The following is a 72,089-nucleotide window of genomic DNA, read 5'->3' on the forward strand; positions in this document are numbered from 1 at the left end:
GAAATAAAGCATATAACGTTCATATCAGGAAATCTCAGTAAAATACCACATGTTTTTAAAATTAGGATTTGAATCAAACATCTCGTTTAAACCCAGTTCCAGTAAAAATCATTTAAAGATATTTTTCCAACAGTTTTTCAAACAAAGGATCAATGCAAAAGTGAGCAAAAATGATGAAATCATAAACAGCCCCTCGGGCAAAACATCACTCATATACAGCCCCTCGGGCAAACCTCACAGTCACTCATGCCACTCAGGCATACCTCACAATCACTCTTGCTACTCGGGCATACCTCACAATCGCCCATGCCTCCCAGTCACTCAGTACTCGGCACTCGGCACTCGCACTCAATAGGTACCTGCGCTCACTGGGGGTGTGTACAGACTTCGGAGGGGCTCCTTCAGCCCAAGCGCTATAATTTGCACGGACAACTCACGTGCCAAAATAATAATGTATGTTGCAGGCGGGCAGCCCCGATCCACACTCATCCTCACAAATCAGGCCCTCCGCCTCACTCAGTCATAAATATGTTGCAGGCGGGCAGCCCCGATCCACAATCATCCTCACAAATCAGGCCCTCGGCCTCACTCTGTCATAAACCTCTCAAGCCACTCGGGCATTTCAGTAAAACAGGGCATTCGGCCCAAAATATTTATATGCATCAAAATAGAGTCATACAACTGAGTTATGCGGTAAACAAGTATAAACATGACTGAGTATAGATTTTCAATCAAAAATAGTGAGAGGATAGTAAGAAACAGCCCCTAAGGGTCCAAACAGCACTGGCGCAAGGCCCAAACATGGCATTCAGCCCAATTTACAAAAACTCTTTCTCAAATATATGAGTATCATATAGTTTCAACAAAATATGCAACTTTACAGTTGCTACGGGACAGACCAAGTCACCAATTCCCAATGGTGCATGCTCACACGCCCGTCACCTAGCATGTGCGTCACCTCAAAGTAGTAAAATGATACGAAATCCGGGGTTTCATACCCTCAGGACTAGATTTACAATCGTTACTTACCTCAAAACGTGAAACTTTTTACTCTGCTATGCCTTTGCCTCGCAAATCGGCCTCTGAATGCCTCGAATCTAGTCACAAATAATTTGTTTCAGTCAATAAAACTTATTGGAATTAATTACATAAGAAAATATAATTTTTCATAAAAATCCTAAATTTAGCTCAAAAATCGCCTGTGGGGCCCACGTCTCGAAACCCGACAAAAGTTACAAAATCCGAAAGCTCATTCAACCACCAGTCTACCCATACCAATTTTACCAAAATCCGACCTCAACTCGATCCTCAAATCTACAAATCTTATTTCTAAATTTCTAAGTTCCAATCTCCGATTTACACCTCAAAATCATGTAATCTAGTCGGATTATTCGATGATAATTCAATATTATGGAGTAGAAATGATCACAAGGGACTTACCTCAAGTTTTCCTTGAAAATACATCAAAATCGCCTCTCCTCAAGCTCCAATTTGTCAAAAAAAATGGCAAGTGGGACGAAGTCCGTGTCTTTATAATTCTGCCCAAACAACCTCAGTTCTTCCTCTCTCCAGTGAGTGCAGTGAAGGACTCTCGCCTCACCCGCCCGTTTGACTTATGGCATCATCGACTTGCTTTTCAATCAAAGCGATTTCATAACCATAAAGAAAGACCTCTCTTTCGGGATCAGTCCCGTCCCTAGATGTAGTAGTCAATCAGCGGGACATTCAAAGAAGCTATGCACCTTCACTGAATGTTAATGAAAGAAAGCCCTTTCATCCTAATCTCATCTACTGAAAAGGGGGCCGGGCGTAGCACGTTCTTTTTTGGGACACATAGGCTATTACAGACGCATCAAAAAACACTTTTCGAAGCGCGGAATCCCAGAATGGAATCATTGCAGAAGAAAGGGCGTGAAAGTAGGATACTCCAAATTCGGGGGTCAAAGAGTTTTAGAAAACGTTCTTGGTGGAAAAAAATGTGAATGAAGGCTTCTACCAAGACATTTACCGAGGAAGCAGAAGCCCTTTTGAAAGAAGCTATTCAGGAACAAACGGACCGTTTTATACTTCAGGAACAAGCATAAATAAATATTGATCACTTTTGTCTTAATCTTAATAAAAAAAAGGAATCAAGCGTCTTGGATTCAAATATTCAAACAGTCTTTCTTGCTAGCGAAATCTAAAAATATATATATATGGAAATAAATTGCGTCCAATAGGATTTGAACCCATACCAAAGGTTTAGAAGACGCTCTAAGCTCCGCTCCTTCGACTGATTGTTCGCATCGGATCTCAGGTTCTCTATTGCACTCCCTAAATAGGGTTCTTTTCACCTTTCCCTCACGGTACTTGTACGCTATCGGTCATTGAGGAATACTTAGGCTTAGAGGGTGGTCCCCCTTTCTCGCGTAAAAGCGATCAGAATTCGAACACGCTGTTTACCCCCATCTATCTGAATGATCGGTCTCAACTCAGGATAGAGCACCATTGATTGGTCTATTGGCAAAGGAAACCCGGGAATTAAAGATTTTGTTCTGTCCTCCGGACATTTATTATGCTGTCACTACTGCTTGTCAATTTGAATTGCATCAAAGCTCTCGTTCGAACTTCATATACGAGAATTCTAAACAAGAACTCGAGACTTGAAATGAATCCAAGTGGAGGTTCTTTCTCAGGGCGTAAGGAGCTCACATCTGGGCTTGATTTCTGGGCTCGATTCTGAGAGATTTCTGGGCTCGAATCTGGTAGAAGAAATTTCCAACAGAAGGAAATTGCAGCAGCTGTTGTAGTTCAATTTTTGATCCGTTAACCATCCGAAACTCACCCGAGGCCCTCGGAACCTCAACCAAATATACCAACAAGTCCTAAAACATCATACGAACTTAGTCGAATCCTCAAATCACCTCAAACAATGCTAAAACCATGAATTACGCCCCAATTCAAGCCTAATGAACTTTGAAATTTCTAATTTCTACAAATAACTCCGGAACCTATCAAATCACGTCCGATTGACCTCAAATTTTGCACACAAGTCCTAAATGACATAACCGAGGTATTTCAATTTTCAGAATTGGATTCCGACCCCGATATCAAATAGTCAACCGTCAAACTTCTCAAAAATAAAACTTTCGGCATTTCAAGCCTAATTCCTCTACAGACTTCCAAATAATATTCCGAACACGCTCCTAAACCCAAAATCACCATACGGAGCTATTGGAATCACCAAAATTCAAATCCGAGGTCATTTACACATAGGTCCATATCCGGACCACTTTTCTAACTTAAAATTTTCAATTATGAGACTAAGTGTCTCATTTCACTCCGAGTTCCTTTCGGACTCGAACCAACTAACCCGATATAACATAATATAGCTGAATAACACAAAAAGAGTAGTAGAAATGGGGAAAATGGGGTTATAACTCTCGAAACGACCGGCCGGGTCGTTACAGAGGTGTCACATGGTGACTTTTTATTTGAAAGAATTATATTCAAAATATTTATTTGGAAGGATTTATTTTACTTAGAAAGTATTATAGGAAATAATTGTATTGGAAAGATATTTATTTGAGGAGATTATATTTGAAAAGATTTATTGAAAGAATTATATTTAAAAAATAATTATTTCAGAAAATTATATATAAAAGAGAGTTATCTGGAAGAATTATATGTGAAAGACATTTATTTGGAGGACTTGATTTAATTGGGTGTAATTGTGTTTATTAATTGTTGAGTGATATTAATGGTATTCTTGTTGTCTGTTATGCATATAACTGGTTGTTTTATCCTGCCCTTATTATTATTTGTTTTCTATTATTTTGTATATTATATTGCACAGGTTATTAGACTAGTGAGTTTCTTGACTGTACCTCGTCTCTACTCCATTGAGGTTAGTCTTGATACTTACTGGGTACTGACTGTGGCATACTCATACTACACTTCTTTACACAGTTGATGCAATGTACGTCACATCCATTTAATGCACATACCACGTGGCTTAACTTGATTGGTTCTGCAGTTTTTTAGAGCTTTTTTAGGGTTTTCCTGCGCCTGCATCAGTCACGAAGTGACGGTTCTATTATGACACTTCACAATGATCAATTTTGATGACGGTTGTCTCTCCTTATAAATACTTCATCTCACTTGATTTTTTCAAAATACTCTCCATTCTTCTCTGTATTCATCTCCTTAACCTTCCTTTGTATTCCTCTATCTTTCCTATGTATTTTATTTGTTAAACATGTCTTTTTCAACACTAGACCCTCGTAATGTTGTGATCGTCGATGGGCTTGCTCCTTCTACTGCCCTTACTAGGAGTAGGAGAGGTGGCAGACTCCGCAATCTTGGTTCGTTATCTACTCGCAGTTCTACTTCTCAAAGTAGTTCTGCCAAACCATCTTCTTCTAGATCTAGAGCCCCTTTAAACCCTAGATCTTCTTCTAAGAGTAGGGATCAGAATGAACTCATGCGTGAGCCTACAGTTTCTGAAATTGTTCCTCAAGAATTTTCCTTTGTGTCAGATCGTGAAGCCATGAAAAATTAAGTATCTTCCATAGCTTTCCTTAACCCTACTGAGCACTACCCAAGTCTGATCACTCCTGGTCTACTTTTTTTAGTTCGACGTGAATATCATTGGAAACCAGATTTCTCAGTTTTAGTTCCTGGTGCAAACCAAAGAATCGTTTCTTATCGTGTTGGCTTCTCTTTTGTTTATACTTATCCTTTTACTTTAGAGTTTAAACCTCCCATTGACCCAGTGATCATTGAGTTTTGTCGCGATATTAATGTTTGCCTTAGTCAAACCGGTTCCATCGTGTGGAGGGCAGTTGTTTGCCTTCGCTATTTGTCGAATTTGGTTTCCGCTCCTTTTACCTTCCGTCACTTACTTCACATTTACTCTCCAAAGCTATTTCATGAAAGTGTCATTTCTCTCGTGGCTAGAAGTAAAAGGGTTTTAGTCAGCCCCGAGGATGACTGTGACCATGGATGGTACACCCGATTTGTTACTGTCCCCACCAGTGGATTAGTGGGTGAAGAAAACATGCCTTTTCCAGAAAAATAGAATTTTGCATGTAAGTGTTTTTTCCTTTTTTTTTATTTCTTTGATGTCTTGAGTTCCTTTACATAATCATATATTTATTTTTTCAGCAACCATGGAAATCTTCAAAGAAATTCCTCACTTCCATGCTTGGGTAGAAAAAATGTTGACCGATGCTCCATGGACAAAAGATCTTGAAAATTTCTTTCATAGAAATTTGGTTGGAAAGTGAAGACTCACGGTACCTTTTTATTCTCCGTTTCTTTCTCTCTTTACTTGTTCATATATAACTTTTTTCATCATCCCTTTTTTAATTATGGTTTGCCATTCATGGCATCAGTTCCGCAACTGTTCCCACAACTAGGCTTTCTGTAAGTTCTACACAAGAGCGGATTTTGAGTGCTTCTTTCTCCAAGAGAAAAACTACTGAAGCATGTGGGTCTGATCATGAAGAGGATGCCGAAGAAGGTTCCTTGGTGAGAAAACTGCATGTCAAAGGACGCATGATTTCAGATGATGAAACTCGTGTTTCTCAAGATCCCCCATCAAGTTCAATTCCCTTCAGACTCGTTGATGAGCCGGAGAGTGTCCCTTTGGAAATTTCAGATGAAGATGCTGGTAACTTAGACCCCCCCCCCTCCCCGTCCCATTGAAAAGTTATTCGCCCATGGCTTTGAGGGTGAAGAAGGACTTGGGCCTGTTTTCGAGGAGCTGCCACTTGCTTCCATTCTGGTGTTGTCAGTTACACCTACTGTTAATCCCTCAGTTTCCTTGCCTAATGTTTCCCCAATGGTTGCCCCCGCTGCTGTTCCTCGTGTAGAAGCTGAGCCTTCTAGCAGCAGTCGGGGTATGAAAAACTTTGTGATTGAAGTCCCCGAATGTGGTAATTTGTTAAAAAAATCTGGACAAGCTAATGTGTGGCTGAAACCGTTACTAGGACCCCTAGAAAATAAGAAGTTGGAGGGTCACAGTTCTTTGACCTTGATGAATGACATCATTCACTCTTCTCTTAAGGTATATTTTTACCTATCTTCATTTCCTTTCTTTTTTCTCATTCGCAACTCTTATCCTTTTGTCTTTTTGTAGATTAATTTGACAGGTACCGAGCTTATGAAAAGGATTTCATGGACTGACCAGCATGTAATTGAGTTATGCACTGATGCTGACAACTGGAAAGAACAATTTGAAGGCCTTAAATTAGAGAAAGACGTTCTTGCGGAGGAGAAAAAAGCTTTGGAGCAACAACTAAGGATGGTCTCCGCTAAGTTAGCGGTTTTAAAATCTTCTTCCAGTCAAGTTGAGAAGGATAAGGACAGACTGAAATCTTCCTTTACTGAACAACATTCCAAGGCTACTGAAGAGATAAGGAGTTTGAAAGAACTTTTTAACCAAAAAGAGGTTTACGCGCGTGATCTGGTATAGATGCTTACCCAAGCTCAAGAAGATCTTTGTGCCTCTACAAATAAGATTCAGTTCCTTGAAAGTTCTCTTGCTCCTTTGAAGACAACTTATGAAGCCTCGGAGACAGACAAAGAAGAATTGAAAGCTGAAATTGAGCAATGGGAGAAGGATATGAAGCCCTTGAAGATAAGTCATCACTTGACATTAGCTGGGATTTTTTGAACACTTGCTTCGAGAATTTAATTGAAGCCAACCAGGAAGGTTTTGACCTTAATGCTGAGATTGCGAAAGCTAGAGAAACAATTGAACAGACTCAGCAGTGTCAAAGCTTCTCTACACCCGATGATGAAGGTTCTAAGGGTGACGGAGATGGACTTGCTCCTAGTGAAGCCGATGTTCAACCCTCTTCTCCTCAAGTTGATCCTTCTTCCCCCGTAAATGATGCTCCTTAGCTCTCTCCTTTCCTGACTTTTGAAAGTGTTTGTTTGTTGGTTTTTGGTTGGAATCTCCTTGTGTTTTTTGGACAATTTTTGGATGGTTTTACCGCCCCTGTTTTTTTGGATTTCCTGTTATAATATCGTTTAATCATCTGCTTTTGAGCCGCCATTCGAATTAGTGCTGCTTCTCTCCTTTCTTCTGTTAATTCCAAATTTACCCTTAACTCTTCCTCATTTGTTGCTTCAGTGGTATACGTGTACCTCATGCTTGGTTCACCTATCTCTACCGGAATCAAAGCTTCTGTTCCGTACACAAGTGAAAATGGAGTCTCACCCGTACTAGTTTTTGTCGTTGTTCGGTAAGCACAAAGCACCCCTGGTAGTACTTCTGGCCATTTGCCTTTTGATTCTTCCAATTGCTTTTTTAAGTTATTGATGATAACCTTATTTGTCGACTCAACTTTTCCATTGGCCGCTGGATGATAAGGTGCGGAAGTAATTTGTTTAATCTACTAACTTTGGAAGAATTCAGTGACTTTCACGCCTATGAATTGTGGGCCAATGTCACAAACGATCTCCTTTGGAACTCCAAATCGACATATAATATTTTTCTAAATGAAATCAGTAACTTCCTTTTCTCGCACCTGTTTAAAGGCACCTGTTTCTACCCATTTTGAGAAATAATCTGTTAAAATTAACAGAAATCATACCTTTCCTTTAGCTTGAGGCAAAGGCCCAACGATGTACACGCCCCATTTCATGAAGGGCCATGGTGATATAACTGAATGCAACAGTTCCACTGGTCGATGCATGTTATTGGCATATAGTTGACATTTATCACACCTAGCTACGAAGTTTTCTACTTCTTCTTCCATCTTTGGCCAATAATATCATGCCCTTATTAATGTCTTCACCAACGATCTTTGCCCGACGTGATTGCTACAATGCCCCTCATGTACTTCTCTCATTACATATTTCATTTGTGATGGTCCGAAGCACTGTGCTAAAGGACCCCAAATATTTTGCGATATAAATTCCCACGAATTAAGCAGTACTGCAGCTTTCAACCATAACAACTGGGATTTCTTCTTATCTCCCGGCAAGATACCATAATGCAAAAAGTTCACAAATTCGTTTCTCCAATCCCAAGTTAAATTATTGAAATTTACCTCAGTCTGCGTATTTGCATTGCTTTCCATGTCTGAAATTGTCTAATCAACTCTAGTACCTTTTTGAGGTATTGTTGCATTCGTGTCTCTCTCGCTACGTAAGTCCCCTGCATTTGATTAACTACCAGTTGTGATTCACTTTTGATCATAATTTGTTCGATACCAAGTTCTTCTGCCAGTTCCAAGCCTGCAATCACAACTCCATACCCTGCATCATTATTAGTGATTGGATAACATTTTATTGCATGTCTTATGACTTCACCCGAGGATGGAATTAAAACAATACCCAAACCTAATCCTTTAACATTCGAGGAACCTTTAGTAAATAGGGTCCAAGTCCCCGGATTAGCTCCGGTAAATACTTGTAGTTCTTTTTCTGCTTCAGGAACTAGGTGCGTGTTAAAATCCGCTACAAAATATGCTAATACTTGCGATTTTATTGAAATTCTAAACTGATATATGATATCATATTCACTGAGTTCTATTGCCCATTTAGCTAATCTACCTGATAATTCCCTTTTATGCAGTATGTTCCTTAGTGGGAAAGCAGTTATAACAGAAATATGATGACATTGAAAGTAAGGTCGTAACTTTCTTGAAGCCATAATTAAAGTTAAAGCAAGTTTTTTTAGGTGTGAATATCGTGTCCTAGAATCTAGCAAAAACTTACTAACATAATAAATTGGGGATTGTTTACCTTTATCTTCACGTACCAATATCACACTTACCGCTACTTCTGACACAACGAGGTAAATAAGCAATCTTTCTCCGTCTTTTGGTTTGGCTAATAGAGGTGGATTCGATAGATATATCTTTAGGTCCTTCAGAGCTTGTTGACACTCGTCAGTCCATTCAAACTGATTTTGCTTTTTCAACACTGAAAAGAATTAAAAACCTTTTTCTGATGTTGATGTAAATCTTCCCAGAGCTACTATCCTGCCTGTTAATCTCTGCACTTCTTTCTTGCTCGTGAGTATATCTGGTATATTTACTTCAATACCTCTATTAGAAATAATAAAACCTAGAAACTTACCTGAAACCACGCCAAAAGCGCACTTTTCTGGGTTTAACTTCCTGTTGTACTTGCAGAGAATCTCAAAGGTCTCAGACAAATGTTGAAAATGATCCCCCGCCTGTGTTGACTTTACCAACATATCGTCTATGTAGACTTCTATGGTTTTTCCCAGGTGTTCTTGAAATATTTTAGTCACCAATCTCTGATATATGGCTCTAGCATTTTTCAGGCCAAATGACATGACTTTATAACAGTAAGTCCCCATGTCTGTGATAAACAAAGTTTTTCCTCATCTAGAGGATCCATTTTTATCTGGTTATAACCTGAATATGCATCTAAAAAATTTAAAAGCTCATGACCTGCGGTAGAATAAATTAATTGATCTATATACGGTAAAGAAAATGAATCCTTAGGACAAGCCCTATTTAAATCAATATAGTCTACACAAACTTGCCATTTTCTATTCTTTTTTGGAACCACACCGGTATTAGCTAACCAGTTAGGGTACTTTACCTCTCGTATTGAACCAATTTTCAAAAGTTTTTGTACCTCATCCTGGATCACTTGATTTTTGAAGGACCCTTGCTTCCTTTTCTTTTGCTTGACATGTGGGTGTAATGGATCCTCATTCAGCTTATGAATTATCACCTTCGGTGGTATACCTGTCATATCTGAATGCGACCAAGCAAAGCAATCTACGTTAGCACGTAAAAATTCAATCAACTTACCTTTCATCTCTGGGCTCAAATTTGCTCCGATGTAAACTTTTCTGTTTGGCCAGTAGACAAATAGTATTATGGCTTCGAGCTCCTCGGTGGTTATTTTAATGTTCTCATTTTCCTCTGGCTCTTGAATCACATCGGGTCTCGAGTCGACATCAGTCTGCCCTTGTGTGTTTTCAGTTGAGGTATGAACAATAGTGTCCTCAACTGAATTCTGTAATTGCTATTTTGCATATGCATCATTGGCTATTGTGCTTGAAATCACCACCGAGTTAATACTTCGTGAAGCTTGTTGATCTCGGCGGATTTGTCGGATTTCCCATTGTGAAGGGAATTTGATAACTTGATGCAACGTGAATGGGACATCGTCCATATCATGGATCCATGTTCTTCCCAAGATTATATTATAGGCCATGTCCGTGTCTATCACCTGGAACTTTGTATCCTTGATGACGTCTTCTGCAAATGTGGCAAGTACAACTTCCCCTTTCGTAACAACGCTTAAATTATCAAACCCAGACAAGGACCGTGCTTTTGGTATGACCTTATAATTAGCTTGCATTTCATTTACCACTCTCAGTAAAATGATGTTCACTGAGCTACCTGGATCAATCAAAATTCATTTTACATTAGTATCATGTACAAGTAGAGATATTATCAGTGCATCGTTATGAGAAATCATCAAGTCGTCCGCGTCTTCATCGTCAAATGTTATATTGTTACCATCCAAGACTTGGCGGACTCACTTTCCATGAGTGACAGTAACTTTTGATGTCTTTTTCGCGGCTGTGCATGTTACTCCATTGACCTCATCTCCTCCGGTTATGATGTTGACTGTTCTCTTTGGTGATGAAGGTTTTGGGGGTTCTTATCTGTTCTTCATGTATGATTGTCTCCCTTTCTCACTGAACAGATCAGTAAGGTAGCCTTGCTTCAATAAATGTTCAACCTCGTCTTGCAAAAGCTTGCAATCTGCTGTTCTATGGCCATGATCATTATGAAACTCGCATAAAAAATCTGGGTTTCTTTTGTTTGGATCTGATCTCATTTCTTTTGGCCATCGCACCTTATCTCCCATACCTATTAAAACTGCCACCAATTCGGATGTGCTAATGTTAAAGCTATAATCCCCTATTCTTGCTTGTGTACTGGAATTATTGCTTCGGGCATCCCGCTCCTTTTTTTAACCTGGATGAAGAACTCTCGTCTTTTTGTCTTGATATTGGTGCATTCTCCTGTTTAGATCGAAAGTCTCATCCCGCAGGCCCCATGTATGGCTCGTACCTATTTTTACCAGACCTCCTTTCTGATTCTGAGTGTCTCGAACCTGGTCTTTTTTCAGCCCTTGGCTGTGCGACCGTATCTTCTTCTATCCGCGACTTCGTACTGTATCTATTGTACACATCGTTCCAAGTTGTTGCAGAAAATTCTCGCAAACTTTCTTTCAATCTCCTTGTGGCTTGTGAACTTTTCTCGTTCAAGTAGCTTGTGAATGCCATAGCCGCCCAGTTATCAGGTACTCGAGGCAACATCATCCTCTCTCGTTGGAATCTATCTACGAATTCCTTGAGCAATTATGTACTCTCTTGTTTAACCTTGAAGATGTCTTCCATCCTTTTTTTAACTTTTTGAGCCCCCTGAATGTGCTTTTATAAATAAATCTGCAAGCTCAGCAAAAGAATCAATGGAATTTTCAGGTAAAAAAGAACACCTTGTTAACACTCCTTTTGTGAGTGTTTCACCAAACTTTTTAACCAAAACTGATTCGATCTCCTGCTTGGTTAAATCATTGCCTTTCACGCCGGTAGTGAACGCGGTTACGTGATCCCGAGGGTCGGTTGTTCCATCATATTTGAGAATATCAAGCATTTTAAACCTTTTGAGAATTGGTAAAGGTGTTGCACTTGGCTTCCAGGGTTGCCATGAATACTTGCCAATATTTGATCACGGGAGGCACGCCAGGTATTTGCTCTATACGCTCGTTTTTCTCCTTCAGCTGTTTCTGCAAAGTTAGCACTAAACTTTGTAAACTAGAATTATTCGGTGTACCTGACCCTCGATCATGAGATTCATTGGGAATTTCTCCACTTCTAGAGTTGTCAAGCCCCGAACGCGAGTTCTCCAAAGTTGTTGTATTAACTGGTGGAGGAGTTTGCGCTATGTTGGGTAATCCTCTGACAAAATCCTGCAGTGCGTTGTTCACGTGTTCTGCAATCAATTATTTTAGGTCATCCTGCTCCACTATTTGGTCGTCTCCATGTTGACCATCAGTGCACGAAGCGGACCTTTCAGGTAAACTTTCACGAGATTGCTGAGGAGATCCCGTAGGTGTGTGATGTGGTGGATTTCCACCTTGTTGGTTCAGCTGGTTATTCTCGTTAGTGGTTGACATATTTGGTCGTTAAAAATGAAGTTTCGAAAGTGAACAGATTATCAGGTTCCCGGTAACAGAACCAATTTGTTTAACCCAAAAATAGATTTCTCGGTCAAAGTCAATATCAAGAAGAAATCGGGTTACTCATAACCAAGATTCACTTCACTTTCAATAATTTGAAGAATAAAGCAAATAAGGAAAATAATTCACAAAAAAAGAAAATATGAAACATTTATAATTACTCCCAAAATTGCGGTTAGAACCTTGTGAATAAAGTAAAGAATGATTGCATAAACTTCAATAAAAAATCAGATGCTATTATAAATGAGGTCTAAGTGCTTATATAGGAGCATGCAATTATAACGGTTTTCTTACTTATTTCGGGCTTGTTAATGATATTAATTGCCTTGATTACCCATTACCATATATAATTATAACGGAAGTATTTATGGCTGAGGATTTTCCGTAACCGTAATTATATATCGATTTCCGTTCCTTATTTATGACAGGTTCGTGCATCTTCTCTTATTAACGGTCTTTATCCATTCCGCTCATGTTTCTCTTTTTACAGCTGTCAGGTTCGATTCTTTTCTCAGTGTAAACCAGAAGGTGTTCCTCTAGTGTCTTTTTGCATTCTTTAACTCATCTAATTAAGAATGCCACTCGATGTATTGATGGTCCACGTACCATATTTTGTCATCTTGATAATAGTCCACGTGTCATGCCTTTTTTCCCACTAATACAATATGTCCACCCAGTCATGTGCCATCATGAACTTAATGAAAAACGTAATCGCTTAAATAATTTGGAACTGAAATATAATTGATTGACATATATTGATTGATAATGGTATATTGATTGTAGATTGCAACATAATTTCATCACAAGAAAATACCATGAGAACTATTTTATATTTTGCAAGATTTTTTTAACTCTTTGCTATTGATTATAGGCTGATAAACAATTGCTACTAAAATTTGATCCCTGCAATTTTCATGACAAAACTAAACAACTCCTACAAACTTTGCACTATCACTCGTCTTGACCACAATCTCCCACAACCGTCGGATTTCGGCGAAAACATCATCGGACGGTAACTGAAACCGGCAACATGGACATGTGTTCCTCGTTTTCAACCAAGGCAAAACACATATCCAATGAAACAAATGATGACATGGCAATTTACAAACATCTCTTTCTTCTTTCATCTCTTCTTTGCATATAACACACTCCCTCCCTCGGCCGCCACTCACTTCCACTGACGGTAGCGCCACCACTATCGCCACTGACGTCGCCACTTCCTTCCTATCTTTTCCTCCATTACCATCTGCATTAGTAGAGACGGATTCAGAATTTACATGATTTTGAGTTCTTTGAAAATATGAATATCAAAATAGAATACACATACATATATTTCAACAAGGGCGGAGCTGGCATGCGGGATACGGGTTCGATTGAATTATGTATTTTTCTTAGTAAATCTATTAAATATATATAAATTATTATTTTTGAACCCAAAAACTTAAATAATCTGTACTTTCGAACCCATAAAATTTAGTAAATTCTAGCTTCGCCTCTAGGTTCAATTAAACCCATGCCTCAAACTATGCATCCGCTGCTACTTTACGGACATACTTAGTGAAGCGGTGTCACACGACACCATTTCGTCGAAATATTTTATTAAATTTATATATATATATATATATATATATATATATATATATATATATATATAATAAACAAAATAAAAATACTGAGTATAAATATAAAAAATGACAAAGCTTTGTCATTATAATGATATATTCACTTGTTCAATTCTTTAAATATTGACGCTGTTTACAAGAAAATCCTGGTAAACTACAGATTACCTGTATCATTCATGGCATTGATAAAGTTCTTGCATTTTGCCACCATCTCAATGAACTTCATTATGACTTCTCTGTTAGAGCCCCTAATGCTAGAAAGTTTTAGCGCGTCTTTGGCTATGTATTGACAAAGAACAAGGCGCCACCTATTAGAAAAAACATATAAAAAGATAGAATCAAAACAAGAACACTATTTTGGAAAAAAAATACAGATAAGTTTGTGTACGGCAAATTGACTTAGCTACTTCTCGTAAAAGGCAGGAATTTATAGAGTTGGAAGAAGGTTATTGATCAGACATGTCATCATATTTCATGATTCTTGGAAATAAAATGTACATTCATAGTTTGATTCAAGTTTTTAAAAAAAAGTTAAAATATCAAGTATTTTAGTGCATAAATTAAGCCTCGGTATGATGGATAAGCAAAAATAACTATGTGATAAAAATTTACCGCCTTATCCCTTGTTTGGTTACAAATTCTTGGATAAGTAATCCCAATATTAAAAATAGTACCGGGATAACTTATACCTGCCACCAAAGGATAAAATAGTAATCCCAGGATAAAACAGTAAAATTGACAATCTCAGGATTAATACGACCCCTAAACCATCGATAATAAATAATATTAGGATAATTGATCCATCATAACTAATTACAGTATAACTTGTCTTCAAACCAGACGACCCCTATATTACTTAATATATATATTACAAACTATCTAACGTGCACCTGGATGGAGGGAGATCGAGTGCTTCTGGATCATGTTGGCGGAGTTCACAGAGTAGTAGGAGGAGGAGAACGGCGTCTAAATCGCGGAGTTTCATAGAGGCGGTGGAGGGTGGTGGCAAGATTGTGTTATTGTGCATGAAATGAGTGAATATTGCAAGTTTAAATAACAGGTGTTTGGCTATGAGGAGAGACTTGTGGTGTAGGGAGAGAGAGTGGAGGTGGTGTAAGGTGAGGGAAAAGAGGGTGGGAGAAGAGAGTAGAGAGAAAATACGGCGGTGATGGCGGTGGTAGAGGGCGGAGAAGTAAAGTGTTAGATCGGAGAGTTGAGGAGGAGTAAAGGTTGAAAGTGCAGACATGATTATGGATTCTAAGGGTCTTTGATCTTTCATTATGGGATCATGTGCTTTAGTGGGAAAGTTAGGAGTTTTTAGAAAGTATGGGCTTTATGGGCATTGAGTTTGGTTGCCAAATCACGCAAAACACTCTTTTCCTACTATTTATCATCATAGATCAAAGTGAAATATAATGCAATTATTTTTTATTATCATTAATGTAATTTAATGTGTTATTATACTTGAGTATTCTTGGATTTTGGAGTGTCCATCCAGGGCGTTAGGGCATACCCGAGGTGATCATCACTATCTGCACCTTACTTCTCGACGCAGCAGGACAAGCGGACCCAGGATTTGAAAATGGGAAGGAGGGGCACCGTCAAATAAAAATTTAAGCAAATGGTACTAAAGTTGGAATCAGGCAGCGTACTAAAAGTCCAAGTTGTGCCTCCCAAGTCGACTAGTGCAGTTGTCTACGATTTGAATCTTAAATTGTCAATCAAAATATATACATGTTATTAAGATATATACACATATATTATTTTCGAAGTTACTAGGGCCGCCGACTCTCCTAACCTTCGCCTCTAATAAGTAGAACGTGTAAGTTGTAACCCATTTGCTGTTCCATTTAATAACATTCATTCCTTTAATCCATAGTGTAAAAGAAAGCGACAATGAGGGACTCAATATACCTGAATTTTGCAAAGTATTATAAAAATAATATAATTATTATAATTCTTTTGAATACACTAGAATGAATAATCAAATATATAAACGGTTCTAACTAGTTTGAAATTTATAATTGATTGATATATTATCATCATATTGTGAAAATACCAACAAAAAAAAAACCCAAAATTACTTGCCAACTATTTTTTAGTGCTTACTAATACTGCTTATGTAGTTCTTTAAAATGTAATTATTTTCAGAAAAAACTGAAGAATCAATGTTTCACAACTCTTGCAATGATAGGAATTCCAGGGTCAAGTAACAAAAGTTGTTCTTGTAAACTTTTTCTAAAGAGAATTAAAAGCAACAAAAAGGGAAATCAAAAGAGTTCTATAGAAAAGGAAAAAGTGAAAGCAAATGAAAAAGAGTGGCGGGGTTAGGAATCCACAGTGGTGCAATAATCACTTTAGACTAAAATAGAGTAACACTACCTGTGGGCTACACAACAATCAATTGAAGATCCCAAGTAGTACTAGTTTCATAATCCTTTTTTTTTCCTGGAATTTTTACACTGTATAGCTGCCTTTCCAACAAAATAGCTAGTTGTATAATATATGTATAAGTAAGTATAATATGTGTATATTGACTAGCAAATATAAATATTTTTATCTAGTGGCCAAATGTGTAACTTCCCTTTTTTTTTTGGCTTTTTTGTGGGGAAAGTAAAAAAAGGCAGTATAATGCACGAAGCATTCCGCGTTTTCACATGGTCCGGGGAAGGGCCACACCCCAAAGAGGTGTGATGTAAGTAACTTACCCTGATTTGTTGATTTCACGACTCAAACCCGTGACCTATAGATCATACGAAGACAACTTGACCGTTGCTCTAAGGGGCCTTGGGGAAAAGTAGTACTTGTAAATTTCTATACCTTGCGACCAGCTAATTAAATCTCACCATTATAGTCAATTTCCCGGCGAAAATGCAATGTCGATCAGCCAATTATGTCTCAATTAAAAAATTAATCGAGTTCAGCTATATAAACATCTATATTCATTCCACTCTATTTAGGCTCTCAGAGAAAATAAATGACCTTGTAAATAGTGTGTTCATAGTAAAGAAGGACTAGATAATTCCAGTGATATTATGTGACAGAAGGACAAAAAGCTAAAAAAAATGGTTAGAAATGAAAGATGCATTATTAAGTGTGTATGGGAGACAGAGGTGTGGTTTTTGGAAAAGTCTAGGGAGATGTATTAGGTAGAGTAGAATGGAAGGGAACGGCTGGGAATATTGGCCTTTGTCCAGAAGCATGTGTCCAGTTTAAACAACTACAATAATTCCTTTCTTTTCATTATCTCTGTTTAACAACATGGTGAAAAAGAACAAGCAGAAGAGGAAAAATATCAATTTGGCCCATTGATGGAAAATATGTACACCCTTTGGCCCTACAAACAAAGTCATAAGTAATAATTTAGTTTTGGTGTAAGTTGTTCCCCCACTGTAGCCTGCACTTATCCAGGGCTCTTGTCACTTACCATAGTTACATTCTCCCCTTTTCATATCTCACAGCTGCCTTTTGGGCTTTGTGCACTCTGTTGTGATAAACAATGGTAAATAGAACTTGTGAACCTTAAAAGGCAGCCCGGTGCACAAAGCATCCCGCGTTCACGCAAGGTCCGGGGAAGGACCGCACCCCAAGAGGATGTGATGTAGGCAACCTACCCTGACGCAAGCATCAGTGGCTGATTCCATGGCTCGAACCCCTAATCAATAGGTCACACGGAGACAACTTGTGAACATTCTCTGCATCAAAAATTAAGTATTGAGTTCTGTATATTTGCTAGGGACAAAAGCTTGGGATCGCGAACATGGGGCGCATCCAGTCTAAAGCATCAGCCAACTGGATGAATGATTTTAATCGTTGGGATATGCATGGCGGTGCAGCAACTGCAATGAAGAATTTCCCTATGTGAGATTCTGAAGGATAATCAAGTTTCACATACTCGAGTAGTATAAACCAAGGTCAAGCAACTTGTGTACATTAAATTATCCAAGATCAGTGAATCAAATAAATGAGCATACTGATAATATCTTGAACATTACAAAAAGCCATACAAGCTAAGAAACATAGATTGTAACAAACTCCCCCCTCCCTCCCCCTCTCCCCCCAAAGAAAAAAAGGAAGGACATTGAACATGCATCATAACAAATTTTCTATTAATTGCGAGCTAATATTACTTGTGATCATAGTAAAGAAATCATGGACTAGTCTCACGGAAAGAGTAGATGAAGCTCCTGCTTCAAAAATGTCCCCTATTAACCTAACAGTTGTAGGATCGCATGTTACTTGGGAAACATGGAAACCATAACAGAAATTGGAGTTCATATTACTTTACATTGGTTTCTGTCTGTTATACTTCCGATACAAAAGAAACCATCAGCAGACAATTTTGTACAAGATTGAAATGTCAAATCCCATCAAAGAAGGTTGTTACTACTCATTGACATTGTTTAGTACAATAGTTGTTGCCAAAATAACAAAAGATGTGGCGCTATACCTCCAAAAAGGACTTTGGTAAGCTGATGATCCTCTCTTTTAAGTATTTCGTCAATTGAACGACAAATATTGTCCCAAGGGGAGCATATATCTGCTTGCATAAAAGTACCCTTTGGCTTCAATTTCTGCTTTGAACATGTCTCGTCACTTACTATTTACACCATACGCCAATTCTTTCAGGAGCACTCCTATGGCCTCAAATGTTGCATCTTCAGTTCCCGCAGAATGGCTTCGCGCAAGCAATATTCGAGAGTATTAATGCTGTAAACAACTTCCTGTTCCTCTCGGAATAACAAGGAACCCAATACTTCTGATTAATGATACTCAAAGTTGGTGGAAACCCTGTAATCTTGCTTGCGTAAAGGGCAGCCCAGTGCACTAAGCTCCCGCTATGCGCGGGGTCCGGGGAAGGGTCGGACCACAAGGGTCTATTGTACGCAGCCTTACCCTGCATTTCTGCAAGAGGCTATTTCCACGGCTTGAACCCGTGACCTCCTGGTCACGTAATCTTGCTTGCGTGAAACCCATAAACTACTACTTCAGTGCAACGTCTTCCTCACAGCAGCAGAATTGTCACATGGTTTCCTCGTTAAATTTACCCATCATCACATAACCATCATCCCTCATCGAACCAAGCAATCTTTCCAATATCCCATAAACTTCTCCAACCTTTTCATTTGCTTCATCTGTTGCTACAAAGCTTTTTAAGCCTTGACATGTTTCCATCCAACTACTACCAGCGATCTTCTTCAATCCAAAAATTTTCATGTTCTTTCTAAGATCTTGAGCTTCTTCCCACCTCCCAGCTTTTGAATATAAATTTGCCATGATGGTATAGTTTCCAGTATTTTCAGGCTCCATTTCAAATAAATGACTACATGCAAATCTCCCAACTTCGACGTCACCATAAACTGAAGCTCCATTAAGTAGTGCACCCCACACCCTTGCACTGGGTTCGATTGGCATCTTTCTGATGAAATCAACTGCTTCAAATAGCTTTCCTGCTAGACTTAGAACCCCCACCATGCAAGCATAATGTTCATCCAAAGGCTGACTTCCATACTTCTCTAACAATTCAAAAATTCTCCAAGCTTCTTCAATCAGTCCTGAATGGGCGCAAGCTGCCAATACAGCAGTAAATGTGACGGTATCTGGTTTTATGCGATGACTCAGCATCACGTTAAATAGATCAAGTGCTGCCTTGGCATCTCCATGGTTAGCATATGCTGAGATAATTGCTGTCCAAATAATCACACTCCGATCTTTTGTGTGATCAAAAACTTGCTGTGCTGATTGGATAAACCCCAGTTTTGCATAGGTATCAATAACTCCGGTTGCAACAAATATATTTTGATTACAGTCACTCTTAATCGCAAATGCATGGACTTCTTTCCCTCCTTTTGCAAATGATAAATCAGAAATTGCTGGAAGAATACTTGAGAGGGTCACAGCATTAGACTGAACAAGTGATAACTGCATTTCACGAACTAACTCTAAAGCTCGTTCGTACAGATTATTCTGAACTAGACCTGATACCACAGCATTCCAAGTACTCAAACATGGTTTCTCCATTTCTTGAAAAAGACTGATAGCTTTATCAACAAATCCATAATTCATGTAGCCTGAAATCATTGCACCATAAGTTATCTCATCCTTGTCACCCATCTCTTCAAAAAGGTCTTGGGCGTAATCCAAGCTACCACATTTTGAATACAGCGCAATAATAGAGTTAAAAACTAAAATGTCAACTTCAATCCTGTTTTCTATAACATACCGATGAACTTCCATTCCCAAAATAAGATCATTTGACTGTGCACAAGCTTGTAGAACACTCACCACCGTGACCCCATCAGGTCTAAAACCTTCTGAATCCAACATTTCTCTAAATAATCCTTTGCATTCCTCGTAAAACCCACATTGAGAATAACCCGATATCATTGAATTCCATGACACAACATCTCTTTCAGGAATTTCATCAAACAAATTTTTCGACGATACCATATCACCACACTTCGAGTAAGAAGTGATCAAACCATTCGATACAAACACATCCAAATCAAACCCAGTTTTAACAACGTAACAATGAATTATTTTAGCCAAACCAGAATCCACTAACAGCCCACAAAGAGCTTTTAACACGCAAGTCACTGTGAAATTATCAGGTCTCACGTCAGCAGAGCCGAAATTCTGAGACAAAAATGAAGAGAACAAGTTGAGAGTTTCTACGTGGTGATTCTCGGAGGAGTAACCGATGAGAAGGGCATTCCAAGAAAATGTATTTTTCATGGGTATTTGGTCGAACACATGGTGGGCTTCTTTGAGGTGTTTGGTTTTCGCATAAAAATTAATGAGCTTTGATGCAAGGAAATTGTTGGGAATGGTTGAGGAGAGGATAAGGCGAGCATGGAGCTGCTTGCCTTGACGAATCAGGCAATGTTCTTTGCATAGTTGTAAGAGATGACCGTACAATGAGTAGTCAATATTATAGCTTTTGAGTCTGTGGAGGAGATTTTCATAGGCTTCGCTAACATAGCCATTGGTGGTAGCTGCTTTGAACCTCATTTCCTTGAAACGTAGAGATTTTCAATTGGATTTGGCGCGCTAATTTGAGAGTTTAAATAGCCCATCTCTTTGCTAATTAGTACAACTTTCTATTCATACGACTTGATCATTACTTGAAAATCTAAATGCTCTCTCCATCTCGGATTGCTTCCCACGGAATACAATAAATATTTTAACTTATATTTTTGTTAAAATAGTGCAAGAAAATATTAAAATGATTGGAAAATTAATTAATTAGTTTCATAGAGAAAATATCACATTAGAGTTTAAAATATTCATCAGTATGACGTAGATCCATAGATGGTTTAACTTTTAAGGTAAAGCATTGAACCCATTATATTTTTAAATTTATGGGTTCATATCTATTTTTTTGTAATTTTAATGAATTTTTACATATAAATTTTTACTCTGCATCGAAAGTTATGGGTTCAATTGAATTTATCATCAACACTTTACATTTGTTCCTGTATGACATGATATGTAAGATACAGAATAAAAATTCTTAAGATTTTACAATTTCTTATATCACAACAACGACAATAATAGCAACATACCAGTATATTCTCACAAGTCACAAGTGGGATCGATATTTGTGATGACCCGATAGGTCATTTATAGTTTTAACCCTCAATTCTGTATTTCGAAACCCCTAATAGCTCCCTTTAGCCTTCTTCGAATTGCGTGCATAGTCCGTGTCTTTTTCCGGAAGATTTTTATGTGAAAAATTGATTAAAATAAAAAATTATGCCTTAAAATTTTATTTGAGTTGACTTCGGTCAACGTTTTGAGCAAACGAACCCGGATCAGTGTTTTGACGATCCTGGTGGGTCCGTATCGTGATTTGGGACTTGGGCGTATGCCCGGAATCGAATTCGGAAGCCCCTAACTTGATTTATCATAATTTGTCAAAAAAGTAGAAGTTTAAAGATATAAAGAAATTCCAAGTTTGACTTTATTGCTACCGCGTCCGGATTTTGATTCCGAAACTTGGTATAAGTTCATTACATTATTTATGACTTGTCTGCAAATTTTGGTGCAAAAGAAAGCTAATTTAACGTGATTCGGACGTCCGGATGAAAAATTGCATGTTCTTAAGTTTCATTGAAAATTTTATTCGTTTTGGTATCCAATTCGTAGTTCTAGGTAATATTTTGGTGCTTTGATTGCGCGAGCAAGTTCGTATGATGTTTTTGGACTTGTGTGCATGCTTGGTTTGGAGACCCGAGGGCTCGGGTGAGTTTCAGATAGGCTTCGAAGTGGTTTTGGACTTAAGGAAATTGCTGTTTCTGGTGCAGGTCTCCGAAAATTGCGAGGTCAGTGTCACATTTGCAAACGTTCATGTCTTCTGTTAGGTTCGCAATTGCAAATAAGTAGTTTGCATTTGCGAAGTGGTACTGGGGGAGGGTGGTTCGCATTTGCGATCAAATGGTCGTAATTGCGGAAGTACAAATTTGCATTTGCGAACAAAACTATCACATTTGCGATGGCACCAGAGATGGGGGATCTTCGCATTTGCGAAGGCTTTCTCGCATTTGCAATTGCGAACCCTAGGTCGTAATTGCGACATCTGCGCTTGGACAATAGAAGGAAAAAATGGGAATTAGCTCATTTATCTCAAATTCTCAACCCTAAACACCATAAAGGCGATTTTTCCAAGAGCTTTTATTCCTAAATTCATTGGTAAGTGACTCTAATCTACTTTCTTTTAATTACCCATTACATTGTGCGGTCCGCACATTTTCAAGTTTTGCGGCCGCAATCCAAATTGTGCGGCCGCACTTCACAGTGACATCTTACCAGGCTTCAGTAAAATACCCATAACTTTCTGTACAAATGTCCAAATGAGTAATGCATACCTTTCTGGAACCTAGATTCAAAGGGCCACAACTTTCGTTTTTGAATCATCTCCAAATTCGTTGTAGATTAAAAGATATAAGCCTTTGAAGTTAGACTATCGAACCTGCAGAACCCCTGAAGTGTGGCCACACTCAAAATTGTGTGGTCCTCACGTTTCCTCTGAAGTGCGGCCACACTCAAAATTGTGCGGTCCGCACTTTTTCAAAAGTTTCAGAACAACATTAGAGTGCTGAAATGCCCGGACTTGCTCAAAACTCACACCGAAAATCACCGAGCCACTGGGGATCCCGTTCAAATATACCAACAAGTCCTAAAATATCATACAAACTTAGTTGAAATCTCAAATCACATTAAATAACACTAAAAATGAATCACACCCCAATTCAAGCCTAATGAAACTAAAATTTCTAACTTCTACATTTGATGTCGAAACCTATCAATTCAATTCCGATTGACCTCAAATTTTGCACACAAGTCATAAATGACATAACGAAGCTATGAAAATTTTTAGAATCGGATTTCGACTCCGATATCAAAAAATCAACTCCCCGGTCAAACTTTTCAAAAATTCAACTTTCACCATTTCGAGCTTATTTCAACTACGGACTTCCAAATACTTTTTTGGACACGCTCCTAAGTCCATAATCACCATATGGAGCTATTGGAATCATTAAAAATCTATTCCGGGGTCGTTTTCACATAAGTCAATATCTGGTCAATCTTTTTAACTTAAGCTTTCAATCTTGAGACTAAGTGTCTCAATTCATTCTGAAATCTCTCCGAACCCGAACCGACTACCCCGGCAAGTCACATAACAGTTATAAAGCACAAAATAAATAATAAATATGGGAATAGGGCTATAATTCTTTTTAAATGATTGGTCGGGTCGTTACATCCTCCCCCTCTTAAAAAAATATTCGTCTTCGAACGGGTTTAGAATTATACCTGGAGTGGTTAAAAGATGAGGACAACAAATGTGCATATCATGCTCGGTCTCCCAAGTCGCCTCCTCGCCCGGATGACCCCTTCACTGTACTTTTGCTAAGGTGATGCTCTTCGATCTCAACTTTCTAACATGTCTGTCCAAAATGGTCACTGGTTCCTCGACATAAGATAGATCCTTGTCCAACTAGACTGAGCTGAAGTCTAACACATGAGATGGATCGACGTGATACTTCTGGAGCATGGAAACATGGAACAATAGATGAACCGCAGAGAGACTAGGTAGTAGTGCAAGTCTGTAAGCCATCTCTCCAACTATCTGAAGAATCTCAAAAGGCCCAATATACTTAGGGCTCAACTTGCCCTTCTTCCCGAATCTCATAACACCCTTCATGGGCGAACCCCGGAGCAAGATCCGCTCACCAACCATGAATGCAACATCACGAACCTTCCGATCTGCATAGCTCTTTTGTCTAGATTGGGTTGTACGAAGTTGATCCTGAATCAATTTAACCTTTCCAGAGCATCTTGAACCAAGTCCGTACCCAATAGCCTGGCTTCACTCGACTCAAACTAACCCACTGGAGACCGGCACCGCCTACCATACAAGGACTCATACGGAGCCATCTGAATGCTCGACTGGTAGATGTTGTATTAGGCAAACTCCGCAAGTAGTAAGAATTGGTCCCAAGCACCCCCAAAATCTATCACACACGCACGAAGCATATCCTCCAATATCTGGATAGTGCCCTCTGACTGTACGTCCGTTTGAGGTGAAATATTGTACTCAACTCTACCCGAGTACCCAACTCACGTTGTACGGCCTTCCAAAACCGTGATGTAAATTGCGTACCCCAGTCAGAGATGATAGATACCAGTACGCCATGAAGCCTAACAATCTCGCGAATGTAAACCTGAGCCAACTGTTTCGAAGAGTAAGTAGTAACCACAGGAATGAAATGAGTTGACTTGGTCAATCTATCCACAATCACCCAAACTGCATCGAACTTCCTTTGAGTCCGTGGGAGCCCAACAACAATATCCATAGTGATCCGCTCCCATTTCCATTCTGGGATCTCTAACTTCCGAAGCAATCCACCTGGTCGTTGATGCTCATACTTCACCTGCTGGCAATTTAGGCACCGAGCTACATATTCCACTATGTCTTTCTTCATCCGCTCCACCAATAATGTTGTCTCAAGTCTTGATATATCTTTGCAGCACCAGGATGAATGGAGTACCGTGAACTGTGAGCCTCTTGGAGAATCAACTCATGCAAGCCATCTACATTGGTTACACATAGACTGCCATGTATCCGTAATACACCATCATCTTCAATAGTGACTTCTTTGGCATCACTGTGCTAAACTGTTTCCGTAAGGACAAGTAGATTGGGGGGATCATCATACTGACCCTCCCTGATACGATCATAAAAAGAAGACTGAGAAACCACACAAGCCAAAACTCGGCTCTGTTTGGAAATATCTAATCTGACAAACTGGTTGGCCAATGCCTGAACATCCAAGGCTAAAGGCCTTTCTGCTACTGGTAGATATGCTAAGCTTCCCAAACTCTCCGCCTTACGATTCAAGGCATCGACCACTACATTGGCCTTTTCGGGATGATAGAGAATGGTGATATCATAATCCTTAAGCAACTCCAACCATCTTTGCTGTCGCAAATTAAGATCCTTCTGTTTAAAGAGATGTTGTAGAGTCTGGTGATCGGTGTAGACCTCACAATGGACACCGTACAAATAATGCCGCCAAATCTTCAAGGTATGAACAATAGCTGCTAACTCAAGGTCGTGGACAAGATAATTCTTCTCATGTACATAAGTGCATGGCGAGATAATTCAGAAAACCTCACCTCATAATCGTTCACTGACATCTGACCCTACTGGAGCTGCTCAAACTGAAACCGCAAATCTTCCCTCTGGGAGGGTGGAATATACCTGTCCAGGAAGATACGGGTGAACCTTTCCCAAGTCATAGGAGGAGAATCTGCTGGTCTGCCAAGAACATAAGACTGCCACCATCTACGAGCCCTGCCCTCTAGTTGAAAAATAGCGAAGTCAACCCCATGAGACTCTAATATCCTCACATTGTGTAGTCTGTCCCTGCAACGTTTAATGAAGTCCTGTGGATCCTCATGTCACTCACCCCCAAAGACAGGAGGATGTAGTCTAATCCATTTGTCTAATAGTTTCTGAGGATCAGCAGCTACAGCTGGCCTGGGCTCAGGTGTAGCTGTTGCCACTGGTTGGGCTCCACCCACGGGTAGTGCACCCTGCGTCTGATATACAGCAGTTGCCTGTCCATGAGCCTGCACTGTAGGGGTTTGGGCTCCCCCGCCCGCCTGAGATGTGGCTGGGTCTGCCAAAAATAAACTGGCCTGAGTCATATTGTCCATGAACCGCAGCATACGACCCATGACATCCTGAAATCCCGGTGCAGATGTGAAATCCACCGGAGCTAGCTCTTCCACAGGCACCTCATCCTGTTCCTCAACAATGGGGTTCTCTGCTGGACCCACTAGCGGCATAACTGGAACAGTCCTGGGATGTGTCTGGACACATATGCAATCACCCTACGGTCTTGCATCAACACTGCGTCGAGACCAATACGCGACGCATCACAATACACAGTATAAGACCCTGAACCTGCAGGCAATACCAATACTGGGGCTATAGTCAAAGTTGTCTTGAGCTTTTGGAAGCTCTCCTCACATTCCTCGGTCCACCTGAACGGAGCACCCTTCTGGGTCAATTTGGTCATAGGTGCAGCAATAGAAGAGAAACCTTCTACAAATTGGCGATAATACCCTGCCAAACTAAGGAAACTCCGGATCTCCGTAGCTGAGGACGGTCTGGACCAACTCTGCACTGCTTCAAGTTTCTTCGGATCTACCGGGATCCTCTCGCACGAAACTATATGACCCAAAAATCCCACTTACTCAAGCCAGAATTCACACTTCGAAAATTTTGCATATAACTTCTTTTCTCTCAAAGTCTGAAGCACACTCCTTAGGTGCTGCTCATGATCTTCCCTACTCCGGGAATACACCAAAATGTCGTTAATAAACACAATGATGAAAGAATCAAGATAGGGCTAAAATACACTATTCATTAAGTGCATAAATATTGTTGGGGTGTTGGTCAGCCCAAAAGGCATCACAAGGAACTCATAATGACCATACCGAGTCTTGAAAGTAGTCTTCGGGATATATGGCTACCGAATCTTTAATTGATGATAGCCTGAACGTAAGTCGATCTTAGAGAACACTCTGGCACCCTGAAGCTGATCAAATAGGTCATCAATGTGGAAATGGGTACATGTTCTTTACTGTAACCTTGTTCAACTGGCGGTAATCAATACACATCCGCATAGAACCATCCGTCTTCTTCACAAGTAAGACAAGAGCACCCCAAGGCGATACACTGGGCCGAATGAAGCCCTTATCAAGCAACTCCTGTAACTGCTCTTTTAATTCTTTCAACTCTACTGGGGCTATACGATATGTTGGAATAGAAATGGGCTGAGTGCCCGGTAACAAATCAATGCCAAAGTCAATATCCCTGTCGGGTGGCATACCTAGAAGATCAGCTGGAAATACATCAGGAAAATCCCTTACTATAGGAACTGACTCCGTGGTAAGAGTATCAATACTAACATCTCTCACATAGGCCAGATACGCATCACAGTCATTCTCAACCATTCGTTGAGCCTTAAGAAATAAAACAACCCTGCTAGGAATATAATCCAAGGTACCTCTCCACTCTAACCGTGGTAGACCTGGCATAGCCAACGTCACTGTCTTGGCATAACAATCAAGGATAACGTGATAGGGCGACAACCAGTTCATGCCAAAAATAATATCGAAATCCACCATACTGAGCAATAACAAATCAGTTCTGATCTCAAAACCACTGATAACAATCAAACACGACTGATACACGCAGTCCACAATAATAGATTCACTCACGGGTGTAGATACATAAACAAAAGAACTCAAAAAATCATGGGATACGCTTAAATACGGGGCAAAATAAGATGACACATAATAATAAGTGGAGCCTAGATCAAATAAGACTGGTGCATCTCTATGACGGACCGGAATAATAACTGTGATAACAGAATCAGATGCAACGGCCTCTATCCTAGCAGGAAGGGCATAATATCTGGCATGGCCTTTCCCTCTAGGGCGACCTCTACATGTACGACCTCCACCTCTAGCTGGTTGTGCAGGTGGAGTGGCAACTGGTGCAGTGATCATGGCCTGAGAAGCCTAAGGGCCCTGTGGAATGGGTGGGGACTGAGAAATCTGTGGAGGTGCACCCCTCCTAAGTCTGGGGCAATCCCTCGTGATATGAAGAGTGTCACCACACTCAAAACAAGTCTTCGGAGGACGTGGTTGCTGGGACTGGCTCGGGCCTGATCGACTAGACTATCTGCTGAAGGCACCCCGTACAGGAGGTAGAGTAGACACTGGCGGTGCATAATATGGAACATGAGGTCTGGGAGTAGCCGGAATACCACTGGAAGCTGGAAGTGTTGAATGAATAGGATGGCTCGCATAGCCTCTACCATGACATGTTGTAACTAGGGCACGAGAATTGTTATATGTGCCGGAATCTCGGGGTCTCTTAGCTCCCCTCTTTTCTCTCTCCCGAGTCTACATACCCTCTAATCTCCTAGAAATTGACACCACCTGTTGGTATGTGATGTCCATCTCCAGTTCTCGGGCCATATTGAATCTGATATTAGGGTGGAGCCCCTCAATAAATCGATGAACCCGCTCTCGAACAGTAACAACTAAGGCTGGTGCATGCCTAGCCAAATCACTGAATCAGACCGCATATTCTGACATGGTCATAGAACCGTGGCGCAACTGCTCAAACTCTGCGCGCCATGCATCTCTAAGACTCTGAGGAACATACTCCCTCAAGAACACATTTGAAATTTGAGTCCAAGTGAGTGAAGCTGCCTCAGCCGGACTATCCAAGTCGTATGCCCACCGCCACTGGTATGCCGCTCCTCTAAGCTGGAATGCCATGAAAGAAACCCCACTAGAATCCACAATACCAATGGTACAAAGGATACGGTGACATTCCTCAAGAAAACCATGAGTATCCTCTAAAGCCAAACCGCTAAAAGTGGGATGGTGGTACTTCTTGTACCTCTCGAGCCTGAGTTGCTCCCTCTCCGAAACTGCTGTCCTAGCCTCGGGCCGAACTGGGACAACTGGCTGTACTGGTATAACCTTTGGGGCATGGTCAACTTGGGCCCGTGGCTCTAGGGTACGGGCGGCGGGAGTCTGTACTCCTCCCCGGCCTGAGATATGGCAGGAGCAAGTGGAATCAACCCTGCCTAAGCTAGAGTGCCAAACATGCTCAAAAACTGGGCAAGAGTCCCTTGAAGTGTAGGAGTAGTAACAGGCGTCTCAGGTGCCTGCTATCCAACTGGAGCTACTGGTGGCTCCTCTGCAGGTGCTCTGGCTACACCACGTGGTCTTCCTCGGCCTCTAGCACGGCCTCTGACCCGACCCCGGCCTCTTGTGGCTCTAATAGGGGGCGCAGGTGTCTAATCATCGGATCCAGTTGTGTGTTCCCTCACCAACTGTGAGAGAATAGAAAGATAATGGTTTAGAACTTCGAAGTCAACAAATGCGCATGATAAGGAATCAAAGAAGTGAACATTTTTCTAACAGTTCCATAGCCTCCCGAAGATAAGTACATACGTCTCTGTATCGATCCGCGAGACTCTACTAAACCTGCTTGTGACTCATAACACCTATGAACCTAGAGCTCTGATACCAACATGTCACGACCCCAAATTCCCTCTGTAGGATGTCGTGATAGAACCTAGTCTCTAAGACTAGGTAAGCCTATCAATGCAGAATAACAATAGAAGTCTGAAATAAATAAATCTGAAATTCACATAATTACAACTCCCAAAATCTGGTAGGAATAAGTCACAAACTTCTAAGAATTTTTTCTCAATGTTTCTATATATCATAATCTAAAGAAAATAAAGAAGCAACATAATAAGGATAGAAGGGGACTCCGGATTCTCCGGACGCTGGCAGATATACCTCGAAATCTCCGTACAGAGGTAGCTCACTGATATCTGGGCTGGTAGGAAGTACCTGAATCTGCACAAAAAGATGTGTAGAAGCATAGTATGAGTACACCACAGCGGTACCCAGTAAGTGCCAAGCCTAACCTCGGTAGAGTAGTGACGAGGTCAGGTCAGGCCCTACTGGAATAATAAAAGACAGGGAGAAAAGTTTAACAATATAATAACAACAATGAAAATGGGGATAAATCAAGTAAATAGTATGTCACAATTTAACTACACAGAATAAGGGTAATTAACACCTTGCGGAAGGGAAACAGAAATTTACAACTTTAAGGAAAACACCAAAAATAACCAAAGGCAATGCAGCCATAAAGAAATATCCATAAGGGCACTCCCGAGGTACCGCCTCATAGTCCCAAATCATAAATAAATTCGCAATATCTCATTTACTTATATCACAGCGGGAGCCTTGACATTTAATTTTAAAGAAAATATTTTTTCCGAAATAGCATCCCGCGTTTTAGCCACCCTTATCACACCGCATGACTTCTAGTAGTTCCCCTACTAGCCACGCGTATCAAGCCACCCTTATGTCACTGCATGCGTTTCAACACCCAGACCTTATACCACCGCATGCGTATTAATATCACAATATATCACAATCTGCACCTCAAGTGTTCAAATATTTCAAATTGCCAAAATAAATCAATAACAACAATATTTTTTGCAATAGGGAGCTCACGACTCAATCACAATGAGTACAAAAATCTCACAAAATATTCTGGAATAAATAACTCAGCAAAAATAATATTTTCACAATTTTTAACATGTTACCTCAATACTAAATTTAAAATATCAATTACTTCGTATTAATAATATTTAAATTAACGAAATTCAACCTTCAAATAATGCACAAAATAAAAAAAATTAAGTTTCAACTAAACAGGTAAAACAATTAGCAGGAAAAGGTCAAGCAAATTTAAAGTATAGAAATTAAATCAATGATGAAGAATATAACAAGATAAAATAATTTAATTAATATGCAACAGTGATCTACACAATTTAAAGACATAATCTTCTACATTTAGTCTGTGTACACACTCGTCACCTCGTGTACACGACTTTCAAAGCATCAGAATTATCATATCAATGCCAATCCAAAGGAAAAATTTTCCCACACAAAGTTAGACAAGTCACTTACCTCAACTTGTGTAATTCTTTACTCTGATATGCCCTTGCCTCGTGAATTAGCCTCCGAAAGCCTCGTATCTAGTCACAATTAATTCGATTCAGCCAATACAAATCATAGGAACTTATTCCATATGAAAATATTAATTTTTCAACAAAATCCAAAATTTGACTCGAAAATCGCCTGTGGGGCTCGCGTCTCGGAATCCGACGAAACTCACAAAATCCGACAACCCATTCAATTACGAGTTCAACCATACTAATTTCACTCAAATCCGACTCTGAATCGATATTCAAATCCCCAAAAATTGTTTTATGAAATTTCTACAATTTCCCCCAAATTTCTATTTCAAAATATTGATTAAATGATGAAAACAATGATATATTCATGTATGTTAACCAAATTTGAGTTAGAATCACTTACCCTGATAATTTCCTGAAAGTCCCGCGAAAAATTACCACAAACCGAGCTCCCAAAGTCCAAAAATAAAATAATACCCTAACCCTCGGCTATATAGTACCAAGTCTGCTCTCCCAATGTGCGGTCCGCACATTTTCAAGTTCTGCCACCGCAGTCCAAATTGTGCGGCCGCACTTCACAGTGATAGCTTACCATGCTTCAGTAAAATACCCATAATTTTCTATATAAATGTCCAAATGATTAATGTTATATCTTTCTGGAAACTAGATTTAAAGGGCTACAATTTTTATTTTTGAATCATCTCCAAATTTGTTGTAGATTAAACGATATAAGCCTCCGAAGTCTGACCATCGAACCTGTAGAACCCCTGAAGTGTGGCCGCACTCAAAATTATGCGGTCCGCACTTCTCCTCTGAAGTGCGGCCGCACTCAAAATTATGCGGTCCGCACTTTTCTAAAAGTTCTAGAATAACATTAGAGTGCTGAAATGCTCGGACTCGCTCAAAACTCACCCCGAAACTCACCGAGCCACTCGGGATCCCATTCAAATAGACTAACAAGTCCTAAAACATCATACTGACTTAGTCGAAACCTGAAATCACATCAAATAACGCTAAAAGTACGAATCACACCCCAATTCAAGCCTAATGAAACTAAAATTTTCAACTTCTACATTCGATGCCGAAAACCTATCAATTCAATTCCGATTGATCTCAAATTTTGCACACAAGTCATAAATGACATAATAGAGCTATAAAAATTTTCAGAATCGGATTTCGACCTCGATATCAAAAAGTTAACTCCCGGTCAAACTTTCCAAAAATTTAACTTTCGTCATTTCAAGCTTAATTCCACTACGGACTTCCAAATAATTTTCTCGGCACGCTCCTAAGTCCAGAATCACCATACAGAGCTATTGGAATCATCAAAATTCTATTCCGGGGTTGTTTTCACATAAGTCAACATCCGGTCAACCTTTTCAAGTTAAGCTTTCAACCTTGAGACTAAGTTTTTGAATTCATTCCGAAATCTCTCCGGACCCGAACCGACTACCCCGACAAGTCACATAACAGTTATAAAACACATAATGAACAGTAAATAGAGGAACGAGGCTACATTTTTTTTTAAACGACTGGTCGGGTCGTTACAAATACTCAAAACAAATCAAAAGCAGTAAGTTAGGGGGTCACCCCAACTTATTACTTTTTGGCTTATAAATTCCTTATGTTTGTCCAAGTAATTTACCCTACTATCCCTTTTACTTTTTCTAAAACCCAAAATTACCTTTCCCTTACTAATTAAATCCATGTACCATCTAATCGTTGTTTTCAATCTTTCTGCTGTCATATTCCAAAATTTGTCAATTTCGTTGATGTCTTAAACGTAAGCCAACATTAGCTTTATAAATAAAATATTTGACAGATTCTAATATTTTGTAAATATTATTCTTTTAGTTTTTGTTTTGGTTCCATAACATTAAAAAAAATTGATGTTGAATCCATTTTTTTAATTGGTGAAACTATATTTTAAATCAAAATCTTTCAATGAGTTTACATGTTACCCTAGAATTTGAAGTTACGAGCGAGAAATTATTTTTTTGATCAAATAATTAATTATTGCATGTTATTTAAATAAATAATTTATATTTAGGTAATCAGTTTAAATTAAAAGTGAAATAAATTATAATTTACTTGTATATGCATCAATTTAGAATAAAATATTATAATAATCATTATTTTTATAATGTTAACAATTTTTAGGATATTTCAGTCATTTTAACAGAAACAAGTGCTTATTTGCCAAACATTTCAACAACTTTTTTTCAGCATCAACACTTTTATTCAAACACGTAACTGCTTATTTATAAAATAAGTTCAAGCACTTTAAAAGCCACTTTTTTAAGCCAATCCAAACGGGCTCTAACTGTCCTGAACTTATAAGGAGCTAATTAGAAATTGAGGACTAATTGTGCTGAATTTTTTAGCTTCTAACTTTAAGTTTAGGACTAAGTGTCCTAAATGTTTGAGCTTCTAACTTTAAGTTCAGGACTAACTGTTCTGAACTTATAAATAACTAATTAGGAATTGAGGACTAACTGTCCTGAATGTTTGAGCATCTAACTTTAAGTTCAGGACTAATTGTTCCGAACTTACAAGCTGCTAATTAGGAATTGATGACTGATTGTCCTAAATTTTTTATCTTTTAACCTTCTAACTTTAAGTTTAGGACTCACTGTCCTAAATTTTTGAGTTTCTAACTTTAAGTTAATGACTAAATGTTCTGAACTTATAAGCAGCTAATTAGGAATTGAGGACTAACTATCCTAAATTTTTGAGCTTTCTAACTTTGATATTATTTTTAATTTTCTGGGGAAAAAATGATATTTATGCTGAGGATAATGGTGTGAGAAAGAATCCTTACAAACTGTACACTCAAAAAATCAGTAGCAAAATGTTCTTCCTTGAGCTTTCAAACAGTAACTATGTACTTGATAATAAGGTTTGATAACTTACAAGGCATTTTTTTTAATAAATAGAAGGTTCTAATTCATGACACTCTGTCCTTAATATTTACACTGCACATATGAAGTTAAGGACATGCTGTCCTTAAGTTTATCAATAAAAGGTTCTAATTCAGGACACTTGTCCGTAATATTTACACTGCTCTCATGAATTTAAGGACATAATGTCCTAAAGTTTATTAATCGAAGGTACTAATTCAAGACACACTTTGAACTTAATATTTACACAAAACTCATGAACTTAAGGACACGATGTCCTAAAGTTTAGCAACAACACTCATGAACTTAAGGACACGATATCCTAAAGTTTATCAATAGAAGATGCTAATTCGTACCACACTTTGAACTTAATATTTATACAACACTCGTCAACTTAAGGACACGATGTCCTACAGTTTATTAATAGAAGGTGCTAATTCAAGACACACTTCAAACTTAATATTACATAATGAAGTTTTAAGTTTGTTCTATCATCAAATTAACAGATATTTATACCAAAAATAAATTTAGAATATTTATTATTACTAAAAAAAAGAATCGAATACATATTGTCCCCAAACACACAAAAGCATATAGAGATATTTGAAAACTTTCCCTAGATTAGATGCACACAATTGATTAAGCTAAAAAATTGATTAGAACTTATTGTTTTTTGGATAATCTTCTGTGATTTTATGGTGAAATAGGAGGAGAACGCAGGTGTTTATGGAGAAAGCTGAGCGTAGGGCGTTTATGGAGAAAACTGAGCGCATTTACGAAGGTTAGACTTATTATAAGTACGGAAAAGGTCCAAATATGCCCTTGTACTATACGAAATTGAGCACATTTGCCCTTCATTAATACTTTAGCTCAAAAATGCCCTTACCGTCACATAGTTGGTCCATATATGCCCTTATAGTCACACAGTTGGCCCATATATGCCTTTTCGAAACAGAATCCACCAAAACTAATTAGCTCTTTCGTTAGTTGTATTAAAGTATAACAAACACTATTTCCTTTTTATTAGTACATTTTTTTCTTTACATTTCTCTTTTCTTTCTTCTATTTTATTTTCTTCTCTTTTTTTTTTCTTTTTCTTTCTCCCTTATCCAATTTCCTCCGTTGCTAATGTCTTCTCCATTTTCGTCACCAATTTCACCTGACAAAACTCATGAATTCCAATTACTAAGAAAATTCTCCCATAAGGTAATCAAGTTCCAATTTCACTAGCCCTCTAAATAAACGAAATTAAATTGATCCAAAAATTATGGTTTAAACTTTAAAATAATAAAAACATCTCAACCTTTAACAATACTCAAAAGACCAAAATATTTAAATTATTTCCAGAAAGATAATTTAATGATTAAAAGCCAGAGTTCAAGTTCTAGTGTTGTAAATTTGAGTTGTTAGTCTTTTTTCATCTTTTTTCAGCAGGACATTTTCTATTTTTTTGTTTACTTTAGGTTAGGGGTGTACATGGACTGGGTTGGTTCGGTTTTTATCAAAACCAAACCAAACCAATTATATCAGTTTGGATTGGTTCGGGTTTGTTGGATTTTTTGGATTTTTTGTTACATAAATATTATTTCAATCTTACTTTGTTAAATTTTTTATAACTAAATATATGTTCAGTAAAAATTAAAAAATTGACAAACATATGATCTATTAAAATAGTGTTTATAATACACTTTAATACAATTAACGAAAGAACTAATTAGTTTGGGTGTATTCCGTTTCGAAAAGGGCATATATGATTCTAAGGGACCATCTATGCGACACTAAGGGTATTCTTGAGGTAAAGTATTAATTAAGGTCAAATGTGCTCAATTACACAGTGTTATTTTCGTCCGGTCAGGCAACCCGACATTTGGCCCGCCAATTTCAAACGACGTCGGAGTTACTGTATCTGGTTCTCCGTCCAATCTCTTCTCCGGCGACATCTTACTGTAAGTAATATATTCTTAACAGTCACATCTAAGTTCAGAGGTTGTTCTTTATTACGTGAAAGATACATTTTTAAGCAGTTTTTTTTTTTTGCTCTTGTTAGAAGTGATATTCACTCGAAAACGTGCAAATTGTCTTGTGTGTTTCATATATTTCATTTTCTATTTGCTTTTGCAGAATGAAAGTATTGGAATGAAGAGCCGAATGAAGCGGAGTGGATATAGAGGATTGCAACTAGGTCGGGATTGATGTGTAGTTAGTTGAATGATTCATTGATGCGTACATTGTCCAATTGCTTATGCAAATTGTTTTCACAATGATAAAAAGGTTAATTTCAATCCGGAGCTATGTCAATCACAGCGTACATCCTTCTTTCAACAATGAACAGTCAAGTAATGATCATATAATCTTCTTATGTAAGCAAAAGTTATTCAAACAAGCACTAGAGGCATTCGAGTTGTTACAAAGGAACACATCTTACAATTTGTATCCAAGCACGTATGCTCAGCTAGTATCCGCGTGCTCGTCTCTTAGATCCCTGCAGTATGCAAGAAAGGTTCATAGTCATATATTATCATCCAATTATCAACCAGACATGATTTTTGAAAATCATTTGTTGAATATGTATGGTAAATGTGGGTCGTTGAGCGATGCTCGAAAGGTGTTTGATGAAATGCTCGAACGAAATTTGGTCTCTTGGACTTCGATAATTGCTGGGTACTCGCAGAATTGTCAGGAGAATGAAGCTGTAGATCTTTACTTTCGAATGCGACAGTGTGGTCTTACACCGGACCAGTTTACATTTGGTAGCGTAATCAAAGCGTGCTCGAATATGAATCAGGTGGAGTTAGGGAAGCTGTTGCACGGGCATGTCATTAAATCAGAACATGGTTCCCACCTTATTGCTCAGAATGCACTGATTGCGATGTATACAAAGTTTAGTCGAATTAATGAGGCATTGGCAGTGTTCTTGCGTATTAAATCGAAGGATTTAATTTCATGGAGCTCAATGGTTGCTGGATATTCACAGCTTGGCTACGAATTAGAAGCTTTGTCCTGCTTCAGGGAGATGCTTAGTCGGGGAATCTACAAACTGAATGAATTCGTTTTTGGAAGCGTCTTTAGTGCCTGTCGAAGTCTTGCACAAGCAGAATATGGAAGACAAATACATGGTTTAAGTCTAAAATTTGGGCTCGGTTTTGATGCTTTTGTTGGTTGTGCTGTTACTGACATGTATGCCAGATGTGCATGGTTGCATTCTGCAAGAACTGCATTCTACCAAATAGGAAACCCTGATCTTGTATCCTGGAATGCTCTGATTGCGGGATTTGCATACGGAGGTGATCCCGAGGAAGCTATATCTCTCTTTTCTCAAATGAGAACTTTGAGGCTGACCCCAGATGATGTCACAATTCGTTCTTTACTTTGTGCCTTTGTAAGTCCATCTGCTCTCTTTCTAGGAAAGCAAGTGCACTGCTATGTTATTAAGAGTGGCTTTGATTTAGAGATTTCCGTCTCTAATACATTACTTTCAATGTATGCCAACTGCTCAGATCTTCCAGATGCATATAAAATATTCAATGAGATACAAAAGAAGGCAGATTTAGTTTCGTGGAATGCCATTCTTACCGCTTTTCTACAACAGAGTGAGTCTGGAGAAGTCTTCTCATTATTTAAAATGATGATTCTTTCTTCTAATAAGCCTGATCATATTACATTAGTTAATATGCTTGGGGCTTCTGGAAAAGTAGCCTCTTTGGAAGTAGGAGACCAAGTTTGTTGCTATGCCATGAAAAATGGGCTAATTGAAGATATATGTGTCATGAATGCTTTAATTGACATGTATGTGAAATGTGGAAATATGACAAGCTCTAGGAAGCTCTTCGATAGTATGGATAACCCTGATGCGGTCTCATGGAGCAGTTTAATAGTGGGGTATGCTCAGTTTGGATACGGAGAAGAAGCTCTAGATCTCTTCCAGAAGATGAGATATTTAGCTGTCAAGCCAAACCAAGTTACCTTCGTCGGGGTTTTGACTGCTTGTAGTCATGTTGGACGAGTAAAAGAAGGGTGGCTGTTGTTCAGAGCCATGGAAACGGAGTTTGGTATTGTACCAACTAGAGAGCATTGTTGCTGTGTGGTTGACATGCTTGCCCGAGCTGGCTGCATAGAAGAAGCAGAAGTTTTTATCAATCAAATGGAACTTGATCCTGATATTGTGATGTGGAAAACTTTGTTAGCTGCCTGTAAGACACGTAACAATCTTGATGTGGGCAAACGAGCCGCAAAGAAAATTTTGGAGATTGATCCCTCGAATTCTGCTGCACATGTGTTACTCTGTAACATTTTTGCTTCTACTGGAAGTTGGAAGGATGTTGCATCACTGAGGGGTCTGATTAGACAAAAAGGTGTCAAAAAGGTTCCAGGTCAAAGCTGGATTGAAGTCAAGGACCGGATCCATGTCTTCTTGGCTGAGGACTGTATGCACCCGGAAAGGGACAGAATATACTCCATGCTAGATGAACTGTGGCTACAGATGCTGGATGACGACTATTTGCCCCTTCATATTTAGGAGTAAAACATTTGGACGAGATGAGTAATGGATATACACTTCTTGCAATGTCCACATTGTGGAGTTGCACCCTTACAAAACCACATTTTACTTATGCAGGTGTTTTGAGTTGGTTTTATTAAATATTAGGAGATCTGGAAAGTGAAGATCCGAAAAATTTGCGACAAGCTTGACTAGAGAAACAGGGAAGCAGCAAATATTCTTGTGAAATGGTCAAAGCAGTCTGCTGTTTTCCAAAGAACAAGTTGCCATTGTTTCATATAGAGATGTAGTTCAATTATCAGATTGCAGATTAACTGAAGACACCACGGAAGATGGTTGCCAATTTGGAATAGAGAAAGAGATGAAGATAGCAACAGGGAGAAAAGTGGAATTGCGATCAAACGTTAGAACTTAGATCTCAGGAAATATAAGACGGCTCTACTGCTTTTAAGGAGTGAATGAATCCTTGTTTAAGGAAGCTATTTTACCGCTCCTCGAAACTTTGGTATATTAGAAAACCAAGGAGCCACTTCAGGATTTGATCAGTAGAGTTCTGAGAGTGTTCACATCAAGAACATCACTAGTAAGAGCAGAATCATGTAAGGGCCTTGCACTGTATGAAGGTCACAGCAAAAGCTAGTCATGGGTAGGTCCACTCCTTTCTCACTAAATGGTCACCATGTTGAGGAAGAAGCATCTCCTGAGGCATCCTTTCAGGCAAAACTCTTGTGAAATTTGTTGATTCTTTGTTTACTGACTGAAAAAAAAGGCCAAGAGACACTTCCAATAGTTGTAGTCTTCCTAGACCACCTAAGGAATTGATGCAGTGTACCACCTTAAGAAACAGATTAAACGAATCACGAGCTGTAAGAACTCTCAGGACCATTAGCTCCCCTGTGTTGAGGAAGTAAAAGCTTATTTCCACAGAGAAGCAACTCTGAGGTACTTGATACCCAATGGGGCTTTCTCATATGCAGCCCCTTATGGTTGGAAATATGCTATTGCTCCTCAATATAGGTATAGCAGAAAGGCATCAAGGGAAGGCCATGCTCACCGTATTCTCAAGCACAAATGGACACCTCATTACTGTTTGGTAAGAGATGCAGCACCTATATTGCCTGGAGGTGTACAAATCAAAGCTGATGTCTTCTCTTTGGTTAGACTCGTAGTTAATTGTTGTGGTTTGGAGGTTCACTAAATTGTAAGTGAAACTTTGGACCATTTGCTCTAAGAGAGTGGTTAATGCGTAAATTTTAGAAGAAATTGCATCTTTGGGCCTACTTTCATGGTCATCCATAAGAAACAGATTTTTCCAGTATGACATCACATGGTCTGTAAAGAGTAGGACGAGGGGCACTGCGGATTAACTTCAGAAAATTCATTGCAAACAGAAGGATATTAGAACTAGTTGCTCAAACTGTTTCGAAGCTTTGGCCTTAGACTGAAATGACCTCAGGTGGCTATCTGGGTTAATGCATGTGCATCCATATGACTTTTGTGAGTTTTTGCCCAACATGTTCTTTGTTTCTGGTGGAAATGGCTCATCAACCTGTGTAAGGATGTTATTATAGATGTAATACATCAGTTCTAGATTTCCAGGACCCTTGTTTATCTCAAAGTATCTCAACTATTTTTTTTGATAACCGTAGTGTCCGGACTAGCTTACGTGCACCTCAACTAATTACACGGGATACCTGCTGCCTTCCACCAGCAATAGGGCTTGGACAGATGGGAAGAAATTACCTAGTGTTTTTTGTCTCCGCTGGGAGTTGAACCTAAGACCTCATGGTTCTAACCTATTTCATTGACCGCTAGGCCACACCCTTGGGTGCCAAAGTATTTGAAATGGAATGGATACTTACATATTGTAATTTTGTGGTGCATATTAATGTGAAGTTTCTAATCTAAGTATTCTAATGTGACTATAACACTTAAAAATAAAGAAACACTGATCTTCTGAGGTTCCAATTCACCAGATGACATGCTTTTTTATCTTTTACTAAAACACTACACTTCAACAGATATAAACATCGATTGATCAATCTCTAAATTGGTTATCCTACTTCAAAAGAACATTTGTAGTTCAACTCAACATCCTCATGCCCCTCTGGTTGGATTTACATTCTGTTAGCTCGCTTTGCTATTACATTGCCTTGAAATGACTTGAGTGACTCCTCGAGTAAAGGAGTTCTGAGATTTTCGATAGATTCCCTACTTGGCACGCTAACTCTTTTCCTTCTCAGAGTTGAGCATGATGGTTCATCGACCTGATTATTGAGAACAAAAGAATATATTGTTAGTATAACATTCATGTCAGCAGAAAGACCTTGGTTGAAGATAGGATGTGAAGAATGGTAAAATAATAAGATTTAAGAAACCTAAAATCTTTAATAGATGACCATTAATTATCTTCTTGGCAGAAATTCTGGTTTATTGTAAAAAAGGTGAACAAATAAACTCAACATCCCCCGAGTCAAGAACTTGAGAATAACCAATGTCCTGTTCAGGTATCTCGATGGAAATTCCCAAATGATATTTTCCATCGAAATGGTAGTCTTGCCTATTCCAGCGGTCCTCAGTACAAGAGTTGGCGCTAGATCTTTTTAATAGAATTTTTTCTCTATATAATGAAGAGAAATTTTTAACTATCTGAAAGTATATATTCTACTAGTAATAATGTGTAAGTTGACTGAGTATTAAAGTGTTAATGGCAAAAATCATTTATACTTGGATGGTTTTCTGAGCTTTTACCTTGTACTCATCTGTCAATACTTTTCCTGCATTTTCTGCAATCTCTGATACTTTGGAGGAATGACTGTCTTTCATTTGTTTCATATCCTCAACACAAGGATGAATAAATGAGTAAATCTTCTCACATTCATTATGATCAAGTTTCAGCAAACCTGCAGCAATTTCAACTTTATGATGCTGTGGCAATAAGAGTCGAGAATGTCCTCTTGGCTCTTGCAACATCAGAGGAAGAAAAACTACTATTTATTCACAGGCTACATACTTTCCATAGCAGAAAGAAGATTCCTCTTGGAAATAGCTGTTTCTTCAAGTATAGAAGTCACTGTAGAGGAAAACTGAGTGCTGGTCTTTCCATTTGATTCCATTGCACTCCTGAAGATATGAAGGTAAAAAGGAAAAAGGAAATAAGGTTCTCCGATAAGATAGTAGTTGATTCATGAAATGATAACTTACTTCATAATGCAATCAATTGAGTTGATATTTCTTGTTTGTTGTCTAAGAAGAGATTCTTCGGCATTTCTCCATCCATCTTGGACCCCCTTTGATTTTGCCAAGCTGAAATTTAAGATGAAAAATTTAAATGCTTTCTCAAGGTATACAATCCAAAAGCAAAATATAATTCTTATAAATGTATATCATCATAAACAAACTCAACCAGCATTCGACGTGCCCTGCTAGACTACTTTTCCAAAACTCCAATCTAGTTGAATCCTCGATATGGTGGGCTTGTGTGCTTTCAACGTAGCTTGTCCATTCTTCATAGGCAGAATTAGTGCAACCTTGTATGTTTGAGAACTCAGCATTTAGATTTCTGGTTTTGATACTAGAGCACTCTCTAAGGCCATTTACTGCTGTTTGAACCTAAAGAAAAGGAAAAATGGAAGTGTTTGATAATACTCTGCCTGAAATTCCATGCTTTTAGGAATAAGAAAATCCATGAAAGGGCTTTGATACTAGTGTTAAGTTCCATTCACATTATAAATCTTTATGAAATAGCATTCTCAAGCTGTGATTATTTAGTTTAAATTCTAAAACCATAAAAGGTATGTAGAAGTTGCAATGAAGAAGCACATACCAGCCTTTTCTTCCTAGTATTAGAAGCTGACATAAGCTCTGCAACTTTTTCTATCAGTTGTCGTTCTTCACTTGCAGCCAGCTCCTAAAAGAATTAATTCAAAGGGTGAAAAGAAGGATCGATCTCTTCATTTCTAAGGTGGATCCAGAACAGCAAAAAAATACCTCAAACTTCTCTTCAAGGGTGCAGAGTTGCTGATGATTAATTGTTTGCGATTTTTCATCCATTAGTCTCAATTTTGAAATGTATGAATTTAATGTCTTGAAAAAGTTGAGGAGAACTTCAGAGGTTAATTGAATTCCTTGATATCTTCTTGTTTGATTCTGACAGATGGAGAAAGAATAAACAAAGTTAGCACAAAAGCTACTATATTAAAAAAAAAAAAAGATTCTGGTAGCATGCTTATATACCTGTTGTTCCTTTTGCACAAAAGCACTTATTTTCACCTCAAGCTCCGTAATGTTACCTTGCAGACCGTTGAGTATAGCATTAACATCGGCAGAAATCTTTGCAACAAACTGCACTAGGAATCAGGAAAAATTGAGTAATGAAAGGGTGTAAAGGAAGTAACACTAACTGAAGGAAGGATCTTTACTTACAACCATAAAGAAAGAAGAATGCTTTGATACTTCTGAATGCACTTCACTAAAAGCTAACTGAGAGTTTTCATTAAGTTCTTGGGCCGAAATAGCTAAATTCTGAATATCAGAGCTATACTTGTCTTTCAGCTTCTGGAGCTGACTCTTTAACTCATCTGTACCCTGCCGTTAAATTCAAGAAGGATTGGTACTGTTTGCAGGTCGCATATAATGAAAGTACCATATGTCAAAGATTTTTTACTATACCCTTCTTTTAGTAGCTAAGAAGGATTGTGTATCTTCTAATATTACATTCAATTGCTGCTCTTGTTTGGTTACAGAAACTGCAGTGTTTCTCTTTAAACTTTCAAGCTGCTGAGTTAATTTGTTGCGGAAATTTTGCACGAGAATTTTGTTTCTCTCCTCCCTATTGTTGGTTTTCTCTATTTTATAAAAAACATATGTTAGAAGAAGAAAGATGCTAGCCAGATAAAGACCATAAGAAATAGTAAGACGAACCAGTTTTGGCGAACAAGGTGGATATCTCTGATTCTGCATTCTCTACTTCAGCTCGAAGCTCAAGTGCTTTGTCAGTCATTGCCTTTTCTAAATGACGAGAGGTAAAATTTGCAGATTTCAGTACTTTCAAGAATGAACTTTAAGATACCAATTTGCTATTAATGGACATATCTTTAGTCCTACATGGTGTAGGATTCAGGAAAACTTTGATTCATCTTTGTATTTCCATGAGATGCTTGGGGGACACATTACAGAGTTTAACTCACCAGATTTAATGAGATTAGATACCAGATGATCCTTCTCTTGAACCGTCTCTTTAGCTCGACTATTTTGAGCTTGTAGATCATTGAAAGCTTGTTCAGCTTCCTTGAGTTCTCTCTGCCATAAAACAGAGGCTGGAAAGTTTAGTTATCTTCAACTTTCTAGCTATCTTGGTAATAAAAAAAGAGATATGGGAAGTAACTTGTTCAAGTAACATTCCACCTGAGTTCTCTCAAGTTTTTTGGTTAAATCTGCTGTCAGTTGTCGCTGATAATCGTAAAGATCCTGAAGCTCTCTCAGTTTCTGCTCAGAAACTGACTTCTCAATGATCTTGCAATAAATTAGGACTTGCATAAGCTGCCTACACGACAGACCAGGTGATACTTACCTTATTTTTGGACTCTAAATCAAGTTCTAAGAACTTCAGTCTCTCAAATATTGCCTAAAAGGGGAAAAAGAAAAGCATTTGAGCAATTAACTTTCTTCCTATTTTACAGATCAAGAGTTGCACTCCAGATATATTGATGGGAAAAGCACCTTGTGAGCTGCCTCTTCACTCAAGTAGCGGTCTTGTGGTATGTAGATTCCATTCTTCTCCCTCGTTGCGTGTAATTCTACAGAGAAAAGAAGAATGCCTACTGTTATATCACCACATAAATTAATTATTTCTCAAAGTACAGATCTCATTATAACCTTGCTTTAGGCGGTCCATCTCCACATACAGATCTTTGATTAGTGCAGATTTGGTTACTTTCTGGTTGACCTGGAAATAGTACTTGAGGATGACATTAATGGTGGATAACATTATTCAAAAACAAATTTTTCCTAAGAATAAAATTAACAACCTCTGGCCTGTTTTTAATTTGCTTGGCACGGTTAGCATATTCAAGAGTACTGAGAGTCTCTTCCAAGCACTGAATGGACGGTGAAACTGTGGCAATTATGCATGTCTTTGTTTTTCCTCCTAATGAATCCCTCAGTAACCTTGTCAACTTGCTATCCCTGATATCCCGAACACTCATTTTCAACAGTTGCTTCTGTATTATAACATCTATTAGAATGTTTATATAATGATTAAACGAGTTTTATACCTGTATGGAACATGTCCAGAGTGATCAACCAAAGCATTGATGACCCTGCCCAAGGTAAGCAAGCTCTTATTTATCTCACCAGCCTCTCTTGCTCTTCCCTGGATTTTAGAGAAGTAAATTCCATTACAACCCTCAAATCTCACTGTAATAAAGTGAAAGATTTAACTTGTATACGTTGACAGCATAAAGATTTTTTCTACTGTCAGTGTACTTTAACTTGTTATAATCGGTTATAATCGGTTGTCTGCTTTATTTTTATGTAACTAGTTCCACTTATAATGGGCAGTTAGTTGTAGTTATCTTTCAGGTGACTTGATAGTGCATTTATTTTATATTGTCAGTGTATAGAAGTTAAACTCGTAATTGAAATGGCATAATAACTACTTTTGATAATGCTGAGGAGAATATTGACCGGAGAAGTTCCACTAGTTTTGTACCTCTTTTGCTCCCGAGCGTAAAATGTTCTCAGATCCAGCTAGGTCAACAAGATTAAGTTTTCCACACTTTATCAGCTCTAGTCCCTCAGGAGTGCATTCCTTAACTTGTAAGGTGATGGAAAATATTGAATGAGACCTATTGCTTTGTTTATTAAGAAGCGTCTCAGCTGTATGCTTATTTGCAGAGCCTTTCTCCAAAATTTTGTATATTTCATCTGCGGTTGATACTGTCACCTCTTCTAGACCTCTGATGAAAACTGCACCTTTTCCATCTTCCATAAGGGCTAATGGCTTCCTCGGCTTCTCATCTATCGATTTTGATTCCTCGTCAAGGGAAAGAAGATCTGTTATTTCCTCATTGTAAATCTCTATATATGCAACTTTCATACTGTACTCAGCCTTTTGAGTCTCCAAAATGTCAAAAATTTGCTGGACTGCTCTTGGGATTACTCCGGCATTCTTGTGGAACTCCCCATTCTACAAGCATTAACATTGAAATGGATATAAAAAATGATAAGCCAACAAAATGACAGTTACATTCGAGGGGTAGCCCGGTGCACTAAGCTCCCGCTATTACGCGGGGTCCAGAGAAGGGCCGGACCACAAGGGTCTATTCTGCATGAGACTGTTTTCACGGCTCAAACCCGTGACCTCCTGGTCACATGGTAACAACTTTACCAGTTACATTTGAGGGTGAAAAACAAAATAAAAGAAGAGAGAATCAGAGAAAACCTTCTCTTTAATTGCTTCCCCTTCCATTGTGTATGTTTTCCCTGTTCCAGTTTGGCCATAAGCAAAAATAGTACAAGTATATCCCTCAAGAGCTTCATTAACAAGAGGAGCCACAGAATGATCATAGAAGTCCTTTTGCTGAGATGATGGACCACAAACCTAACAAATATTGTGGCACCAAAGGGGTTCAAATTTATAACTACACAAATTTTCATAGTAATGTAAAATGTAGAGAACAGATTTAAGCTGACATTATAAGAAGAAAACCTTATCAAAGACAAAGGTTTTGTTTAGTTGCTTAGTAGCTGTGTTCAAATTTGCAGTAACTTCTTTTTTCAGGTCGTTGCACGAGATCACCGAGGGACCTTTCACCTTCATTTCATCCTCATTTTGAGGCCTGAAACACAAATATGTCACGTGCTAGTAAGTTTCAATGGTAACTTGATGAGTCGATCTACCTACACGTCTTGCTTTTGGTGTTATATACTTCTAACCTCTCAGTAACGAATGATCATGTGAGACAAAAATTATTTAGCTCGAATTTGTCTGGTCAAAAACGAAGAGCTTGATTATCCAGACTACCTGAATACATTTTTTTTTTCAATATTAAGAACATTTAGAATTCCACATGTGTGGGCTTGCTCATATTGACTGTCCCAAGCCTAGATAAAAGGAGAAGGTTGTGGTAGGCTGACAACCAACATAAAAATCGTCACTCATAATGAATCCTCACAATACAAAATACACTTAAATGAAGCGACATGGACAATGAGAATTCATATAAATGACCCCAACTTGATCGGGACTAAGGCGTAGTTGCTGTAAGAACATGTAGAATAAGCAATGGCAAATTTAACTAGTTCATACCTGCAACGCAATATAACTTTCACATTTACCCCTTTTTCGTCATTTGATCGCGAATCTCTGCATAGCTTTTCATTTGACCACAGTGTTTGAGACATCAAGAAAGGAGGTATACTCCCTCTTCGTTGATGATTCAACTTTGGTGTTTCCATCAAAAATGCCCTGTTAATCTCACTTTAGGGAGAAGAAAAGAAGGCTAAAACTTCTTAATATATGATAATATCAGACTCCCAAATATGCAGATTATTGTTTATAAAACTTGAGGATATAGTTCAGGATCATCAACTCTACTAAAACTCATGGCTTCAAATTCACAGAACAAAACATGAGAAAACATACAGTGCCCAAGTTTCAACATAAAAGAACAAATTAGGAATGCCTAAAGTTGCTGGTTTTTTTATAATTAAATTAAAAATAATTGTATATATTATGTGTTCTTGATTACCTTATGCAGATGGAAACTTGCAGCCGGCTGGCCGGTTGGATGTTAAAAGGTTTTGGATATCAAACACTAGTAAAGTAGTAATTAAAGAAATCAAGATTTAGTTTGAGGTTGAGAATAAAACAAGAAGGGAAACAGAAAATCTTTGGCGTTACATTTGCATAATAAAGTCTGTATCTTATTGATGAGCTTTAACTACTTTATTGACGTTTTTTGTCATTAGTCAATGGGACGTTAGAAAAAAAAGACATTAACTTCTGTATTAGCCTTTGTTTATACAATAAGAAATAGTCATAAATGTATGGTGTGTTGCTGAAGTGTGTTGTCACAAAGAAACTGAATACAGTCTAACTTTTGTCATTTCGCTACTTTATTGGTAGCAATGTAGCAAATTCATGATGAGTTTAACTTTTATACACTGGCAATTCATAATTGTTTACATAATTAAACTAAGGTGATTTACAACAATAAGCAAATGTTTATATAACTCCGAAATTGATAACCTAAAAAGTGCAATAGTGTACAAATTATTTACATTGGCAATATATATAAGTTAATTCGTGCCTAAATAGAGGTGTCACGTCACATGTCAAGCTTGTAATGAAAATTGCCTCCACAGGTTCAACATCTTAATTAGTAATTAGTAAAGTAGTAATACATTAGCCAACTTTTTAATTAAAAGGGTTCTTTCTAAAAGCATTATAGTGCTGACTAAAAGTTATGAGCATCATTGTGATGAACTAATGGTGCTTCAAGTAGTATAGAAATTATGAGCTAGGAGAAAACTTGACAATTTGCAGGTAATTAATGCATTTCATAGAAATAGAATTTTGACATATTCTAGAATTTATTGGTTAAAGTCCATATGCCTACTTTGTCAATTCACACGATGCTCACTAAACAATCTTTTGGTCATTAAAACCTAAAGAAACTATGTGGATTTGATAGTTTATGGCATAGAAGATAAACTGCAAATAAGCATAAAGAGCAACAAAAAAAACCATTTTAGAAAATAAATCTCTTAAAAATTAAGACAAGTTTGGAGAAAATAAAAAAGTTATTCTTATGTTGCCTATAATAACTTTGCTGAAAGTTCCATAAAAGAAACAGAAAAAAAATTGAAGAAAATGAAAAACGGCCTTTTCCTTAAAATGCAAATTAGCGTTTTTTCAAAAAAAATAAAATATTCAAGATAAAGTGTAAACAGCTTTCTTGCTTTATTTCTTTTGACACTATTTACTTTCGGATGATTTATTAGATCTCATATATTTGAGAATCTCTCAAATTTATTTCGTGTAACTTTTTTTAAAAATTCTTCACACTTTCTTTGATTCTGTAATTGGAATACTTCCCATTTAGCTAATTGTCTATTTCATACACACTATATAATCCAAATATGTTTTCAAGTTTTTCTTTTCCTACCATTTTAGCTTGTTTGGATTGTTGTTACATGCCGTTTTATAATTTATCGTATTGTACTATATTGTTTGATGAATGCAACGTTTGGACAGGTTGAATCATTTGTTGTCGTTTTATGATGTTACACACCAACAATAAAAAGAATAAACTTGCAATATTACTAAGAAAAAAATAGGATACAAAGTAGAATTATTATATAAAAAAGAAGGGTAAAGGATAAAATATGATTATTTAATAATAAGGACAAGACGAGAGAAAAAGCAAGATAACGAGTAACGACGATATCACACCAAATCCGTTGTTCCATAAAGGGGCACTTTTAGTCGTTACGTAACGACAGATTTAACGATACGATACAATAAAATTTAAGTAACAATCAAAACAAATATTGTATTTAAAGTAACAATAGGTAATAATCTTCCAAACAAGTGGTACCATAACATGATCGAAAAACTTTGCAATCGAAAAATAATGGGCCTCATTTTTAACTTTTCGCGATTTTTTCTTTTGCCACAGCAATTATCTGAAATTAAAGAATACATATTAAGGACGAAAAAAAGCAAGATAACGACGCTATCACACCAAATCCGTCGTTCCATAAAGTGACACTTTTAGTCGTTACGTAACGACGGATTTAACGATACGATACAATAAAATTTAAGTAACAATCAAAATAAATATTGTATTTAAAGTAACAATAATAGGTAATAACCATCCAAACAAGTGGTACCATAACATGATCGAAAAAGTTTGGAATTGAAAAATAATGGGCCTCATTTTTAACCTTTCGCGATTTTTCCTTTTGCCACAGCAATTATCTGAAATAAAGAATACATATTAAGTTTGTAGTTCAAATGTTTTATTTTAATAAATTCTATAATATTCATATTTTGACGTTTTCTAAATTTTTATTAAAAGGTCCTCAAAATACTTAATTTCGGATAGATGTAACTTTGAACAATAATAGACCTGGAAGATGCGAACAAGTATATTTAAGGATAGTCTTATCTTATGAGTGGATTAATATGGAAATAATTCTTTTTTTTTTGTTTGTTGACTTTCCAGTATCCTCAAGGGTCTGTTCAACAGGATAAAATTAATATTAAAGGGTAATGTTCAACAAGATAAAATTAATATTAGTTATTTAATAAAAATATTTATGACATATTTTAGACTATAACAAAAACAACAATATCCGGTAAATTCCTACTAGTGAGGTTTGGGGAGAATACGATGTACGCAGTCTTATCCCTTCCATGAGTTGACAAAGAGGCTATTTCATATAGACCTTCGGCTAAAGAAAAGATGAAAAGAAGCAATGGCAACAAGTAGTAATAACAAGAAGATATTACGAAGATTGAAGCCAAGATAGCAATTAAACGATATGTAGTAATAGTGTTAATAAAAAAATATCATATTAATACTAATGCTATCGAACTAAGGAAGAGAAAGAGAAACGCTTGACTATCTACTAATATTCTACCTTAATCCCCGACCTCCACACACTCCTATCAAGGGTCATATCCTCAATAAGCTCCAATTGCACCATGTCGTGCCTAATTACGTCGCCCCTAGACTTTTTTGGCCTACTTCTACCCCACCAAAGCTAATTTCTCACACAACCTAACTGGGGCATTTGTGCTTCTCCTTTAAACATGCCCGAGTCATCTCAGCCTCGCCTCCCACATCCTATCCTCTAAGGGGGCCACTCCCACCTTATCCAAGCAACTTTATTCCTAATCTTATCTAATCTGGTATGCCCACACATCCATCTCAACATCCTCATTTTAGCTACTTTCATCTTCTGGACATAAGAGTTCGTGATTGGCTAACACTGTGCCCCATACAACATAGTCGGTTCAACCAATACTTTATAAAACTTACCTTTAAGTTTCAGTGGAAGAATATTATTATCACAAAAGACACCAGAAGCGAGCATCCACTTCATCCACCCTGCTCTGATACGATGTGTGATTTCCTCATCAATCACCCCATCATCTTGTATTACTGACAAAAGGTACTTGAAATTTTCTCTCCTGGGATGACTTATGTATCAAGCGTCACATCCATGTTCGCTTTCTGGGTAACGTTCTAACCTTGCACTCCAAGTATTCGGTCTTGATCCTGCTCAACATAAAATCTTTAGACTCAAGAGTTTGTCTTCAAACCTTCAGCCTCTCGTTAACACCGCTTCGCGTCTCGTTCATCAGAATTATGTCATTTGTAAATTGTTTGCCCGTAAAATGGTATAATTAAATTTGTTCGTGGTTTCTAGACAAGTGAGTTAATTTGATCCAAAATATAATGAAATAACATAGAAAATATAAAATACTTAGCCTTAGAATATAGATGGAATGACAGAGCTGATGCGTCCGAGAACAAGGTTTTCGAGAACGACAATGACGAGATCAAAAGTGAGAGAATAAAATTATATTAAGATGTTGGATAGAATGTAGTATAAGTTAGCCAGAAAAATTTCTTTTACAATGATAACAAAGCTCTCTATTTATAGCTATGTCTAGGATCATGCCCTTCTTTAATATCAATTATGAGGGTCATTGATGAAGATATAACGTTAGACATAAATGCCAAATTTCTTGTAACGAGCCATCATCCTTAATGTTGTAAAATATTCGGTATTAAATGTTACCGGACGTAAAGAATTTAATACTCTTTTTATGATCGTTATTCCTTCCAGTGACAAGAGAAATAGCTATGTTCGGTGGCCATCTCCAACTTGTGTTCCACGTGTCCTTTCTTTAAGCGGCCATGTGTCATGTCGTATTTTTCCCTATACATATATTCCCCCTGCTTTCCAGTGACATAACTTTGTGTTATCGAGAAGTTGGTAGAAATACTCTTTTGGCGGAAATTACTATAATTCCTTTTAAAGGCCACTGACGGTTGATTAGACGCATGTCTCTCCTCATTTAATGCCCCGAACACGCGTCATCCCACGATTCATCACAGCTTTTTGCCGATTATCGAGGTAATCATGGCCATGAATTTAGCCGCCAAAATTTTAGTTATACGCATCACCCTCCTCTTATGTAATTCATAATTTCTCAAACTTCTAACTTGCATCTTTATTTCCCAACTTTTCTCTGATCTTCTTCGAACAAATAATTTTCCTTCCTTCTATTCCAATGGCTTCCTCTTGAAAACGTGCTAGTTCTTCAAAGGGCAAGAACAAAATCGAGGATTCCGTTCCTCTAACAGTGGGTTCCATCATCCCAAGAAGGCTTATTACTTCGAAGGATTTTGAAGAGAAATTTTCTACTGCTAACCGTCGTACATGAGCTGTTAGTAGATACACTTCTTCCATTCGCCCTTCCAGTACTCCTGCTGTGAAGGAGGACTGTCGATGCCTTGAGTTAGATATTATTGATCCTATTTTATCGGAGAGAGTGACCTTTCCCAAGGGAGGTTTTACATATTTCTTTACGTATCCCTTTACTTTGGGTGCGTTTTCTTTGAGAGGAGAGCTTGATTATGTAATTGCGGAGTTTTATCTTCGCTACCAGGTGTGCTTGGCACAAGTAAGTCCGTCAGTGTGGGGGACGATCTCTTGCCTTCAGCATTTGTGCTAGGAAACTGGAGAGGAGCTAACCCTAGCTCATATGATGAATCTCTATTCCCCCAAATTCTTCCGCGGGGAATGATAAACCTTTGCAAGCATGACTACCATGCTTTACTGTCTATCATGGATGACGACAACGACCGTGGGTGGATGGAATGGTTAGTTGCATTTGCCACCAGCGACATTATTCCAACAACGACTTCATCCTTTCTGGTTGCTTGGAACCGCTCTAGTAAGTTCCCTTTAATAAACTTTTTCCTACTAAATATTCTTTCATGCTCATATTGATTCTTCAACCTTCATTTGTTATAGCGACCCGATGGATCCCACCGGTGATAGTAGGCTTAGACCGGTGGGTTCAGAAGATCTTGGACATCACAACCCCCGAAACTCATTTGTGGAAAGAGATATCCCTTAAATACGGGTGGAACGCCAAATATCATGGTAACTTTAAATTAACTTGTTTTCATTTTTTGTACATAAAGAAATTGGTTGAACCCTTTTGACTTGTTCATAAAATTAAGTCTAACTGCAGGCTCAGTTGATGTCCCCGAAGAGGATGTTTTGGCTGACCCTGCTGATGCGGCGAGGCTGTTTCAGGAGGCACTTACTCGAACAGGCATCCCCGGGCCTGCTTCGGGCGCAAACATTTTTTCACGGAGTCCCCGGCCAAAGAACAAGAAACCCAAGAGAATACGTTCCTCTACGGTCTGGGAAAAGAATAAGAGGGCAAAGGTTGATGCCCCCGAGTCATCTACGATGGCGATGGTGACAGGTCCTCCTTCCAGGCTGGTCATAGACACTGTGATGATCGATGATGATGAAGAAGCTAGTGATGAGGGAGATTCTTTACATAGAAGGGTACGATCCTCATCATCTCAACACGATGCTCGACCTGTTGAGACAATTGCACCAACTGACGATGACGTCTCAGCACTTTGGGGAGAATCTGATTTAGTTGAATATGCTAACTCCCGCTTCCGAGCCCCAATTGTTATGACCGGTACCGCAAGGCTGGATATCGGGTATGTGCCATCGTTGGTTGGCGAGCATCAAACAACCAGCACTGCATTTGATGCAGCTACTTCTCACTCTTTAATTCCATCAGCTTTATCTCCACCTTCACCACCACCAGCAACTGTTGCATCATTTCTATATTCATCCACTCTTCCAACAACGGTTGCTACATCATATCCATCGACCGCACCTGACCATGAAGAAGGTGTACCTCCTCCACAGTCCCCAGTTCATGGGAATTTGGGGCAAAATTATGCAGCCCATTCTGAAGATCCACAAAGGAGAAAGAGTGTTACCCTTTCGGTCTCCACCGGGTGCAACTTGCTTTCGAGGCCGGTGGAGCTTGCTAACTATCTGAAGCCTTTGGCTTCAAAAAAAGACTGGGAGAAGATTCAGACACTCTCGGGGGAGTGTTTGTTTAACAATGCCATGCATAACGCCGTAGCGTTATGTTCCTTTCTTCTTTTGTTATTTCTTCTACTTTCGAACAAATATACTATATGTTTTACCTCTTCTTGTTTTATAGGCCAACATTCTTGCTTCTGAGGGACTTCAGAGGCTGATTCGTGAGAAGGAAGAACTTACTTCTGAAATGGATTAACTTTTGGCAGAACGGGACCAGACTATTCTCTGCCTCTTGGAACTGGAAACCAATGCTCCCTAGGTAGTTGTTTTGGAGGCTCATTTACAGAAAAGTGAGCAAGAAGTGGTAACCTTTAGCCAAGAAATTGGGCCGCTGAGGGTTAGATTTGATGAAGCCAAGGCTAAATGGGCAGAAGTCCAGAACGTCGTTCTTGCTGCAACCGATCGTTAGGCTGCCTCTGCTGAAAGAGTGATAAAACTGGAGGCAACCTTAAACTCCAAAAGTGAAGAGTTTGCTCATATGGTGGCGAAACATGCCCATCTAGAAGAGAAGTACAGGAAAACTATCGAGCATAATAGGCTCTTTGGTTCAACTGTCCGTGAGCTCGACGTCAGTCTTAAATCTATTAGGTCCGCTCGGGAAAACCTTTTCGCCGAGGTTACTCAACTCAAAGAAGAACTTAAGCGTCGAGTAGTCTCCCTCATTGTTGAAAAAACTTATTCCATGTATAGCATGAGGAGAAAAACCTTGGAAGAGGCCAAGACTAGTATCATTGACATTGGTGCCCAAATTGCTAAGGCCCGAAAGCTTGAGTTGGCTGCAAAAAATGGACTCTCAGTGCAGTCTGACACTCCAGGTTCTTCTGATTCCGGTTCCGAGTTTTAGGAAACTGAAGAAGGATTGGAAGGAGATGATGTCGAAGACCAACCTAGGGAAAATGTTGAGCCATTGGTGGAACCATCTACTACTCTTGGGGATGCGGATACTTCTCTTCCTCCTGATTCCAGAGACGCTGCAGTTTAAATTTTTCTTTCTTTTTCTATTTTGTACCTTTATCATTTTGACGCGTTCATGTAAATAAAAGCATATTTTTAGCTCAAGTATCGTTTGAGTCTTACTTCCGTTTGAATGTTCATGCAAGTCTTTAACTTTCGTACTTGCTCAAGTATTCTGCGCATGTTGTTCTGTTCGCGCTTTATTATGTGTAATCTCGGATGCCTTTTCCTTCGAGGCATTTTGGTTCCGAGTATTATCCCTTTTTCATGAGGGTTTCCATGAGTATTTGCGCAAGTTTGCTTTTTGCGTCTTTTTCATATGCGGCTTATGGTTTATTTTTCCCCGATGGCATTCTAGATTCCGGGCATTGTTTCTTTTGGAACCAACCCTTTAACGTGAGGGTTTTTATAAGAGAGGGTCCTCTTATGTTTACAGTGCTCTTGAAGAGGACGTCTCCTATTCATTACGGCACTAACATTTGAAGTACTTGTTTAACTTTCAAATGGAAAAATTAACTCATCGTTCAGACAAGAAATAAGAGAAAAACAAAAGGATTGCATTTCATATAATTTCTTCTATTTTTAAAAGTACATAAGTATTTTGCTATGCAGAAAAGAAATTGTCATGACTTGTAGCTATCTTGAACAACTTGTTTCTACGGGGCTGGCTGCGTAGTCCCCGGTCCCCATGATATATTATGTTCCTGGATTTTCGTTCCCCGGTTGACTTGGAATTCAGTGTTGCCGTATTCTCATATCATCCCCCCAGTGTTCGAATGCGAAGAATGCGAATTGGAACACTGTAAGTCTTGTATATTCGAAGATCCCACCAATGAATTGCTAGGTAATCCTTCACTTGGAAACATATCTTGTTTCCCCTTAGGAACCCATGCTATCGAGCGAAATAATAACTAACAGTCCTCTAGTGGTTTGTGCTCGTGAACGGTCGGGTAACCTCCATTCGGTAGCAAACTTAACTTCCTAGTGGGAATTTGCTATCGAAGCAAAGATTATCTAATCGTCCCCGAGTGGAAACTTGTTCGTTTGCCTTGTTGTGAAAGGTCTTATCACTGTTGTCTTTGTAGTATGCTTTCCGTCGCTGCCTCATTAAAAACCTTGCCAGAAAAACCCAATTGGGACAAACATTGAACGAAGGGAAAAAGAGTGCAGCACGTATTTTCTATTTGACTGTTATTTGTCAGTAGTAGTATCTTTTAAGGTGAGCCACGTTCCAGTTGTTGGTCAATTTGTTTCCACTCTGGTTCTCCAACTCGTACGATCCTTTACTAGTGATAGCTAAAACCCGGTAAGGGCCTTCCCATGTTAGGCCTAACTTGCCCGCGTTAAGTTCCCTGGTGTTTTGTGTTACCTTCTTCAAGACCAATTCTCCTACTTTGAAATAACTAAGGTTGGCTCTTTGATTATAATATCGCTCCATTCTTTGCTTTTGAGCCGTCATTCTGACATGCGCTAAATCCGTACGTTCCTCGAGCAACTCCAAGTTGATTAGTATTGCTTTGTTGTTCGATTCTTCGTTTGCCTGTAAATACCTTAAGGTTGGTTCCCCTAAACTACAGCCCATTGTCGCATGCAATCTCTTTTGGTATCCCAAACCTGCAAATTATATTTTCCCACAGGAAATCGATCACTTCAGGTTCTCTGATCTTCTGATAAGGACCTGCTTCCACCCATTTAGAAAAATAGTCAGTCAAAATTAAAAAAAATCTTACCTTTCTAGGAGCCGGTGGTAGCGGTCCGACGATGTCTATTCCCCATTTCATGAACGGCCACGGGGACAAAACCGAATGTAGGAGTTCTGCCGGTTGATGTACTAGTGATGCATAGTGTTGGCACTTATCACATTTTCGTACGAAGTCTTTAGCATATTGTTCCATACGGGGCCAGTAATATCCTGCCCGAACTAATTTCTGCGCCAAAGAATCTGCACCTGAGTTGTTGCCGCATATCCCTTCATGGATTTCTCTCATGACATAGTTAGCTTCTGATGCTCCTAAGCACCGGGCCAACGGGCCTTGAAAGGATTTTCTGTACAATTGGCCTTTTTGAAGCTATAACGTGCAGTTTGGCATACAACGCTCTTGATGCTTTGGAGTCTTCGGGCAACTTTTCATGCTCGAGATAATCGATTATTTCGTTTCTCTAGTCTCAGACCAAACTAATCGAATTTACCTTATAGTAATCTGTGTCCAAAACTGATTTCATCAAATGTACTACCATCTCTGATTTCGATCCCTGGATTTCAGTCGATGAGTCCAAGCCAATGCATCTTCTTCGACGTTGTCTTCCCTCGGGATATAAGTTATTGACCACTCTCGGAATCGTGTCAATAAAGCCTGAACTTTTACCACGTATTGTTGCATACGTTCTTCTTTGGTGTAAAAAACTCCATAGACCTCATTCATCACCAACTGCAAATCACATTTCATTTCGATGACTTCGGAGTCAAGTCCTCGGGCCAATTAGAGCCCTACAATCAAAGCTTCGTACTCTGATTCATTGTTAGTTAAAGGAATCGTTCTGATGGCTTGCCTTAAAGTTTCCCCCCGAAGGCATGATCAAGACTATTCCGAGCCTGGACCCTTTTACGTTTGAAGCTCCGTTCGTAAGTAAGGTCCAAACTGCTCATGTCGATTCTGACACCATTATTGCCTCTTTGGCTGCCAGAGGCAATAGTCCCCGACTAAAATCGGCCACGAAGTCAGCCAAGACTTGCGACTTAATTGCAGTCCTCGGTTTATATTCTATATCGATCTCGCTCATTTCGACGGCCCATTTGGCCAATCTACCCGAGAGCTTGGGTTTATGGAGGATATTCCTTAGAGGAAAAGTAGTCACCATAATTATGGGGTGGCATTGGAAGTAGGGCCTCAGCTTCCGAGCGGCGACTACGAGAGCTAAGGCCAGCTTTTCCAGATGTGTAGAGCGAGTTTCTGCTCCCGTTAAAATTTTGCTAACGTAATAAATGGGAGATTGCGTACCTTCGTCCTCTTAGACTAAAACTGCACTTACCGTGACTTCTGAAACCGCGAGGTAGACTAGCAACATTTCACCTTCTTTTGGTTTTGAGAGCAACGTGGGGCTTGACAAATATGTTTCCAACTTCTTCAAGGCTTGCTGACACTCCGGTGTTCATTCAAAATTATTTTTCTTTATGAGTAGTGCGAATAAGTGATGACATTTTTTCGATGAACAGGAAATGAACCTGATCAAAGCTGCCAATCTTCCTGTGAGCCTCTCGACTTCTTTTACGTTAGAAAATTGATCCGGAATGTCCTCTATGGCCTTCATTTTATCGGGATTTACCTCAATTCCCCTTTGTGAGACTAGGAATCCTAGGAACTTACCCGAACTGATCCCGAACGCACATTTCTCGGGGATAAGATTCATATTATGCTCCCTCAGGATGTCATATGTTTCTTGCAAATGCTTCAGGTGTTCACATGCATTCAAAAACTTAACGAGCATATCGTTTATATATATACTTCCATAGTCTTTCCTATTTATTTTTCGAACATCTTATTCACGAGTCGTTGATAAGTGGCTCCGGCATTTTTTAACTCGAAGGGCATTACATTGTAACAATATGTACCAAAATTCGTTATAAACGAAATATTTTCCTGGTCTTCTGGGTTCATCTTGATTTGATTGTACCCAGAATAAGCATCGAGGAAACTCATTAACCAATGCCCGGTTGTGGCATCAATCATTTGATCGATACTTGGCAATGTGAATGAGTCTTTCGGACATGCTTTATTAAGATCATTATAATTGACGCACAAGCGAAATTTATTATTTTTCTTAGGAACTACTACTACATTGGCTAGCCAGTCCGGATATCTTACCTCTTCGTTGGCGAATTTATTCCTTGCTTCAGCAATAGGGCGCTTCTTTTGCCTTACCAGAAGCATATTGGGATCCGAGATTAACTTGTGTACGGCTATCTCCGTTGGGATTCCTGTCATATCCTCGCACGACCATGCAAAACAATCAGCGTTAGTTTTAAGGAATTCAATAAAAACAGACATGTGCTCTGAGTGCAGTCTTGTTCCCAAATGGAATTTCCTCTCTAGGAATTCTTCGAACAACATAACCTGCTCCAGTTCTTCTGCCGTGGACTTAATGGCGTCTGTCTCTTCTGGTACTTGAAAATACCTCGGTACCTGATATTGTTCCTACTCTTATGTCCCCGGGTTATCTTCCTCTGGTTCGGGGGAAAGTACCTGTTCCAGTAATTGCTCTGCCGCACGTTCCTTTCCTTTGCTACTGGAGACCGAAATTACATTCATCACCCTTGCTGTAGGTTGATCACCCCTTATCTTTTTTATCCCGTCGGGTGTCAGAAACTTTAACAATTGGTGATATGTTGAAGGCACAACTTTCATCTCATGCAACCATGGTCTTCCCAAGATGATGTTATACCCCATGTCTCCATCTACCACTTCGAAGAAAGTTGCCTTCATTACTCCCTCGCAAGGTTGTCACAGCAAAATTTCTCCCCGGGTTGTCACACTTGCAAGGTTGAATTCAGTGAGGAGTTTCGTTGCCGAGATAATGCTTCCGGTGAGTTTAGCTTGCTCCAGTACTCTCAATTGTATGATATTAATTTCTTGGATATACTAAAACACGTTTAATTTTAAAATCTAACACATTTAAAGAAATTAACAGTGCGTCATTTTGCGATAGCAGTAATCCATCTGCATCTTCATCCGTAAATATGATATCGTCTTCCCGGAGCCTTTTATTATGAATTATAGATACTTTTGTCTTCTTCGTTGCCGAAAAGGTGACCCCGTTAATTTTGTTTCCTCCGAAGATCATGTTGATCGTTTGGCATGGGGGTTCTTCTTCCGCTTTCGAGGTTTCCGCGTCGCCCCTGTTCCGACCATAATTTCTTTTAGCTCGGTCACTCAAGAATTCTCTGAGGTGACCATTCTTTAACAATGTTGCCACTTCTTCCCGGAGGTGTCGTCACTCCCCAGTCCGGTGGCCGTTAGTGCCATGGTATTCACACCATAAGTTGGGATCCCTCTAGCTGGGATTAGATTTCATAGGTTTTGAGAATCGTGCCTCTTTGATATTTCTCATGGTTGATACTAACTCCACCACACTGACGTTGAAGTTATACTCCGACAACTTTGGGTAAGAAGAATCTCGCGCCCCCGAGATTTCTCTATCTTGTAGCGATCTGTTGTTCCGGCCAAGATTGGTCCTTCTATCAATAGTGAACTGGTCTGCTGTCCGGAAGCTCCTGTCATGACCTTTTGTCCGCTCGTAGGGCAAAAACCGGCCCCTCAAAGTCTGTCTATCAGTGTCAATATCATCTTTCATTTTTTCTCTATTTTTCTCCCATCATTTGGTCGACAATGGAAAGCCAACCAGATCATCTTCGATCCTTATTTTCGACTCGTACCGGTTGTGGACATCCACCCAAGTCATCGCTTGAAACTCGAGCAAACTTTTCTTCAACTTCTGGGAAGCGTCTGAACTTCTCAGATTTAAACCTTTGGTGAACGCTTCAGCTGCCCATTCATCCGGTACTGCCGGTAATAACATCCTTTCCTTCTGGAATCGGGTAACGAACTCTCGTAATAATTCGGATTCTCCCTACGCGATCCTGAATATGTCGGCCTTTCGGGCTTGTACCTTTCTGGCACCGACATGAGCTTTGATGAAAGAATATATGAGCATCTCAAAGGAATAGATGCAATGCTCGGGCAATAATGAATACCACGTCAAAGCTCCCTTCGTGAGAGTCTCACCAAATTTTTTCAGCGACACAGACTCAATTTCTTGAGGAGCCAAATTATTTCCTTTCACTGCTGTTGTGTAGGTGGTAATGTGATCCTGTGGATCTGAAGTTCCGTCATACTTTGGCACTTCGGTCATTTTGAACCGCTTCGGGATTAATTCCGGGGCTGCGCTTGGTTTATACGGTAATTGAATATACTTTTTCGAGTTTGGACCATTTAGTACTGGTGGTGTGCTCGGGATTTGATCCATGCGGGTGTTTACTTCCTTCATGAACCGTAAACGTTCATCCTTGAATGAATCGTTCTCGTTGTTGAGGCCGGAACTACTTCCCCTAGCCCTGTCGGAGCCAAATTCTCCCCTAGGAGTGTTATTATCAACTCTCTGCGTCGTTTGGTTCGCGGGAACATCAGGAGGAATTGGATCTCGCATGTTTGCATTATTTGAGGTACCCGATCCTGCTTTAGTTCTGTCATAACCAGATCCTGCTACGTGAGATGGCCTAGAATGATTGCATGTTACTCTTGCAGGACCCTTACTGCATCAGCTACATGCTCTTCATCAGCATCATCAGGAGTTGCCTCCCGAACCAGTCGAGGGTACCGTCTGTCATGTATCGGTGTGGCGTCGTTTCCCTCATTGCGAGTGTCACTGATTGAGTCCTCAAAATGACGTTGTTCCCCTTGAATTCCAGGGTTGTGCATGCCGCTAACAGTGTCATCCGCCATTTTTGGTGATTTTTTGTTAGGACAAAGTAATCAAAACACGTTAGTAAAAACGATAAGGATCAATTTAATCGAACGGCTGTCTAGGCCCCACGGTGGGTGCCAAATTGTTTGCCCGTAAAACGGTACAGTTGAATTTATTAGTGGTTTCTAGACAAGTGAGTTAATTTGATCCAAAAGATAATGAAATAAGAGAGCAAATATAAAATACTTAGCCTTAAAATGTAGATGGAATGACAGAGCTAATGAGTCCGGGAACAGGGTTTTCGAGAACGACAATGATGAGATTAAAAGCGAAAGAATAAAATTATATTAAGATGCTGTATATAATGTAGTGTAAGTTAGCCAAACAATTCCCCTTTACAATGATAACAAAGCTCTCTATTTATAACTATGTCTAGGATCATGCCCTTATTTAATTTCAATTATGAGGGCCATTGATGGAGATGTAACATTAGACATAGCCAAATTCCTTGTAACGGTCCATCATCTTTAAGCGGTGACAAGCGGAATAACAATGTTCGGTGGCCATCTCCAACTTGTGTACCACGTGTCCTTCCTTTAAGCGGCTACATATCATGTCGTATTTTTTCCTATACAGATAGTCCCTCTGCTTTCCGGTGACATAACTTTGTGTTACCGGAAAGTTGGTAGAAACACTCTTTTGGCGGGAATTACTATAATTCCTTTTAAAGGCCACTGACGGTTGATTAGACGCATGTCTATCCGCATTTAATGCCCCGAACACGCGTCATTCCACGATTCAACATAGCTTTTTGCCGATTATCGAGGTAATAATGGCCATGAATTTAGCCGCCAAAAATTTAGTTATACGCATCACCCTCATCTTATGTATTTCATAATTTCTCAAACTTCTAACTTGCATCTTTATTTCCCAACTTTTCTTTGATCTTCTTCGAACCAATAATTTTCCTTCCTTCTATTCCAATGGATTCCTCTTCAAAACGTGCTAGTTCTTCAAAGGGAAAGAACAAAATCGAGGATTCCGTTCCTCCAACAGTGGATTCCATCATCCCAAGAAGGCTTATTACTTCGAAGGATTTTGAAGAGAAATTTCCTACTGCTAACCCTCGTACATGGGCTGTTAGTAGATACCCTTCTTCTATTCACCCTTCCAGTATTCCTGCTGTGAAGGAGGACTATCGCTGCCCTGAATTAGATATTATTGCTCCTGATTTATCGGAGAGAGTGACCCTTCCCAAGGGAGGTTTTACATATTTCTTTACGTATCCCTTTACTTTGGGTGCGTTTTCTTTGAGAGGAGAGCATGATTCCGTAATTGCAAAGTTTTGTCTTCGATACGAGGTGTGCTTGGCACAGATAAGTCCTTCAGTGTGGAGGACAATCGCCTTCCTTCGGTGTTTGTGCCAGGAAACTGTAGATGAGCTAACCCTAGCTCATATAATGAGTCTCTATTCCCCCAAAATCTTCCGTGGGGGAATGATAAACCTTTGAAAACATAGCCACCATGATTTATTGTCTAACATGGATGACGACAACGACCGTGGATGGATGGAAATGTTTCGTTGCAGTTTCCACCAGTGACATTATTCAAACAACGGCTTCATCCTTTCCGGTTGCTTGGAACCGCTCTCGTAAGTTCCCTTTAATAAAATTTTACCAACTAATTATTCTTGCATGCTCGTATTGATCCTTCAACCTTTGTTTGTTACAGCGACCCGATGGATCCCACCGATGATAGAAGGCTTAGACCGGTAGGTTCAGAATATCTTGGACATCACAATGCCCGAAACTCGTTTGTGAAACTAGGTGTCCCTTAAATACGGGTGGAAGGCCAAAAATTATGGTAACTTTAAATTACCTTGTTTCCATTTTTTATACATGAAGAAATTTGTTGAACCCTTTTGACTTGTTCATGAAATTAGGTCTACCTACGGGCTTAGTTGATGTCCCCGAGGAGGATGTTTTGGATGACAATGCTGATGCGGCGAGGCTGCTTCAGGAGGCACTTACTCGAACAAGCATCTCCGGGCCTGCTACGGGCGCAAACATTTCTTTACGGAGTCCCCGGCCAAAGAACAAGCAACCAAAGATAAGACGTTCCTCTACGGCCGGGGAAAAGAATAAGAGGGCAAAGGTTGATGCCCCCAAGTTATTTCCAATAGCGATGGTGACTGGTCCTCCTTCAAGGACGATCATAGACATTGTGATGATCGACGATGATGAAGAAGCTAGTGATGAAGGATCTTCTTTATATAGAAGGATACGATCCTCATCATCTCAACATGATGCTTGACCTGTTGAGATAATTGCACCAAATGACGATGACGTCTCAGCACTTTAGGGAGAATCTGATTTAGTTGAATATGCTAACTCCCTCTTCCGAGCCCCAATTGCTACAAACCGGTACCACGGGGCTGAGTACCGGGTTTGTGCCGTCTTTGGTTGGCGAGCATTAAATAACCAGCACTGCATTTGATGCAGCTACTTCTCACTCTTCAACACCATCAGCTTCATCTCTATCTTCACCACTACCAGCAACTGCTGCATCATTTCCATCGTTATCCACTCTTCCAACAACGGTTGCTACATCATCTCCATCGATCGCACCTGACCATGAAGAAGGTGTACCTCCTCCACAAACCCCAGTTTATGGGAATTTGGGGCAAAATTATGCAGCCCATTCTGAAGATCCACAAAGGAGGAGGAGTGTTACCCATTCGGTCTCCACCGGGTGCAACTTGCTTTCGAGGCCGGTGGAGCTTGCTAACTATCTGAAGCCTTTGGCTTCAGAAAAAGACTGGGAGAAGATTCAGACACTCTCGGGGGAGTGTTTGTTGAACAATGCTACGCATAATGCCGCAGCGGTACGTTCCTTTCTTCTTCTGTTATTTCTTCTACTTTCGAACAAATATACTCTATGTTTTATCTCTTCTTGTTTTATAGGCCAACATTCTTGCTTCTGAGGGCCTTCAGAGGCTGATTCGTGAGAAGGAAGAACTTACTTCTGAAAGGGATAAGATTTTGGCGGAACGGGACCAGACTGTTTTCTGCCTCTTGGAACTGGAAACTAATGCTCCCTAGGCAGTTATTTTGGAGGCTCGTTTGCAGAAAAGTGAGCAAAAAGTGGTAACCCTTATCCAAGAAATTGGGCCGCTGAGGGTTAGATTTGATGAAGCCAAGACTAAATGGGCAGAAGTCCAGAACGTTGTTCTTGCTGCAACCGATCGTTAGGCTGCCTCCGCTGAGAGAGTGATAAAATTGGAGGCAGCCTTAAACTCCAAAAGTGAAGAGCTTGCTCGTGTGGTGGCGAAACATGCCCAGCTAGAAGTGAAGTACAGGAAAACTATCGAGCATAATAGGCTCTTTGGTTCAACTATCCGTGAGCTCGACATCAGTCTCAAATCTGTTAGGTCCGCTCAGGAAAACCTTCCCGCCGAGGTTACTCAACTCAAAGAAGAATTTAAGCATCGAGTGGCCTCCCTCATTGTTGAAAAAACTTTTCCTGTGTATAGCATGAGGAGAAAAACCTTGGAAGAGGCCAAGACTGGTATCATTTACATTGATGCTGAAATTGCTAAGGCCCGAGAGCTTCAGTTGGCTGCAATAAATGGACTCTCGGCGCAGTCTGACGCTCCAGGTTCTTCTGATTCCGATTTTGATTTTTCGGAAACTGAAGAAGGATCGGAAGGCGATGATGTCGAAGACCATGCTGGGGAAAATGTTGAGCCATCAGTGGAACCATCTACTACTTTCGGGGATTCGGATATTTCTCTTCCTCCTGATTCCGGAGACGCTGTAGTTTAACTTTTTCTTTCTTTTTCTATTTTGTACCTTTATCATTTTGATGCGTTCTTATAAATAAAAGCATATTTTTTGCTTAAGTATCGTTTGAGTCTTACTTTCGTTTGAATGTTCATGCAAGTCTTTAACTTTCGTGCTTGCTCAAGTATTCTGCGCATATTGTTCTATTCGCGCTTTATTATTGTCACACCCCAAAATCGAGGAGCGCGACCGGCGCTCAACCGAGTGAACCCGACCAAGCAAGCCTGTTAGATTCCTTCTACCCAAACTCATTCATGAATAAATAAAATATATATTTTCCTAAATTAAACAATAAAGTGGTCATGTCTGCAATACCAATTCTTGTCACGCCCCAAAACCGAGGAGCGCGACCGGCGCTCAACCGAGTGAACTCGACCAAGCAAGCATGTTAGATTCCTTCTATCCAAACTCATTCATGAATAAAGAAAATATATGTTTTTAATAAAGTGGTCATGTCTGCAATTACCAATTCATTTCCAATTGTTTTATCATTTTTAAAGTCTCAAATGGACAGTAATACATCTACAACATAACATAGTTTGTCTTTCCCCAGCACCAATACACAACCCACACTATGTCTACGGAGCCTCTATAGATAAATAAGAGTACAATGATAATGCCGGCAATAAGGCCCCGGCTATACCTCAACCATGATACATAAAGATCAAAGATACATGACCCCGGGATGAAGTGGGGCTCACCAAGTCAACTGGGAAGAAGGTGTACTGCTATCACTGATCAATGTCTCCTGCTGTGGAACCACTTGCATCCATTTAAACATGCAGCGCCCCCGGAAAAAGGGACGTTAGTACCGTCGAATAGTACTAGTATGAAAACTAAACACCAATTTAAGAATTTAGAAATACAAGATAATTATGATGAACCAGTGCGGCAATAGAATAATATAGATAACTGTCTCAACCATAGCAAGCTTATCAAAAGCTATTAACATTTATAGGATTTAAGATGAGATCCTATGTAACCATCTTCACACAAAGCGGCCTCGCCGCCTCACCCGATGTATGCAGGTGGAGGTGTACGTACAATACCACAACACTAATCAAGCGGCATTGTCGCCTCACTCCAATGTATGCGGGTGGTGGTGCCATAACAATACTAATACTATACACAAAGCAGTCGTACCGCCTCACCCCAATGTAAGCGGGTGGAGGTGCAATCCCACAATATCATTATCCCTACACAAAGCGGTCTTGCCGCCTCATCCCAATATATATACGGGTGGAGGTATATCACAATCACAATCTCTATACCATAATCCCCACACAAAGCGGTCATGCCGCCTCACCCCAATGTATGCGGGTGGAGGTGTATCACAGTCACAATCTCTACACAACTTGGCATAATACATTTCACATAAATCACGACTAGAAATTATAACATGTGGATACGTAATCCATAGTTTGGGATACATCCTCAATTCATAATGCAATATGATAAGAGAATTTGAAATACGAATTGGACATATATCTTCATCACAAAACTTATCGGAATACTCGATTTATAATCAACAGCTCAGAACTCACAAGGATATTGAGAATTCCAACTCTTAAAGAAGAGTTTAGCCAACATACCTTGATGAAGCTCTTTAGTGCTACTAAAACCACCTACTACTCTTACAACTTCAATCTACATCAACATAATTCAATTGGACCAATAATAGTAACAAATTCCATAATTTAGGCCATTTAGGCATTTTATCAAATACCTAGTAGGTATGAATCTCTACATCTCTTACCCATAGAATTAGTTCATCCAACTACTACCATTTATCAACAATTTATCCCACCATCATTCTTAAACAATTCATAACTTCCAACATCACATACATGACCATCCATCCACACCCAACCAACAAAATTCCATCAATTAATCACCTTTCAATCTCTACAATAGATATGTATTTAAATTGGGAACTTATGGCTTCTAATCACCATACCATAAGTTCCAATACTTAATTCATACCCATATTCCCATAATATATCCATACATGTAAGTCTAAGGGTATAGGATTACCTTTTGGAAGAAATCTTGCAAAACCCTCCTTTGAGTTCTTGAAGAACTTTCTTGAAGATCTATGTATTTTATGGAGGATTGAGTTAGTTTTAGGGTGGAATTGATCGAATGAAACATAAAATTAGTAGGGATTACTCACCTTGAATATAGGGGGAGTTGGAAGTCTTGATAGAATGGAGGAAAACCTCAAAGTTCGGCCAAGAAAAATGGGGTAAAATGACCTCCGAATGAGTATATAGCGTTTCGGGCGTCACAAGCACTGTGGGGCGCTACCTGTGGCCCAATTTTCAGAACCTCAAAAATCCCAGCACCAGGGCTAGCGCCCCACGCTACCCTGGGCGCTGGCGATGGGAAATCTTTTCTATTTCTCCCGAAAATGGGTATAACTCTCTCATACGATGTCCGAATTCGACGATTCTTTTTGCTACGACTCCGTAATTTCAATACGGATCTAATGATTCAATAAAAACTGAATTTGGAGCTCATTTGGTTATTGTGATACCACATATACTCGAAGAAGTGACGTCGAAACATCCTAGAAATACCCAAATTAAATTCCGGGCATACGCCCGAGTCCAAAATCACCATCCGGACCTAACGGAATTATCAAAACTCCGATTCGAGGTCGAATACAAAAGGAAACTCAAACTTGATCATAAATCCCATGGGTCTCCTTTAATACTAGAATACGTTATTCCCGAATACCGTTGCCGCACTTTAAAAATCTTAAATCATTAGAAAATTTTAACGGGGCCTTACAAATTCATTTGCGAAATTTTATGAGGTTTTACACTTAAGTACTTTGAAATTTTCTGGGGTGTTATAATTATGTGTAATCTCGGATGCCTTTCCTTCGAGGCATTTTGGTTCTGAGTATTATACCTTTTTCGTGAGGGTTTCCATGAGTATTTGCGCAAATTTGCTTTTTACGTCTTTTTCATATGCGACTTTGGGTGTATTTTTTTCCTATGGCATTCTAGATTCTGGGCATTGATTCTTCCGGAACCAACCCTTTAACGTGAGGATTTTTATAAGAGAGGGCCCTCCTATATTTACAGTGCTCTTGAAGAGGACGTCTCCTACTCATTACGGCACTAACATTTGAAGTACTTGTTTAACTTTCAAATGGAAAAATTAACTCATCGTTCAAACAAGAAACAAGATAAAAACAAAAGGATTGCATTTCATTTAATTCCTTCTATTTTCAAAAGTACATAAGCATTTTGCTATGCAGAAAAGAAATTGCCATGACTTGTGGCTATCTTGAACAACTTGTTTCTACGGGGTTGGTTGCGCAGTCCCTGGTCCCCATGATGTATTATGTTCCCGGATTTTCATTCCCCGGTTGACGTGGTATTCAGTGTTGTCGTATTCTCATATCATCCCCCAGTGTTCAAATGCGAAGAATGCGAATTGGAACACTGGAAGTCTTGTATATTCGAAGATCCCTGATGCAACCCCATCACAACCGAAAAGTGTTCTAAGTCTCCTCTTGCTGTATGTACCTATGTCTTAGCTCTATCATACATGTCCTTAATTACCCTAATGTATGCTACATGCACACCTTTAGCCTCCAAACATCTCCATAGAACCTTTCTCGGGACTTTGACGTATGCTTTCTCTAGGTCAATGAACACCATATATAAGTCCTTCTTTATTATCCTATACTCCTCCACTAATCTCCTCACAAGATGCATGGCTTCTGTAGTTGATCGATCCGGCATAACATCAAACTGGTTCTCGAAAATAGACACACTCCTCACCAGTCTCCCTTCTGCCACGCTCTCCCAAACTTCCATCATATGACTTAGCAGCTTGATACCCTTATAGTTATTGCAATTTTAGATATCACGGTGTTCTTGTACAACAGAATCATCGTACTCTACCTCAACTCTTGAGACATCTTCTTCGTTCTAAAATGACGTTAAACAACTCGGAGAGACATTCCAAGCATGTCCTACTCGTGCTCTTTCAGAATTCTGCAGGAATTTCATCTGGCCCGATCGCTCTAACCCTACTCATCCTACGCATAGCCCCCTCGATCCTCCCACTCTTATACGCCTACGTACCCAAAATATATATTTTAGACTAAAAAATTTAAATATCTTTCTTTCTTAAACTATTTAATCAAATATTTTACATAAAGTGAAACGAAGAAAGTACATATTTTACATTTATTGATTCGAAATAACAGTTAATCAAGTTTTGTCACAAGGTTAGTATGTCAGAGTTCTGGCTTCGGGTTTTGTCATTAAAAACTGAACTTTACATAGACACAATATGCTGACACTTAAAAAGAAAAAGCAGCTTTTATGATCTCGTGCTTATTACTTTGTTTTGTTTGTTGAAGGATATGCTGACACTTAAAAAAAGTACGTAAATTTTTGCGTCGTCCTAAAACTTGGTGGAGAAATGAGCAAGCTCCTTTTTCGTTATGTCATAAGAAAAAAGTCATCACTTCCCTTCCAAACGGTCAACAAAACCAAGAGCCAATTCAAGGGCCAGAAATTCCTTGATATTTTAGCATCAAAGCCAAATGTGACCAAGAATCATCAAAAATATCTTAACCTCATTGAGGACTTTCTTCAAACAAATTCTGAACAAAATTGTACAAAACACGCATTGCATAAAGAACTGTCTTTTCCTTATTCAATGGAAGATTCAATCTCATTGCTTTTTAAGTTTCATAAAGAAGGGTCTAAAATTGGGGCGAGTTCAGTGTCAAATGCTATGAGTTTATGTGCGTCAAAGAGAGATTTTAGGGTAGGGATTCAAGTTCATTGCTTGGTGATTGTAAATGGGCTTTTGTCCAATGTTTATATTGGCAGTTCTTTGATCACCTTTTATGGTAATTTTGGAGGAGTGGTGGATGCTTACCAGGTGTTTGACGAAATGCCTGTGAGGAATGTTGTGTCTTGGAGTGCTATGATAAATGGTTTTGCACAAGAGAATGAGGTCGATATGTGCTTGAAATTGTATAAAGGTATGATGGGCTTGACATTGAAACCAAATGAGTTCACGTTTACGAGCTTGCTGAGTTCGTGTATGGGTAGTGGGTGTTTTGGTCATGACAGGAGTGTTCACTGCCAAATAATTCATATGGGTTTTGATTCCTATATACATGTCGCAAATGCTCTTTTATCAATGTATTGTAAGTGTGGGGAAGTAAAGGATGCTTTTCACATTTTTGAAAATATGAAGAGCAAAGATTTGGTGTCATGGAACTCGATGATCTGTGGATATGGACAGCAAGGACATGCAATTCAAGCTATTGAACTTTTTGAGGAAATGAAGAAGCAGCAAAAAGTGAGACCTGATTCCATTACTTTCCTTGGGGTGTTATCTTCTTGCCGCCATGCAGGTTTTGTTAAAGAAGGCATGTTTTACTTTAATTCAATGGTTGATTGCCGTGTGAAGCCAGAGCTGGATCATTATTCATGTATTGTAGACCTTCTCGGACGAGCACGGTTACTAGAAGAGGCATGGGAGTTTATCAAGAAGATGCCAATTCAACCAAATGGTGTCATCTGGGGTTCATTGCTTATGTCGTGCAGGCTTCAGGGGAACTTTTGGTTGGGCATCGAGGCTGCAGAGAATAGGCTTACGCTGGAACCATGGTCCACCTCTACCCACTTGCAGCTGGTAAATTTATACGCTAGTTTAGGATACTGGGATCAGGCAGCGAGAGTGCAGAAGTTGATGAAAGACAATGGACTTAAAAGGGATCCTGGTTATAGTTGGATTGAGATTAAAAGTCAAGTTTTTCGCTTTACTGCTGAAGACATATCTATGGGACATATTAAATCAATTGGTAGTTTGGTGGATATTTTGGTGGATCACATGAGAAGCTTTGGTGTAGAAGAAACTTTCCAGTGAATAGTAATGTAGAGTAGATGTGCAATTTTGCTTTGATATGAGCTAAGATTCTTCTTGGCATATGTCAGGATAACAATTTTGACTTGGGACAACAGCATAAGTGCAAAGAGATTGTTAAGAAAATGGACCTTGAGCTTAATTCAACTCCAAAAACTAGCTCATTAGGCGAAGATTGCCGAAAACCATATAAGAGGACAACAGGTAATTCCCTCAACCTATATGAGACTGTCTAACACCCCCCTCATACCCAGGACATCTGGAGCGTGCACAACATAACATGGAGGTCCAACATTGGGTAAACCAAGAACAGAGAGGAGTCTGACTTTAATACCATGTTAAGAAAATAGATCTTAGTCTTAACTCAACTCCAAAAGTTAGTTCATGAGCTAAGGGTTTTCAAGACCATAGTAGGAGACAATTGGTCATTTGTTCAACCTTTGCGGAACAGTCTAACAGGGATAATCCTATCTGCCAAGTGTATTCACCCCGAGAATAGTAATGTGTAGTAGATATGAGATTCTTGCACTGATATGAAGTAGATTCTTCTTGGCATACATCATGGATGACCATTTTGAGAACAACTGTATGAGTGCAAAGAGATGATCCTATTCCATCAGAAAGCAGATATTCATACTTTATAGTACCAATACAGGGATACAAATGGCTAAAATTGTGGAGAACTTAGTGAGGAGATCTAGTTTTGTTCTACAATACAGTCAATCTCAATTGAACCCGTCCCTATAATGTTACATACATTATAGCCCCTTTTTCTCTTCTTGATGGATAGCCCCTTTTTCTACAGTCAAGAAAAATCAGGGTGAAGACGGTGAGATAAGATACCAGAAGAATCATTGTGTTCTTGATGCTGCCTTGACATATATATATTCGGTGGTTTTAGAAGGCTATCCAGCTACATTGATGAAACTAGTATTATGGTACTAGCTTTGCCTGGAATAAGACCTTCTTGAAGAAAATTGGGGCCAGGAGGAGGATATTGCTTTCTCCATGAATCATTCTTTCTGAAAACAGTCTCTTTATTTATTGAACTAGTTTAGGTTGAGATACTGAATCCTCTGAAACCAAAAAAAATAAAAAATGAGAGTGGGACTATTTCTTTGCAAAAATGAAGATGACATGGTCAAGCAACTGCAACCTACTTTTACTCTTTTTGTATGGTATCTGTTTAAGATGAAAAAAAGGCAAATTACCATGAAAGGGAAAAGGGAAAAGTTGAAGGATAGGATTAGGTATCTGATTTCGGAAAGGCGCTGAATAGCTTGCAAAAGCATCTTATTCGAACGAAAACGAATCCTACGCATGGAAAATGGCAATAGTATGGGAATTGTCCTGACCATTTCTCCTTTTTAGCACCAGAAGATGAGAAAACCACAACCAAAACG

General features: G+C 39.0%; 5 protein-coding genes across 8 annotated transcripts; 2 read left to right on the forward strand and 3 right to left on the reverse strand.

Annotated features, from left to right (window-relative positions):
* Positions 1–13,050: 13,050 nt before the first annotated feature.
* LOC107812673 (E3 ubiquitin-protein ligase SGR9, amyloplastic-like) lies at positions 13,051–15,221 on the reverse strand. The gene is made up of 3 exons (XM_016637823.2): positions 14,747–15,221; positions 14,022–14,164; positions 13,051–13,480 (listed from the first exon to the last, which is right to left on the reverse strand). Exons 1-3 carry the CDS (start codon positions 15,133–15,135, stop codon positions 13,158–13,160), a joined length of 855 nt encoding a protein of 284 aa, XP_016493309.1. The 5' UTR covers positions 15,136–15,221; the 3' UTR covers positions 13,051–13,157.
* A 1,846-nt stretch (positions 15,222–17,067) lies between these two features.
* On the reverse strand, positions 17,068–21,021 carry LOC107812677 (pentatricopeptide repeat-containing protein At2g37310-like). Its single transcript, XM_016637829.2, has 2 exons — positions 18,307–21,021; positions 17,068–17,695 (listed from the first exon to the last, which is right to left on the reverse strand). The coding sequence occupies exon 1, from the start codon at positions 20,865–20,867 to the stop codon at positions 18,879–18,881; it is 1,989 nt and encodes a 662-aa protein (XP_016493315.1). The 5' UTR covers positions 20,868–21,021; the 3' UTR covers positions 17,068–17,695; positions 18,307–18,878.
* A 14,655-nt stretch (positions 21,022–35,676) lies between these two features.
* On the forward strand, positions 35,677–40,267 carry LOC107812676 (pentatricopeptide repeat-containing protein At3g53360, mitochondrial-like). The gene is made up of 2 exons (XM_016637828.2): positions 35,677–35,801; positions 35,977–40,267. Exon 2 carries the CDS (start codon positions 36,098–36,100, stop codon positions 38,369–38,371), a length of 2,274 nt encoding a protein of 757 aa, XP_016493314.1. The 5' UTR covers positions 35,677–35,801; positions 35,977–36,097; the 3' UTR covers positions 38,372–40,267.
* On the reverse strand, positions 40,193–47,247 carry LOC107812674 (kinesin-like protein KIN-5D). 4 transcript variants are annotated; one of them, XM_016637826.2, is made up of 23 exons: positions 47,107–47,247; positions 46,665–46,835; positions 46,065–46,194; positions 45,798–45,956; positions 45,066–45,542; positions 44,629–44,726; positions 44,383–44,539; positions 44,231–44,300; positions 44,075–44,151; positions 43,926–43,979; positions 43,760–43,840; positions 43,543–43,654; positions 43,277–43,363; positions 43,025–43,200; positions 42,782–42,940; positions 42,590–42,697; positions 42,344–42,502; positions 42,180–42,263; positions 41,760–41,965; positions 41,558–41,659; positions 41,367–41,476; positions 41,105–41,256; positions 40,193–40,620 (listed from the first exon to the last, which is right to left on the reverse strand). In XM_016637826.2, exons 2-23 carry the CDS (start codon positions 46,811–46,813, stop codon positions 40,471–40,473), a joined length of 3,057 nt encoding a protein of 1,018 aa, XP_016493312.1. In that variant the 5' UTR covers positions 46,814–46,835; positions 47,107–47,247; the 3' UTR covers positions 40,193–40,470. The 4 variants fall into 4 exon arrangements, with proteins under 4 accessions (XP_016493312.1, XP_016493313.1, XP_016493310.1 ...); XM_016637827.2 differs by having other exon boundaries at positions 41,775–41,965; positions 42,779–42,940; XM_016637824.2 differs by having other exon boundaries at positions 42,779–42,940.
* A 21,844-nt stretch (positions 47,248–69,091) lies between these two features.
* Positions 69,092–71,899, forward strand: LOC107764654 (pentatricopeptide repeat-containing protein At2g37320-like). The gene has a single exon (XM_016583263.2). The coding sequence runs from the start codon at positions 69,226–69,228 to the stop codon at positions 70,687–70,689; it is 1,464 nt and encodes a 487-aa protein (XP_016438749.1). The 5' UTR covers positions 69,092–69,225; the 3' UTR covers positions 70,690–71,899.
* The last annotated feature ends 190 nt before the right edge of the window (positions 71,900–72,089 follow it).

This window comes from Nicotiana tabacum, chromosome 2 (assembly GCF_000715075.1).
Source record: "Nicotiana tabacum cultivar K326 chromosome 2, ASM71507v2, whole genome shotgun sequence".
NCBI lineage: Eukaryota > Viridiplantae > Streptophyta > Magnoliopsida > Solanales > Solanaceae > Nicotiana > Nicotiana tabacum.

Excerpts from the sequence above, each read along its gene's own strand:
- LOC107812673 (XM_016637823.2), bottom strand. The coding sequence starts at position 15,135 with ATGAAAGATCAAAGACCCTTAGAATCCATAATCATGTCTGCACTTTCA. Across the intron at positions 14,165-14,746 it reads CTCGATCTCCCTCCATCCAG|GTGGCGCCTTGTTCTTTGTC; the intron begins GTGCACGTTAGA and ends TTTTTCTAATAG. Across the intron at positions 13,481-14,021 it reads CAATGCCATGAATGATACAG|ATGGTAATGGAGGAAAAGAT; the intron begins GTAATCTGTAGT and ends CTACTAATGCAG.
- LOC107812677 (XM_016637829.2), bottom strand. The coding sequence starts at position 20,867 with ATGAGGTTCAAAGCAGCTACCACCAATGGCTATGTTAGCGAAGCCTAT.
- LOC107812676 (XM_016637828.2), top strand. The coding sequence starts at position 36,098 with ATGCAAATTGTTTTCACAATGATAAAAAGGTTAATTTCAATCCGGAGC.
- LOC107812674 (XM_016637824.2), bottom strand. The coding sequence starts at position 46,813 with ATGGAAACACCAAAGTTGAATCATCAACGAAGAGGGAGTATACCTCCT. Across the intron at positions 43,364-43,542 it reads ATCTAATCTCATTAAATCTG|AAAAGGCAATGACTGACAAA; the intron begins GTGAGTTAAACT and ends CTCGTCATTTAG. Across the intron at positions 42,503-42,589 it reads TTGTGCAAAAGGAACAACAG|AATCAAACAAGAAGATATCA; the intron begins GTATATAAGCAT and ends TCCATCTGTCAG.
- LOC107764654 (XM_016583263.2), top strand. The coding sequence starts at position 69,226 with ATGAGCAAGCTCCTTTTTCGTTATGTCATAAGAAAAAAGTCATCACTT.